Source organism: Sorex fumeus, unplaced genomic scaffold (assembly GCF_029834395.1).
Source record: "Sorex fumeus unplaced genomic scaffold, SorFum_2.1 ptg000014l, whole genome shotgun sequence".
In the NCBI taxonomy this organism is placed as follows: Eukaryota; Metazoa; Chordata; class Mammalia; order Eulipotyphla; family Soricidae; genus Sorex; species Sorex fumeus.
In genome coordinates, this window is record NW_026606071.1 from 37,225,988 (window position 1) to 37,295,499 (window position 69,512).

Genomic DNA, 69,512 nt, shown 5'->3' on the forward strand with positions numbered 1-69,512 from the left:
AGGGCAGGTAGACACACACAAGCTGCTTTCCGGACAATATATCCCCAAAGACTCCAGGACCTATTGCTGGGAATTGGATAGACTGACTCGTCTGTCCATCTGTCTGTCCATCCATCCATCAATCCATCCATGCATCCATACATCCATCCTTCCATGCATGCATGCACACATACATCTTTCTGTCCTTCTACCCATCCATCCATCCATCTATCCATTCAACAATCCAAGCATCCAGCCATCCATGCACCCATGCACCCTTCCTTTCATTCATGCATGCATGCATCCATCCATCTTTCTTCCATCCATCCATCTGTCCATCATCTATCCATCCATCTATCCACCCACCTATTCTTCCATCCAACTCTTCATCCACCCACCCATTCTTCCACCCATCCTTCCATCCATCCACCCAACCATCCATCTACCCATCCATCCATCCATCCATCCATCCATCCATCCATCCTTCCATCCATCCATCCATCCATCCATCCATCCATTCATCCATCCTTCCATCCATCCTTCCGTCTGGATGTGAGGTCTTGCACAGTGAGCTTTTGCTGGGTAACAAAGCCAGATGAGCAGAATGAGAAGATGGCATGAGGAGAGCAGGCTTAGGGGCCGGACCAAAAGCAGAGCTGCCTCTTTCTGGATCCCTTTTCAGGCAATGACCAGAGTCACCATCTTCCAACTCGCGAGACTGGCCCTGGACACTCAACCAGACTCAGATTTCAGAGCTTCCTTGTTGCTTCCTGCAAACCCCTCTGGTGGTGAAGGCGAGGAATGCGGAAACAGGCCCAGAACAAGTAAGTGCACAGCTGGGCACCCCTGAGCCCAGGCACGAGGAGATGAAGCCTGGACCCCCACTGGCCCTCACCCCCACCACTTGAGCTGCCTCCTCCCTCTTCAACACTCCTGACTTCGATGGGAACCAGCCACTAATTCTCCTTGTCATCCAAGCATGTCCCCCCGGACACCAGCGCTCTGCAGGGCTTGGCCCGGCCAGCTTTTAAATCCATCTGTGCACCTTTGCGTCCAGAGCTCCTGTTCTATCCAGCTCTTCTTCTTTCTTACTTGCAAAATAGAAAGGCAAGAGTTCCTTCATTGCCTTATTGTCTTTATTGTCTTGTATTGTCCCCCCCCTTTTTTTTTTTTTGCTTTTTGGGTCACACCTGACAATGCACAGGGGTTACTCATGGCTCTGCACTCAGGAGTTACCCCTAGCAGTGCTCAGGGACCATATGGGATGTTGGGAATCAAACCCGGGTTGACTGTGTGCAAGGCAAATTCCCTACCTGCTGTGCTATTGCTCTACCCCTATTTTTTTTTTTTTTGGCAGGAGGGACACCCACCAGTGCTCAGGGGCTTCTCTTGGCTCACATCCAGGCCTTCCTCCAGAAGCTTTGTATTCCTTCTTATCTTGTCCAGTGGCCCTCTCGCCCCCTTTAGCCCACAGCCCCTCCCGGGTCCCTCCGTGCCCAGGTGCCATTGCTGGAGACACGGAGATCAGCGGGAGACCCACATTCTCCACTCTCTAGCTGGGTCCCAGCTTCTGGAAGGCAGCCAGCTGCCCTGGGCAGGGCATGGTACGCACCCCCAATTGGGAGACTGAGGTGGGGGGGGCGCTGCCCCCTAGCACAGCAGGTAGGGCTCTTGCCATGCGTGTGGCCAACCCCAGTTCATCCGGGCATCTCATATGGTCCAGACACCACCACCCCCCACCCGCTCCCAGGCTGCCAGGAGTAAACCCTGAGCACAGCCAGGTGTGACCCCAAAACAAAGCCCAAGGAAACAACCATCAGAGATGGGCTGACGAGCAGGGCTAGGTGAGCAGTGGGAAGAGGAGAGATGTCCTCCCGGAACTCCTGAGGCCAGGTCAGGGCCCCCCCAGGAGGAGCCAGGCTGGCTCCGTAAAACAGGGGTCCAGCCACACCCCTCCAGGGTCCATGGGCTTGAACTAAGTGGAAACAAATGTTCCCCAGCTTTCGCCTTACTCTCAGTCTTGACCCCCTCCCCCACGTTTGAGACCCCCTTCTTTCTCCCGGTGGCTGATGGGGTGACTGGGAGGTGGGGACATATGGGAGAGAGGGAGGTGGGCTCCATGGGGAATGGGTGTAGGTGAGAGCCCATGGGGGGGGGGGGTCCCTGGACAAAGGCTCAGAGGGAATGTGGCCAGTCAGGCAGGGTCAGAGGGCTGGTCCAGAGAGCCAGGCATGGGGGTCAGGCTGGAAAGGAAGGCTGCTCTGAGCCCTGGAACAGGGGCCCCGGCCACTTGGCCACTTGGTCTGCTGGGTCACGGCGAGCCGTCCTGGCCCGGCCCGGGACTCTGTCCGGCTCACTGTTCTTCCTGCCTCTTGCTCTGTCTCCCTAGAGAGCTGCCTTCCCCTGGGTTCTCTTGGGAGCCAGGCCCCCCCAGGAATTCTCCAGTTCTCAGTCCCACCCTCCAGGAAGGGGAGTGAGGTCTGGGGACTGGGAGGGAGGGAGGGAGGGAGGGAGGGAAGCAGGGAGGGAGGGAGGGGAAGGGTCACAGGCCCAGATTCCTGGGCTCCTAGGGCTCCAGTGTTCCAGAAACAAAGCCGGGGAAAGTGATTTACAGGAGCAGGGAAGAGGGAGATGGAAGAGACAACCCCAACCCCGAGCAGGACGAGGACCTGCCTTGCCTGAGGCCCTTCTGATGTTATCTACCTCCAGCTGCCTTCCCCACTGCCCCTCCTTCCTGCCCAGCCTCCAGCGGACAACCCCCCACCCCCGCCCGCCCCCCAGCTGAGAAGTGGCCTTCACAGGTTCCCAGGCAGAGGTTGGGGCCAGGCGGGACCCAGAGGACAGAGACTGGGGAGTCCATTCCTTGGCACAGGGTGGCCCAGGCCCTTCCTGCACGCGACCCTGCCAAGGTGGTGGGGAGCAGGCAGATGATCCCCGGGGGGGCCAGTGCTGGTGTCTGCATGACCATCCAGGCCTGTGGGTGAGGGTGGCTGGGGGACCCCCCACCATCACTTCTGTGGGCCTATCTGGAAGACAGGTCACATTGGGCATGTGTATGACAGTGTGTGTGTGTGCCCTGAGTATGACAGTGTGCAAGGAACCATGTGCGTGTGACCCTGTGTGTGACCCTGGGCGTGTGTGACCATGTGCGTGAGATCAGGTGCATGGCCCTGTGCATGTGACCCTGTGTGTGACAGTATGTGTATGACCATGTATGTGACAGTGTCCGTGTGACCAGGTATGATCATGTGACAGTGTAATAGCGTGCATGTGATCGTGCATATGACTGTGTGACCATCTGCATGTGATTCTACATGGGACCATGTGTGTGTGTGACCGTCTGCATGTGATCCTATGTGTGACCTTGTGTGTGTGACTCTCTGCATGTGATTCTGTGTGTGACTCCATGACTGTGCATGTGACCATGTGGGACAGTGGGGTTGTGTGCGTGTGACAAAGTGCATCGTGACACTGTGATGTGACCGTGAGCAAGTGTGACCGCATGCTCGTGACCATGTGTGTGACATGAGTATGGCCGTGTGAGTATGACCAAATGCATGTGACCCTGCGCATGTGATGCCGCTTGAAGGCACATGTGTGTGACCATATGCATATGACTCAGTGTAACTATGTGTGCGTGACTCTGTGCTTGTGACCATATGGCCACGTTGTGACTGTGGACATGTGATACTGTGATGCTGTGTGACAGTGTGTGCATGTGACCATGTGGCCATGTGCATGTGATCCTGTGTGTGACCGTGTGCATGTGACTGCATGTGCTCCCGTGTGTGTGAGACCATATGACTGTGTGTGACCATGTATGTGTGATCCTTTGCATGACCATGTGTGTGACTGTGTGTGTGTGACTGTGTGTGTGTGCCCACGCCTGGTTCTCCCTCTGTGTCCTGGCCCTGTGTCTCTGTCTGGAAAGTCTCGAGGGGGACGTGGTGGATGCAGTCCTGAAGCGTGGGAGGTCTGGACGGTGTGGGGCAAAGTCCCTGCTGTGGCCCCTGCCCAGATGACAGCCGTAGGAGGGAGCACAGACCTCGAGGTCAACAGGGAGTGGGCAGAGGCCTTGGGCAGTGGGAATTTTCGGAGGCGTAGGGTCACCCCTTCCGGTCGCCCATCCCCGTCCTGCAGTCCGGGTGGGTACCGCGAGCTCCCCCCCATCTGGAATGAGCGGCTGCGGGAGCCCGGGTGGACATTCTGCAGGATCTGGCCAGAGAGAAGCCTGCGGGAGGGCGGGGCCATCTGTGTGTGTTTGTCGGAAAGGTGGGGGGTGGGGGCAGAAGGCCGCCTGCGGGGGAGCAGGCTTCTTGGCAAGCGCCCCAGTTTCCCGAGCTGCTCCCTGCTCCCTGCCACTGCTCCCAATTCTGTTGTTTCAATAACATCATTTTTATCCACCCCACGGAGACTGTGTCTTAGGAGGGAGGGGGCGAGGGCAGGGCTGGGCACGGGGGTGGTGGGGAGGGGGGGCTGGTAACAGCAGAGAGCCTGGGGTCCGGAGGCTGCAGGGCCTAGATTCGGGGCGCTCCCTCCTCAGGCGGAGGCAGGGCGGTCCCAGAACCCTGGTCCCCTGATGACAAAGACAAATACATTAAAATTCTTGCCTCGGAGAAGAATGCGGGATAGGGAAGAACATTTCATAATCTGCAATAACAGTAGCGGGGCGGGGGCAGGGGGCCCCCCAACCCAGGCAGTGGTTCCCAGGGGGTGGGTGACTGCCCACCTGCACCCCCTGAGGGAGCCTTAGGGCCGTCCAGCTACCCGGTGGGCACCATCTGGCCTGAGCCCAGGCCCAGCCCAGGGCCTGTGTGCAGGGGTGGGGGGGGGCAGAGTCAGCAGTGCCCAGCACAGCCAGCAAATGCACGCAGCATGGGGAAGTGCGGGAGTGGGGGGGGGGGAGGCTTGCGTGGCATCTGGAAGCTATTAAAGGGACAAGCTGGAAGAGGGAGGTCCTTGGGCCGTAGCCCCCCCCCACTATCTCTCTCGCTAGGGCCCTCCCGGGCTCCCCCACAGTCTCTTCCCTTTGTCGAGATCGCCCCAGCTGCAACACCCCCCCCACCAAGTCTGGCCTAAATAAGGGCTCGGGCTGATCTAGTCTGGACCCCGGGCCCTGGAACAGGCTCCCAGTAGACCTGTGTGCCAAGGCTGCTTCTTTTCGCTTTGTTTTTCTTCTTTTTTTGGGGGGGGGAGGGAGGGTCACACCTGGTGATGTTCAGGGCTTACTCCTGGCTTTGTACTCAGGAGTTACTCCTTGGTGGCACATGGGGAAACCATATGGGATGCCCGGAGGAACCCAGGACAGTAGTATGCCAGGCAAGCACACCACCCCCCCCTTGCTGTTCTATTGCTCCAGTCCGGCCAGGTTGTTTATTTCCCCCACTGGCTGGTCCTTCCTACCTCAGCCCTACTTTTTGCTGGGGGCTGGGCAGCTTCAGTTGCAGCCTTGGGTCACCTGCTGGAGTCACTCGTGCCCACAATGCGGGGTTCTCAGCCCTTCTCTTAAACCATGCTGCATCAGACTCGTCACCCAAGTTCAGCCTGTCCCCACTCCAACCCACCTGGAGATTTCTGTTTTGCTTTGGGGCGGGGGGATACCTGGTGGTGCTCAGGGCTTCCTCCTGGCTCTGTGCTCAGGGATCAATCCTGGCAGGGCTGGGTGCTGGGACCCCCATGCATTGCCAGGCATAGAGGGTGGGGCCACAGCCTGCAAGGCAGGCAAGTGCCTTGTCCATTTGATTCTCTCTCCCACCCACTACCTTAGTATACCCATTTTCACCTGAACTCCCTGCTGACCGGCCTTAGAGGTCCCCCATCAGTTCTCACCCAGGCCACCCTTAAAAGGTGGAGGCCCTTCTAGAAGGTGGCCTGGAGAAGGCTGGCGCTTGCTGTGGAATGTCTGTACCACCTGTCCCTCGGCACCCCTGGGGCACGCTGGCCAGAGTTGGGGGGGGGGGTGTGGGGCTGCAGCCTGGCCGCTGCCAGCGCTTGGCTTGATGAATGGAGCTGTCCCTCCTCCGCGGGGGCCTTTGATCTCCCCCCACACACACACTGCCGTGGGGAGGGGGTCAGGGGCATCAAAGACATTTTTGTGGCATTAGAAAATCAGATAAACGCCACCTCACCTGCAGCTGGCTCTCCCACCCCTTCTGCCTCGGGCCAAGCTCGGGGACCCGCGGGAGGCCGGGACCCGCGGACAGGCGCGGACCCTTGAAAAGGCGCACGGGGCAGAGGCAGCGGCGGCGGCGGCGGCGGCGGCTGGGGCGCTGCGCTCCGCACCGGGGCTGGCGTCGGGGCGAGCCGTCCAGGGGTTCCTGCGGCCCGCTAGCCTCCCCTCCGCACGCCCCTCCCGCCCACTCGGGCTGGAAGAGGCGGGGAGGCCGGGGAGCGAGAGTGGGGGGCCCGAGGCAGGCTTCCTCCCTTCAGGAGGCAAACGGAGAGACGAGGCGCCGAGGCGGAGTCGGGGCGAGACTGGGGGGACTCGCAGCGACCCCTCGGCATCCCCACGCCCGAGCACCCAGCGCCCCAGGCAGGCTTCCTCTGGGGAGGGGGGTCCCTCTCCAGCATCGCTCTCCGCACCACCCCAAACTCCCTCATTCCTTGGAAGTTTTCTCTCTTTACAGTCAACAAACCTGTCAACCGGCTCCCTTCCAGCCCGGCCCCCATTCCACAGCTCCTCTTCCTTCTCCCCCCTACCCCCTTCTCCAACCCTCCGTCCCCTCCCGGAGGTGGCCGGGTGGGGGGGGACTCCCAGGGCCGCGGGAGGCGGGCGGGTCCCGCAACCCCGAGCGCGCCCCGGCCCCGCCCCGGGCCCCGGCTCCCGCCCTCCGCGCCGCTCCGCGCCCGCCGCCCCGGGGCGCACGGCTCCCTCCCGCGAGTCCCGCCGCCTGACTGTCGCAACGGTCGCCCCCCCCCCCCCGCCTCTCCGCCCCCCAGCCTCCTCCCCGGTCCTCCCCCCACCCCTACCTCGCCCCCGCCCGCTCCCCTCCCACCCCCGCCCCCGGCTCTGATTTCTTCTCCCGAGCGGGCTCTGCAGGAGACACAGGCTCTGGCTACCCCGTCGGCTCTCCGCCTCCGCCGCGCCCTTCGCGCGCCCGGGATGGGCCCCCCCGCCGCCGGCCGAGCGCCGCGCTCGCGCTGACGCCCCGACTCCCGCGCGCCCCGCCGGCCCCCGCGCTCACGATGCTGCCGCCCGCGCCCTCCCGCCTCGGGCTGCTGCTGCTGCTGCTCTTGTGTCCGGCGCACGTCGGCGGGCTGTGGTGGTGAGTGCTGCGCCCACTAGGTTCTCCGGGTGGGGGGGAGGGTGTGAAAAAAAAATTAAAAACCATCCCAAACCCTCGCGACCCGCCGCCGCTGGGCTCCCAGCCGCGCCCCCGCTGCTGGAGCGCCGCCGGGCTGCGCGAGGTATAGGGGAAACGCGTGCCGCCCCCCTGGGCCCGCCTCCGCCTGGGCACTCCCGCCAGCCCCGCGCCCCGCCGCACCGCCTGTGGTACGCGCGCTCCCCGGGGGTACCCGAGCGGAACGCACCTAGGAATTGCCGGATGAGTTGGGACCCGGGGCGATGGATGGACAGAGAGAGCTGGGGGTGAGGTGGGGAGGATAAAAAAGGAGAGAGAAGAAGAAGGTGCTAGGTGGGTCCTGGATTCAGGGCTGGGGGACCGGGCTTGCGGAGAGGGAAAGGAACAAGGCAGAAGGCTCAGGTGGGGGGTCAGGCAGCTGCTGCTTCGCCGTTCCACTTTGCCCACCCGGTCTCCAGCCGCTTTCCTCGAGTCTCTCTCAGAGCGGGCGGTGGTAGAGGGCAGGGAGAGGTAAAGGGGAAACTGAGGCAGACCTCCGGCTTTCTCTCGGCTTTCTCCTCCCCCAAGGAAAGAAAGAAAAGAGAAGGTCCAGAAAAGGGACCCAAGCCCTCCCAGGTGTAGGGGCGTGGGGTCATGGAGGGGAAAAGGTGCGACTCAGGAGGTCACCGGGGACCTGGGAGGGTTCCTTTGGGAAGAGATGCAGGCCTGACCCTCCGGGGATGGGGATGTGTTTCCAGATCTGGCTTCCCGATCTGGCCCTAGCCGGAACAGAAACCTAGGGCAGCTAAGGAGGCAGGAACTCTGCGTCTTGGGAAGTGGGACTAAGGGTTGGGAGGGTGGGTGCCCAGCTGGGAGATGGGGATACAGGACACTTTTTCCTTCTTCTTCGCAACCTCCTGGGCTGCAAAGACCCGCCTGGAATAGTTGGGTGTTCCGAGAGGAGGGACTTGGACAAAATACCGCTGATACACCAGCCAATCCTAAGAAGGCAGGGTTGGGTTTATTTGCATATCGCCGTGTCATTGGCTAGACTGTCTATCCTCTGCTCCTCCCGGGATTTGGAAGGAGGGGTGCTGGGGGCAGAGCCCTCTCTTCCCAGGACACCGGGATCCCGGGTGCTGCTGGCGGGATCTCTCTTCTGTGAAGCCGGAGAGAGCCAAGGAGGGGGCAAGTTGAGGACAACGCGGGTTATGAGTAGGGAACCTGCTTCCTTAGATTCTGGTTTATCCCGCTGTAACAGCTGTGAAGTAGACGCACCTGAGATCCAATGCCAGCCTGGAGTTAATTTGGGTGACCTTGGACAAATCATTTCTCCTCCCAATTTCTCAACTCTAAAAGAGGCAGACTGGCAGATCTGAGAGTAGATGATCTGACGTTGGAAGTGTTCATTATGTGTAGGTTCTGTTCGTTCAAATTACAAATTCTTTTTTTTTCTTTTTGGGTCACACCGGGCGGTACTCAGGGGTTCCTCCTGGCTCTGCACTCAGGAATTACTCCTGGCGGTGCTCAGGGGGCCATATGGGATGCTGGGATTCGAACCCAGGTCGGCCCAACGCAAAACGCCTTACCTGCTGTGCTATCCGCTCCAGCCCCCAAATTTCAAATTCTTGGGTCAAGAAGTGCCCTGGGCAAAACGGGGTTTGCTTTAGAATTTTTAAGCTAGGGTCCCAAGTAAGTAAGCCATTTAAAGGGATGTTTCTCTTTTCCCCCGAACTTTGCCTGCTTCCTTTCTTTCTTTAGTTTTAGTTTTGGGGCCTCATCGACTCATGCTGGGGGCTACTCCTGGTTCTGTGCTCAGGGATTGCTCAAGGGGTATTTGGGGACTCACATAGTGCCAGGGATCAAACCTCCTCCTGCCTGGAGCACTCAATTGGGTATTCTCTGCAGCTCACTTTGCCCATTTACAAGGAATAAAGATGAGTTTCTTCATTTGCTCATTGTCTTCCCTCCCTCTCTTTTCTTCAGTCCAATTTCAGTTAAAAAGGCCGCTTCTGGGGGTTGGAGAGATAGTTCAGAGGGTGAGCTTGCCAGGGTTTGGTCCCCACCCTCCCCTCCAGAAGCAATCCCAGGTATGCCCCTCCCCCCATATAAAGGCATAAAATGCCACTTGCTCTGTTCTCCCGTGAACTCTCACTCATGGCACCCATGGGTTGGGCAACAATGCCAGTAACCGCATTTTCTTCCCTCCAAGCACAGTTATCTGCTCTCGGATCTCCCTTCCCTGATCCCCAGGCTGAGTCTTTGTCTCTGGGGGCCCCTGAGGCTAACAAGATTGGGGGCAGTTTGGTGGCTGAATTGGTCGATTCACCCTGCTGAGGTCCAGACCTGTGTGGGTTCTTTTGTTGGGGCCCCACTGCACTGGGTGGGAGCACCGCCAGGGGGGAGAGAGAGGTCTGGTCCCTGGGAGACGGGGAAGCGGGGAGGAGGGGCCGGGAGAGGAGGGCAGGTGTGGGGGAACACAGAGGCCTTCATGGCCGCAGCTGCGGGGCGGGCTGGGTGAAGAGTGAGGCGTGGGTGATAAGGCGCCCACTCCCCTCTCTCCTCCCTCGGACACGTCCGCCCTTTGATGTGAGCCCCGAGTCCTTCCTTGGGGATGTTCCCCTTTGGCCCTCCAAGATCACGTTTTGGGCTGAGTCCGGTCCAGCCGCCCAGGTGTCCTGGAGGTCCTGCCAGCCCCCTAGGGTCCTTCCCCCTCCCACCCTCCCCTCTCGTCGCTCCCCTGGAGTCTTGAGCAACTGGAGGCTGCAGCCGCTTCCTGGATCTCTAAGAACTGCTGCTGGCGCTCCCTCCCTGCCTCTCCGAGAATGCGGCCCAACCCGGGGCTCCCTGGGGGGCAGAAAACCTGCGGCACCCCCCGGGCAGCCAGGCTGGGAGTGGAGGGGGCCCCAGACAAGGAGGGGCCCAGGCTCCAGAGCCCTGGCTCCAGGTTCTGGAGAAGGCTCCCTCCTACCTGCCCAGCCTCCTTGCCTCCTGCCTCCCCACCTCCCGTCCATCTGCAGCCCTATCTTGGTGAATCGCAGAATCCCGGATTCCAGGACAAGGGCCAGGCTCTCCTGAGGTCATCTTGTCCAGCTTCTGGCCTCCAGGCCATTGTAGGCTCTGCCCCCGACCCCCAGACCAGTCCTCCAGACAGAAGCAAAGAGAGACAGAGCCAGAGAGACAGACAGAGAGAGATGGAAAGAGACAGACAGAGACAGAGAGAGACAGAGAAAGAGAGAGACAGACAGAAACAGACAGAGACAGAGAGGCAGACAGACAGAGACAGAGAGAGAGACATACAGAGAGAGAGAGAGAAACACACACACACACACACACACACACACACACACACACACAGAGGCTCTAGCTTCCTGGTCACTAGCGGGCTTCCCCTTCCCTCTGCTCATCCTCCCTGCAGGGCCCCCCCCCCAACCCCCCAGCCAATTCTTTTCACTGTCTGACCCATCTTTATTTATACCTTCAATCAGTGGGTGTAGAAAATAGCTCACCCTCACAGAATGGCCAGATCAGTCTCCCCCCCTCGCTCTTCCTCTTTCTGTTTCATATTTTCTATGAAAGAGACTGGCCCTCCCTGTCGCCTCCCCGCCCCCATCTACTCTTGTCTTTTGACCCCCCCCCCCACACGCCTCCCTTAGGAAAGAGGAACCAGAGACCAGGCCAGCGTCATGGCAAGTGACCCCCCTCCCTGTTCCAGGGGAACAGGGAAGGGACCCCAGCTCCTGAGGGGTCCCAGAGTTTCCGGCTGGGACCTGCACCCCCCACCAACCCCCAGGCTAGTCTCCCTTCTCCCTCTTGTCTGTCTCTGGGCCCCCTCCCCCTGCCCCTTCCTGGGCAGTGCCGGCTGCTTCGGGCACCCTCCCAGCTCAGGGTGGGATGCGGCCGGGTGGGGTGGGCTGTCCATGCCATGCCCCCCACCCCAGGCCTCCGGTCTTGGCAGCCTCCCCTGAGAGAGACAATGGGGCTGTGAGCAGAAAAGGGCAGGGGCGAGAGGAGGCTGAGTCCAGGCCAGAGCATGCCCTGAGCCCCCAGAATCTGGCACGCTGACATTTCCTGGGGGGGGGGGGGGCGCTCCTCAGAAGCCAGAATAGCAGCGGGAGCATCGGAAGGGGGGTGGTGTCAGTGGGAGGCTTGATCACCAGGGCCCAGCCGAGGGGGACTCTAGAACGTGGACTTTGATGGAGAGGATGAGCGCGCGCGGGCGGGCGGGTGGGCGGGGCGCGCTGGCAGCGGGCACAGAGGGGGCCTGGCCCCGGGCCGGGATGGGCAGGGCGGAGAGCGCCCCCTAAGGGCAGCGAGGGGAGGGTCGCGGGTCCCTCTCCTCCTTTCCACCTGGCTCTGCGCTAGCCCTACAGGCCCCCTCTCACCCGAGCCCGCCTTGACCCCGCGCCACCCAGAATGAGGAAGCCGGGCGCCCCCTGTCCTGCGTGCGGTGGGGGGGCTGCCCTTCCACAGACCCCCTTTGCACGCCCACCCCACCCCCACCCCAGGCCAGCTCGGGGCAAGATCGCTGGCACCTGGCTGCCTCCTAGGGGGTGGGGGGGCTCTCCCCCGAGTAGGGGAAACGCGTATCCATCTCTGGTCCCCCGGCCCTGTCCTGCAGACAGACAGACAGACAGCCTTCGGGTAGAGCGAGGGCGGATGGGAGGGGGCAACCCCCCCGCCCCCCCCCGCCTCTCGCTACCGAGCGGGGGAGGGGCGGGCGGCGGGGAGGCAGGGGTTAATGGTGCTGGGGCATCCCGGGGCTTTGATGTGGCGGTGGGGGTGGGGGCGGCGACTGGGGGGGGAGGGGAGCGGTAATTACCGAGTTAGACAGAGCAGGACCGGACGGGCGGGCGGGCGGGCACAGGCCCGGGCCCGGCCGCCACAGCCGTCAAGCAGCATTTTTCTGCCCCTTCTCCACCACCCACCTCCCCCACCTCCACCCCCCCCCCCCCATGCAGCCCCCACCCCCGGCCCCAGGACTCAGGGCTCCCTCTGCTGGCGGCTGGCAGTGGCGGTGGGGGGCTCCTGGGGGGAGGGAGAAGAGTCGGGAAATAGAGGGGAGGGGCTGCTTAGGGCACCCCCGGGCAGAGGGGAAGGCAGCGGGAGGGTCTGTAACCCCCTTGAGCCGAGGGACCGCGGAGGGGCGTGGTCCCAGAGGACACCGCCGGTCCAGGGGCACGGCCCGGCCCTGCCTGGGACGCAGCGCACTGAGGGGGTGCAGAGATCCGGGCTGAGAGGTCAAGGGTGGGGGCACGGGCTGCTGGCCGGCTGCCCCAGGCGGCCGTGCAGAGTCCAGAGAAGAATCGGGATGGGAAGAAAAGCCCACTGGAAAGAGTGAAGTGAAGAAGGGGTGCGGCCCAGCGCGGGAGGGGGCGGGGAGGGTTTCAAGCAAACACAGGGCACAGGCTCTCCAGACCATCCCAGAGCGAGCCCAGGGCACAGCCAGGATCCGCAGCCCCCTGCCGCCACCCTCTCCCCCCCCCCCCCCCCCCCCCCCCGTCTGGCGGGTCCCCAAAGCTGTGGGACTGCCTTGGGAGATCTTTGTATTTATTTGTTTGTTTATTTATTTTTTGCTCTTTGGGTCACACCCCGCGATGCACAGGGGTTACTCCTGGCTCTGCACTCAGGAATTACTCCTGGCAGTGCTCAGGGAACCATATGGGATGCTGGGAATCGAACCCAGGTCAGCCGCGTGCACGGCAGACACTCTACTTGCTGGGCTATCACTCCAGCCCCTATTTTTTTTTTAAATTTTTAAATTTTTTTCCTTTTTAATTTTTTTTTTTTTTTGGCTGCAATGGGGCTGGAGCGATAGCACAGTGGATAGGGCGTTTTTGCCTTGCACACGGCTGACCCAGGTTCAATTCCTCCGTCCCTCTTGGAGAGCCGGGCAAGCTACCGAAAGTATCCCGTCCACACAGCAGAGCCTGGAAAGCTCCCTGTGGCGGATTCGATAAGCCAAAAACAGTAACAACAAGTCTCACAATGGAGATGTTACTAGTGCCCGCTCAAGCAGATCAATGAACAATGGAAGGACAGTGCTACAGTGCTACATACAGTGCTACATGGCAATGCACAAGGGTGACTCCTGGCGGTGGTTGGGGGACCATATGGGATGCTGGGAATCAAACCTGGGTGAGTCACGTGCAAGGCAAATGCCCTACCTGCTGTGTTATCGCTCCAGCCCCAGATCTTTAGTTTTCTGGGGCCAGAGTAATAGGACAGCGGTTACTGCATTTGCCTTGCAATGCAGCTGATCCTCAACCCCATATGGCCCCAGAACCCAGGTGGAAGCGGTCTCTGATACTGGGGATGGGGTTGAGGTCAGGAAAACTGTACACATGGAATTAGATCATGGCTGATTATAAAGTTGGGTACTATGAATAACTTTGTAAATTACAGTACTTCAATAAAAAATATTTTAGGGCTGAAGAGATAGCACAGCGGGTAGGGCGTTTGCCTTGCACACGGCTGACCTGGGTTTGATTCCCAGCATTCCATATGGTCCCCTGAGCACCGCCAGGAGTAACTCCTGAGTACAGAGCCAGGAGTAACCCCTGTGCATTGCCAGGTGTGACCCAAAAAGAAAAAAAATATTTTAAACAAATAAAGAGTTTTCTACTGAGACCGGGGGGCCACACAGAGGTTAAGACACCATTGGTTCCATCCCCCCGAGCATCATCAGGAGTGACTCCTGGAATGCAGAGTTAGGAGTCAGCTCTGAGCATTGCCAGGCGTGGCCCAGACCCTTCAACCTCGGCGATAGTAAAGTTTCTGCTGGAAGGGTCCACACGCGGCTCAGCAATCGAGTGTTTGGCTTGCGTGTTGAATGCCCTGAGTTGGATTCCTGGCACAGCTATAAAGAATTTTCTGTCTAGTGGCAGATTTTAGACAAGAAAACATGGGGCCAAGGAGATGGCCCAAAAGGCTGGAGCTCATTATTTGTGTGTTGGAGCCCTGGGTTTGATCCCTTGCACCCTACGATCCCCTGAGCACTGCTGGGAGTGACCCTGAGCACCACAAGGTGAGGTTCAAAAGCAACACCCCATCAAAAAGAAAGAGAGAGAGAGAGAAAGAGAGAGAGAGAGGAGAGAAGAAGTTCTGGGCTTAAGGCACATGCTTTGCATGTAGCCAGCCCTTGGGTTTGATCCCTGGCACTTCTTAGGGTCCCTGCCAAGAGGGACCCCCGAACACAGAGCACAGAGCCAGGACCAGCCCCTGAGTCAGGGCTTGTCCCTTGCATGTGGCCGACCCCAGCGTATGGTTCTGACATAGGGCTCTGACAGTGCATATGGTTCTCAGACATAGGGTTCCCCAGAGTACCCCCAGCTATGACCCCCCATGGCCCACCGCCTCCCCAATTTTATTTTATTTTTAAAAATTGTGGGTTTTTTTTTTTTTGGTTGAGGGGGGTGGTTGCACACTGCAATGCTCATGGGTTATTTCTGGCTCTGCCCTCAGGGATCATTCCTGGTGGTTTGGGGGACCATATGGGATGCAGGGAATCAACTCAGGTTGGCCGCATGCAAGGTGAATGCCCTATCTTCTGTCTGATCACTCTCAGACCTCCACTCTTCAATTATTAAAAAAAAAATAGGAAAAAGCATCACAGAATCATTTTGTGGGGTAAGGAGACTGCCCTCACCTTCATCCCCCAGTGAGTAGTGGGTGGTCCCTGCAGAGGGTGAGGGGTGGGGAGGGCTGGCCCAGGGCTGTAGGTTTCTGGGAAGATAGACTCTGAGAACTGGAGAGGAGTTAAGAAAGATCTGGATGGCTGCAGGGGCAGATGTGGGGTGATCGGGGCCCAGAAGCTCGGGGTGCTGCCTGGACAGGCTCAGGGCTCACAGCCCAGGAGGACAGTGAGCAAGGCAGCAAGATCCCCATATCCTTCTGACTCCTGGGACCACTTTCCCCCAGGAGTTTGGAAGGTGCATCCAGCTTTCCTGCCAGGGGGACCCCTCTACTTGAATGGCCAGGGTCAGTCTCCCCACTTCTCCTTCTACCCCCCATGTCAGATGTGAGGGATGGTAGATAGTGAGTCTCTGGCCTTCCTTTGGCCACTGAATCCTGGACAGGTAGATTGGATATGTTCCCCAGCTTAGAGTCATAGGAAGTGTCAGGGTAAATGACTGAGGTCACCCCAGTCAGCTCACAGTGCTCCCCATGAAGGAAGGAGATGGTGGCACCAGTCAGGGCTGTCTCGTTCCCTTCCTGTATACATACAGACTGTGAGGTGCCCTGCCATGCTGCCATGGAACAGTCCATGGACCACGACTTCATCCCTACATCCTACCACTCCTGGGGGTCCGGCACCCCAGGTTCAGGTGCTCTCAAAAGGGGGTTACTTCTCTGAGCTGGCCCTCTGCCAATCTTGACCCAGAGCCTGAGAGAGCATTTTACTGTGGATTCTATGGGGTCTCCCTGTAGGGACCTTGGACGGACCCCGGGTCACTCCGGGAAATGCTCTGGATGGCTTGGTGTTCACCCCGAGCTTCTGGGCCCCGATCACCCCACGTCTGCCCCTGCAGTGCTCAGGGGAGAGGGGATGCTCCCCAGGACTTTGGGGGGAATATTCAGAACCAGGGCTGGGACTTAGAGTCTCACACATTCTAGAATGTGCTCCCCCCTCGCTCCCCCCTTCTCCAGTTGACTCCCAGGCCCCTTTCAGAGTTCCTGCTCTTTTTGTTGTTGTTGTTGCTTTTTGGGTCACACCCAGTGATGCACAGGGTTTACTCCTGGCTCATGCACTCAGAAATTACTCCCAGTGGTGCTTGGGGGACCATATGGGATGCCAGGAATCGAACCCTGGTCGGTTGCATGCAAGGCAAACTCCCTACCTGCTGTGCTATCGCTCCAGCCCCAGTTCCTGCTCTTTTGATTAGTTTAAATGTGTGGGGTTTTGGTTCCAGTTGTTGTTCTTTGTCCCTTAATGGGGGGGGGGCGGGGGTGGTGGTAGTGTTTGGGCCACACCCAGCAGTTCTCAAGGGCTGTTTCTGGTTCTGTGGTCCAGAATGGTTCCTAGCAGTGGCCTGGAGACCGTGTGTGGCGCCAGGAATCTGAACTAGGGCTGGCTGGTGGGATGCAAGACAAGCCCCTGAACCCCTGTACTTTCTTGGCGGCCCTGTTTTTCTTTTGCTTTTGAATTCTATTTTTATTTTGATTTGGGGCGAGCAGAGCCATACCAGTACCCCGGGGTGTTGCTCAGAGGTGCTTCGGGAACCCTGCAGTGCTGGGGATCGGACCCCTGCTGGGGAATTTGGATCTCCTGAGTCTCCCTCCTCCAAGGATAGAGGTCTGGAGAGGAGGGAGAGGACATTGAACTGCCCAGAGAGCTCAGCCCCCCTGGCCTGGGCCCCTCGGGGAGGGGAGCGAGCCCTCAGTGTCTGACCCCTTTCCCCACCACACCCCTCTGGACTTGGCTGCGATTGAGGAAGGCCGCCAGGAGGGGAGGGGAGAGAGCAAGCTGGTCCCTGGGGGTTCCTCCTGCCCATCCCTTCTCCTGGCCAGCGGGTAAACAAGCCTCGTTCCCAGGCAGCCGGCCAGCTGGGGAGCCAGACCCTCGCCCCCACCAAGGGTCAGCTCCACCCCTCCTCTGCCTCCCCCGTCTCCCCCCCCACCCCCCACCGATTCCTCTCCTATCTCTATCCCCTGAGAAGCAGACAAGGCCAAGAGGTTCGTGCTGGTCCCCCCATGTGCCCCATCCTCTCCTGCCTTCCTGGGGGGAGTAACCTTGGGGAGATAAGCCTGGCAGCCTTGGGGGAGAAGGGAGTCAGCGAGCTGGAGCAGCCGGAGCGGAGCAGCAGAGTGCGGGAGGGCCGGCTCGAAGAACCCCCCCACTCCCAGGTGAAGTCCGCCCTGCAGGTGGCAGGAGAGAGTGGACACCAGCCAAGCCCAGGATTCCCCAGGCCCGTGAAACCGGCGAAACCCGGACGGTCTTCTGTTTCCATAGCACCATCACGAAGCCAAGGACCACGGACCCAAAGGCAGTTGTCCTGATGTGCTTTCTCCCGTCAGGAAACAGATCACATTTACAGCAGTCTCCTGTGAATCATTTGTGATGTGCAAATGTTCGTCATACAAATGGGAAGGCAGGGGGTCAGAGTGATAGCACAGCGGGGAGGACGTTTGCCTTGCATGTGGCCATCCCAGGTTCAATTCCCAGTATCCCCGAGGGTCCTCCGAATACCACCAGGAGTAATTCCTGAGTGCAGAGCCAGGAGTAATCCCTGAGCATCGCCGGGTGTGCCCCCTCCCCCCCAAAAAAACTTGCAGGAAGAGCTGGGGTATAGTTTTGCATGCTGGAGGCCCAGATTCAATCAATGCCTGGTACCACACGGCTCCCCAAGCAAATACCAGAAGTTATCCCCGCAAAAACAAAACTTAAAAAAACATTGGGGTGGGGGCTGGAGAGATAGCACAGCAGGTAGGGCGTTTGCCTTGCACGCGGCTGACCCGGGTTCGATTCCCAGCATCTAATATGGTCCCCTGAGCACCGCCAGGAGTAACTCCTGAGTACAGAGCCAGGAGTAAACCCCTGTGCATCGCTGGGTGTGGCCCAAAAAGCAAAAAAAAAAAATTGGGGTAAAGTCAGGTGCCTGGATACCTCCAAATGAGACAAGAAAAACAGCTCCTCTGGGGTACCTGGTGTCGGGCTTTTATCTCTGCTGAACCCGTACCATGAGGAGTGGATGAGGGGTGGGGGACACTCACCAGCTCGGGGGGCTCACTGGGAGCCAGGTGGGATACCCCACCCCGATCCCCACCTCCACCCGCTCCCCACTGCTCTGACCATATTTAGGGGCACAGGGGGCTTGGGCTGTGCCCACCCGGCCACAGTCAAGTGTAGAGCTGACCAGGCCTGGATCCTAAGTCTCATCATTGCCCGGAGAACCTCAGCTCGGGACCAGGACGGGCCTGGCAGGGGCTGGGTGTGTGTGTGTGATGTATGTGTACTTGTGTGTGGTGTGTATGTGTGACATGTGTGTGTTATGTATCATGTGTAGCTGTGTGCAGTGTGTCTGGTGGGTGTGTAATGTGTATATGTGTGTGGGTGTGTATGGGTGTGTATGGTGTGTATGTGTGTGTATGTGTATGTGTGTGGTGTACGTGTGGTGTGTCTTTATGGCATGCCTATGTCTAGCTATGTGATGTATATGCGGTGTGTTGTGTGCATGTGTGGGGTGTGTCACGTGTGATATGGTATGTATGTGCGTGGCATGTATGTGTGTGTGTGGTGTTTGCATAGTGCATATATATGATGGTTGTATGTGTGTGTGTGTGTGGTCTCTGGGTGAGTGGCATGTATGGGTGTGGGGGGGACTAGGTGAGTGGCATGTATGGGCGTGTGTGTTTATGGGTGAGTGTCATGTGTGTTTGTGTGCGGGAGTGTAGTCTATGGGTATGTGTGTGTTTGTGTGTGGGTGGGGGGAGGCCCACACACCTTCCTGTAAGCTTCCCTTGCCCAGTGCCTGCTGGCCCTGGCTCCCTGAAGCCCTGACTCCCTTCTTGCAGGCAGACCCGTCTTCTCTGGGTCAAGGGCAAGAGTGTGCTGGGCACCTGGTGCCCGAGTGGTGATGCCCTATGGACAAGGAGGAACTGTCGACCATGCCCTCCCATGTTCTCTCCCCTGCCTGCCCCGTATGCCCTCCTGTTAACCCTCCCCAGCTCCACATGATCCCCTTGGCACCCCTGAACTCTCCAATAAGAGCCGCCTGGTTGAGGTGGTCCCACCCAGAGGTGAACCCTGATGCCAGCCCTGCCTGGGTCTGCTTGGTGGAAAACCAGGGGAGGGGGGAGGGGGGAGGAGGCTTGTGATACTCTGGCCCTCTCCATGGAGTCTTTTATCACCAAGCCCAAGAGGGTCTCTGTCCCCATCACGGGGGTTGGGGGTAGCTCTCCGCAGGAGGGGCGTTCCTCCACCCACCCCCATGTTGCAGAAGGGGGAACTTGGGTGAGTGGGGGGCTGTGACGTCCCCACCATCCTCATCACCTGACCCTGTCTCATCTCATCCCTGCCTCCGGCGTCTGCACGGTGCAACCAACCCAGCCAGCGTGTGGTCCCCCAAGGCCAGGCACGCCCTTCCTGGGGCCATCCACTAGGCCTCAGGTCTCTAGATTGTCCTCTCCGTGGCTGCCCTTCTCGTGGTCTTGCTTCTGTTCGTTTCCTCCTCGGCCGGCTTTGGGGCGTTAGGCTTGTTGAATTTGCACGTGTTGACAGAGGTCTTCACCCCGAGTCAACACCCTAGGATTTATTGCTGAAGGAAAAGAGAGAGAGAGAGAGAGAGAGGCACGTGGACGCCAAGAAGATGGTGCTCGGTGCTGTGCTTTGGAGGCAGCTTGTGGGTTCAGACTCCAGCGCTGAGGGTCTCTGAGAACTCTGCAGGGGGTGACGTGTCTGTAGCACCAATCAAAAGACCCCAAGGGATGCCAGGGATCAAACTGGGGGGAGGGGTCGGCTGCATGCCCTGCAAGGGCCCTATCCACTGTACTTTCTCTTTGACCCTCCATGGGGTCTTTTATTACCAAGCTCCCTGAGAAGGTCCCTGTGGCCCTGGGGGTACTCCTAGGAGAGGCAGGAGGAGGAACTTGGGTGAGTGGGACTGTAGAACTGCATCATCCCCCATAAAAAGAACAGCTGACGTGAAGGAGAGGCCTCTCTCCTTGGTCCATGGCAGGTTTCAGTCTGGAATCTGGTTCAGAGGCGACACAGATGGGGACAGTCGGAGAACACAGCCGGACCAGCTGCAGGGCCTGTGGGGGGCAGGTGTGGAGAGAGGCCAGAGTCTCCCGCTCCAGCTGAGGGCGTCGCTCCCTCCTCCCCTCTTCAAGGTGACCCCTGACCCGCTCATCTTTGCTTCCCAGGGCCGTGGGCAGCCCTCTGGTCATGGACCCCACCAGCATCTGCAGGAAGGCCCGGCGGCTGGCGGGGCGGCAGGCGGAGTTGTGCCAAACAGAACCGGAAGTGGTGGCAGAGCTGGCCCGGGGCGCGCGGCTCGGGGTTCGAGAGTGTCAGTTCCAGTTCCGCTTCCGCCGCTGGAACTGCTCCAGCCACAGCAAGGCCTTCGGGCGCATCCTGCAGCAGGGTCAGTGTGTAGGGGGGTGGGGCTGGGGGGACCGCCCAGGCCCAGGGGGTGGGAGTGGGGCTGACCCCTGCCCTGCGCCCGCAGATATCCGCGAGACGGCCTTCGTGTTTGCCATCACGGCGGCGGGGGCCAGCCACGCGGTCACGCAGGCCTGCTCCATGGGCGAGCTGCTGCAGTGCGGCTGCCAGGCCCCCCGCGGGCGCGTCCCGAGGCCCCCCGGCCTGCCCGACCTCGCCGGGGGCCCCGCAGGCGCCACCGAGGGCAGCGCGGCATGGGAGTGGGGCGGCTGCGGCGACGACGTGGACTTCGGGGACGAGAAGTCGAGGCTCTTCATGGACGCGCAGCACAAGAGGGGACACGGGGACATCCGGGCGCTGGTGCAGTTGCACAACAACGAGGCCGGCAGGCTGGTGAGTAGGGGCGGGAGTGCGTGTGCGAGTGCGTGTATGAATGTGTGTGTCAGTCTGTGTGTCTGTGTCAGTGTATGTGTGTGTGTCAGTGTGTATGTGGGTGTGTCAGTGTGTATATGTGAGTGTCGCTGTGTATGTGTCCGTGTGTGGGGGAGTGTGTGTGTATATGTGTGAGAATGTGTGTTTCAGTGTGTGTCAGGGGGGAGTATGTGTGTGTGTTTCAGTGTGTGGGGGGGAGTATGTGTGTCAGTGTATGTGTGTGTGTCCGTATGTGTGCCAGAGCATATGTGTGTGAGTATATATGGGAGTGTGTCAGTGTGTGTGTGTGTGTGTGTGTGTGCTGTTGGTGAGTATGGAAGTTTGTGGGGGGTGTATGTCTGTGTGAATGAGTGTGTATAGTGTATAAGTGTGAGCTGTGAATGTGTTTGTGGGGGAGGGTGAGTGTGACTATGTGTGTCAGTATGTATATATGAGTGTGTGGGAGGGTTTATGAGTGTGTGAATGAATGTGTGCATGTGTTTATGATGGTGTGAACATGTGAGAATGTGTGAATGTGCATGAGAGTGTGAGGGTAAGTATGCGTGTGAGTATGTGAGTATATGGGAGGGTGGGTGTAATTATGTGAGTAATTATGTATAAGTATGTAATTATGTGTGAGAATGTGTGTGTCAGTGTGTGTACGTGACTGTCAGTGTGTGTCAGCCGGGAGTGTGTGCGTGAGGGGGGAGTATGTGTGTGTGTTTCAGTTGGGGGGGGGAGTATGTATGTCAGTGTATGTGTGTGTGTTCATGTGTGTGCCAGAGCATATGTGTGTGAGTATATTAACATATTAATATGTTAATGTTATTAACATATTAATAATGAACACATAGGCATATATTAATGTGTGTGAGTGTATGTGGGTCTGTGAGTATATGTGAAAGTGGGTGGAGTGTATATTTGGGCATGTGAGTGTGTGAGTATAAATATATGAGTGTGAGTGTGTGAGTGTATGTGAATGTGAGTGTAAGTATGTGAGTGTTATTGGTGTAAGTATGTGTGTAAGTATATGTGTCAGTGTGGAGTGTGTGTGAATGTGTATGAGTGTATGTGTGTATAAGTACCTGAGTGTGAGTGTAAGCATATGAATGTGAGTGTAAGTATGTGAGTGTGTGAGTATGTGTGTGTAAGTATATGTGTGAGTGGAGTGTATGTGAATGTGTGTGAGTGCATGTATGAATAGGTATGTGAGTGTGTGAGGTTTTGGAGCATGCTGTCAAGTGTGTGTTAGGAAATGAGGGTGGGAATGATGCTCTGTGGACATACATGGATTGATATGTGTTAGCTTATTAATACATGCAAAAGTATCTGGATACATTAATAGACAAGGCACATGTTAATATGTGTAGGCAAGTTCACATGTGGGCTCATGTTAAAACATGTGGGTACATGTTTGTTAGTTAGTTAGGGTCCTCCCGTTGTTCATCGATTTGCTCTAGTGGGCCCAGTAATGTCTCCATGCAGAACATGTGTTGATATGTGGGCATGTTACTAAATGAATGTTAGTATATGTAGCTGTATGTGGACATATGTTAATACACGTGGACACATAGGAACGTGTTAAATGCTGGCATGTTTATATTTGTGCACACATGCTGGTGTATATGGACGCATGTTAATGTGTGTATAGGTTCATGCACATGGTGTTTTCTATGCAGGCATATGTTAATACATGTAGGCATATATTAATATGTATGTGTTAATATTTGAGGACACATGTTAATGTATGTGGGCATATGTTGATGCATGTTATATGTGGTGTGGTATAGGTTTATGTTAATATGTGGGTGTGATAATACATGCAGTGTGGATTACTATATGTGGATCTGTGTTGATGTGTGTGGGCATGTGCTCATGGGAGTGTGTTAACATATGTGTGTGCAATAACAAGTGTGGTGGGAGCCAGCGTGGCAGATGGAGACCACTTGGGAAGCTTGTGGGGGTGAGGCTGGGCTGGAGGACAGTGAGGTGGCCAGCCTGGGGGTCTGGAGGGGCAGGAAGACTTGAGGCCTTGAGGGACCCCAGCAGGGAGAGCTGCCAGGGGTGGGTGAAGAAGGGAGACAAAGGCAGGGGTCAGAGCTGCAGAGACAGGACACATGGTAGAGCACGTGCCTAGCATGCACGAGGCCCTGAGTTCGATCCCCGGTCCTCCCTGTGCTCGAGTCTAGTCCTCATAGCCTCTGAATATCACTGAGAGGTCCCTATTTTGTTTTAAAGCAGTAGGAGTTGGAGCAGAGCAATAGCACGGTGGGTCGGATGCTTGCCTTGCACGTGTCCAATCCAGGTTCGATCCTCCAGCACCACATAGGTCCCCTGAACCCTGCCGGAGTGATCCCTGGGTGCAGAGCCAGGAGGAAGCCTTGGGCACCACTGGGTGTGGCCTCCACACAAACATAAAGCAGTGGGGACCGAAAGAAAGGGCCGGATCTGGGCTAGAGGAGGGAGTGAGGGCAGGGGAGGCTGGTGGGGTGGGGAGCCTGGAAAGGGTGGGGTGGGTGCTGGGGTGGGGGGCAGGGAAGCTGTGAGTGCATGGCCCCTTGCCCGCCCAGCATGGACCCAGAACCCCAGCAGCCACCCCCTTCTCTCTGCAATGAGGAAGTCCCCAAGCTCCCACTCCCAGAGAGGGAGGAAGGGAAGAAAGGAGGTCGTCTGTGAAGTGGGCACCCACATCTGAGCTCCTGAGCCTACTCACCCCCAAAGTGTGTCCCTGCCCCCAGCTACGGGGACGCCTGAGTCCCCCTGGGAAAGGCCTAGACAATGGGCCTTTCTGCGCCCCGTGTCTCAGCCTCGGAGTCTTCTAGGAACACACATTGAGGGTTAAGAATGAGGGGGGTCCCGGGGCTGGAGAGATAGCACAGCAGGTAGGGCGTCTGTCTTGCATGCGGCCGACCCGGGTTCGATTCCCAGCATCCCATATGGTCCCCTGACCATCGCCAGGAGTAACTCCTGAGTGCAGAGCCAGGAGTAACCCCTGTGCATCGCCGGGTGTAACCCAACCCCCCCCAAAAAAGCAAAAAAAAAAAAGAATGAGGGGGGTCCCTGTTGGCAGGACAGGATACACCCCACCCCCACCCCACCCTGGGAAAAGAGCCTCACACCTGCCCCTTCCTCCTGCTGTTCAACACCTGTGCCCTACCTGGCTTTGGGTCCTGGGATCTATGCTACCTTCTGTGTGCCCACAGGGATGCCCCAATCATCTTCCTCCTCCATCCTGTCTTTCTTCCCCCCACCTCCCTCCCGTGCCTCCTGGGCTCCCCTGATCCCCCCCCCCCACAACCCTCCTCCTGTCCACCCTCATCGCGCCCCCCTCTCTCACCCCTGGCCCTCCACCCCGCAGGCGGTTCGGAGTCACACGCGCACCGAGTGCAAGTGCCACGGGCTGTCGGGCTCCTGCGCGCTGCGCACCTGCTGGCAGAAGCTGCCCCCGTTCCGCGAGGTGGGCGCGCGCCTCCTCGAGCGCTTCCACGGCGCCTCGCGCGTCATGGGCACCAACGACGGCCGCGCGCTGCTGCCCGCCGTGCGCTCCCTCAAGCCGCCGGGCCGCGCCGACCTGCTCTACGCCGCCGACTCGCCCGATTTCTGTGCCCCCAACCGGCGCACCGGCTCGCCCGGCACGCGCGGCCGCGCCTGCAACAGCAGCGCCCCGGACCTCAGCGGTTGTGACCTGCTGTGCTGCGGCCGCGGGCACCGCCAGGAGAGCGTGCAGCTCGAGGAGAACTGCCTGTGCCGCTTCCACTGGTGCTGCGTGGTGCAGTGCCACCGCTGCCGCGTGCGCAAGGAGCTCAGCCTCTGCCTCTGACCAAGCCCGCCAGCAGGGACCCTCCCGGGCTCTGGAAACTGATGCGGAGGGGAGTCGGAGGGCCGCTGGAGGTTTCCTCCGAGCCGGGAGCATCACACATTCGCTCTCCCCGTGCCGCCCAGCCTGACTCTAGGGCCTTCTGGAGTCTACACAGGCCCTCTCTGGCCTCTCCACCCGGATGGAAAAGCAAAGCAGCGGCATCTCGGTCCCTGATTGGGGGGCTCCTGCCAACTACTGGCCTCTTCACCAATGGGTTTCCTATCAATAAAGAGATATTTAAACCAGCAGGGCTGGGATGGAGTTGGGGGCCGGGAGAGCTGAGCTCTGGAAGAACTGTGTGAGCAGGGGATAACATCCATGCAAGTAGCACCTGGTCTGTGGCAGGCTGAGGGTGCATTTGGTCACCCTCAGTCCCTAATCCCCCCCTCCACACACACACATACACACAGGGTGTTGAGGGGGTTTCCAAACATAGGGTGATGAGAGGGTTCCCATATCTCTCCCTTGATGTCTTCTTTTGTTTATCTTGGGTTTTTGGGACCATACCTGGTGATACTCAGGAGTTACTCCTGGCAGTGCCCAGAACGCCATATGGGATGCCTAGGACAAAAGCTGGGTCTGCCAGCACAAGGCAAGTGTCCTGCGTGCTGTGCTATTGCTCCAGCCCCAGCCCTCGATGTCTTCTTATATCTCCAGGGCTTAACTAGCAATCCCTCCTTAGTGGCCGCCCCAGAGGGTTCCTCCCAAAAAGAGGGGCCCAGAAGCTCTGGGGTGCACTCAGCTTTCAGCTCAGCCTTCCTGGCAGTTTTGCAGGTGGGGTGACCTCACTTCCACATTCCCTCCTAGCTCTCATGATCCTGGGGAGCCCAAGGGTCAGCTCTGAGGACCACCCAGGCCCTTCTGATTAAAGCGCTTTATCAACAGTTGGAACGGGATGAAAATCAAAATCAGTTCTTTGTAACAACAGGCTCCACGAGAAAGAAAATGAAGCCGCATCCCCTCACTGAAATAAAGCAATGGGGAGAGGGGGGAAGGTTGGGGCCACACCCAGTGGTGCTTCAGGATCACTCCTGGCTCTGCACTCCGGCATCACTCCTGGCAGGGCTCAGGGGATCATATAAGGATGCTGGGGGTTGAACCAGGGGCAGCCGAGTGCAAGCAAGGCAAGCGCCCTCCCCACTCAACTATCTCTCCAGCCCCGAGAGAAAACATTTCTGAGCACACCAGAGGGTGAGGGGGAAACCTAGCTAAGTGGTCCTGTGGCTTCCCTCCCCAGCAACACCCCCCCACCACCAGAAACTTCCTTCTGGTTCCTCTGGGGATGCTGAGAAAGATAATGGAGTTCTGCCTCCCCCAGAGTCAAATCTCTTACCGTCTTCCTCCAGGGCAAGAGGGGGGTGACAGCAGCGCCAAATGACTGCAAGTCAGAGAAACACCCGCCCCCCCCCCCCCCACACACACACACACACACATCTCTCCTCCTCCTGTTTGGCCAGCATCTTCTAGATGCGGCGCCCAGGGCCGGGGGCTGGATGCTTATTGGAAAATTCCAATACAGGCTCTAGTCCAGTTTCTTATTGTTTGGGTTGGGGGCTATTCCAGGTTGTGCTCAGGCATTGATCCTGGGTGGGGCTCAGGGAACCATACGGAGTGCTGGGGGCTGAAACCAGGCTGACTGCGTGCAAGGTCCATGTTTTATTTTTTCTTTTTGGGTCACACCCGGTTATACACAGGGGTTACTCCTAGCCTTGCTCTCAGGAATTACCCCTGGCGGTGCTCAGGGGACCATATGGGATGCTGGGAATTGAATCCAGGTTGGTCTCGTGCAAGGCAAACGCCCTACCCTCTGTGCTATTGCTCCAGCCCCTGTTTGTTTGTTTTTGAGGCCACATCTGGTGATGCTCAGGGCTTATTCCTGACTCTGTGCTGAGGGCTCTCTCCTGCTAGGGCTTGGGGGCTCCTTGGTTCGGCCCTCTGTGGGGTGCTGGGCTGGCTGCGGGCAAGGCAGGTCCCTTAACTCCTATAAGTCTCTCTCCCACCCAGAGGCAGGCCTCTGCTCGGGCTCTGCTAAGTGTTGCCTCTCCAGATGGTGGAACTACCACCCGTGGTCACTCACTGGGCGGCCTGAGAGGCCCCCCCTTGTAGAGCGAGCACCCCAAAGCTTCTCCTGGGGCCTCTGCTCCAGCTAGAGGCCGCACGTGGCCGCACTTCTCAGAGGAGGCTGCTCTCATGGGCAGGCAGAACTAATCGTACCCAGAGGTTAGACCTTATCGCCATCACTCACTCTGGCCAACACAACCAGACCAAGGCAGAGGCGGAGAGAGAGCCCCTGGCAAAGGGGAGGCAGAGAATTGGCAGCAGTCTGGGGGTTGGCCTCGTGAGAGAGTGCCATCAGGTGTCCCCCACCACTCACCGAGCTGGGAATGGTGAGTCTGCACGTCACTGGGTGCCACTTCCCCTCCAAGAGCGTTCGCAGCCACTGTCATCTCGGATGGCCTTAGAGAATGGTGGGTCAGGTTTTTGTTTGTTTGTTTGAGAGCACTGAGCACAGCCTTTGACACATGAGCGTTTGCCTCACATTGAAGCTGAACCAGTGGTGGTGACCGTGAGAAGGGGAACTGAACTGACACTTTGCAGGTACCGGACAGGCCCCTCTGCATTAGGGCAGGCTGGAGCCAGAGCTCAGTGGTTAGCGCATACTTCGTAGGCAGGAGGCCCTGAGGCAATCCCTGACACTCAGCGCTCCCACAAGCACCGATGGGCGTGACCCCCAAGCTGACCCCCAAGCACTATGCTGGGATAGTCCCTAAACACTGCTGGATGTATTTATTATTATTATTATTTTATTTATTTATTTATTTTTGCTTTTTTGGTCACACCCGGTGATGCACAGGGGTTACTCCTGGCTTATACACTCAGGAATTACTCCTGGGGGTGCTTGGGGGACCATATGAGATGCTGGGAATCGAACCTGGGTCGGCTGCATGCAAGGAAAACGCCCTAAATGCTGTGCTATCGCTCCAGCCCCTATTTCTATTTTTTTTTGGGGGGGAAAAGTCACACCCAATGGTGCTCTGTGCTTACTACTGACTCTGTGCTCAGGGATCACTTGTGGGGGGGCTCAGGATAGGGGGTGCCAGGTATCAAAAGCAGTTGTTTGTGTATAAAAGAGAGCTTTACCCCCATCCTATCACCCTGCCTCCCCCCAAATAAACAAGTGCTAGAGAAACAGTGCAGGGGGTTAGGTGGTGCTTGCCTTGCAGGCAGCTGACCTAGATTTGATCCCCGGTACCGTCTAAGTACTCCTAGTCACCATCAGGAGTGACCCCTAAGCACAGTTGGATGTGGCCGCCCCCTGCCCCAAATCCCTCAAATGAACGAAAACATCGGCTGAGTGGAGCCCATTAACAACATGTACACGGGGGATTCTAGGGGATTCTAGGGGACTTGTGAATTGGGGTTGAGGTCTCTGCCCCCATCTTTCTTCCACCTCTTTCCCTCATCCCCCCCCCAGACCCCGGCAGCTTCTGTTTGTTTCTGAACCCCTGTCTCCCCCCTCTGCAGCCTGATGTCCGCATTCTCAGAGGGAGCCGGAACCCACGTGGTGCCCTGAGGGACGCTGGGTCACATACCTCTCCCTGAACCAGTAACGATGCCCAGACAGATGGCATGCCATGGTGGGGATAGGCACCCCCAGAGCTTCAGGGACTGGGGGTGCCGGTAGGAGGGTCCTTTAAGCAAAGCAGGAGGAAGGGGAGCACGTCGTGGATGGGACAGCCCCCCACCCATGGCTGCAGCACGTCTGTCTCCCCTTGAGACAGGGAGAAATGGTTGTTTTTATTGTTTTTGCAACCTGACAACTACAAGGAAATACATTCCGAGATTCCTCCTTTTTTTTTTTTTTGGTAACAGGAATTCATAAAACAGCCCCATTTCTAGCTATTTAATAAACAAGAACTGTGCTGAAGAAAACATCAAACACTCAGGGCCTCCCCCCACCCCACCCCCGCCAAACCCACCATGCTCAGCTACTGAATGACTTTCCTTGCATGTATGAATTAAAAAAAACTCACAAAAACAGCATGATTGATAACATTCTTTTCGGTTGAGTTTGAGACATACTATGTGGCAGCACTGATCCACCCACCAGTGTCAGTCCACTCTCCCTCCCGCATTCCCCAGCGGGCCCCCCACCTCACTCGCCCTCTTGACAGCATCTTTCTATGTTCGGTTGTTAAAGTCTGGGTCTCTTGATTTCAGGGTTGCTGACTCTGGCTCTGTCGTTTCTTAACACAACCCTTGTACCTGGCTCCCCTGACCTGCCCCCTTCTCAACTGTCTCTTCTCCCCCTTCCCTTCATCCTTTCTTTCTTCTCCTCCCTATGCTCTGGGCCCAAGTTTGATCTAGCCATTGATGATCTCAAAGGATTATGCTTAACTTTCACTTGAATATTTTTCTACTCCCTGCATGCTCTATTAGGCTTCAAAAAGCCCCTTCACTGGGGTTGGAGCCATAGTACAGCAGGCAGGGTGAGTAGTGAATTTGCCTACCAAGGTTCTGCCTGGGCCTCCCATATGGTCCCCCCAAGTCCTCCAGGAATGATCCCTGAGCATTGCCAGGCCGTGGCTCAAAAGCAAGACACACACACACACAAAACACCCTTCATATCAGATAAGGTCAATACATATTTACATGCTTAAGGAATCTTAGCCTGGGCCAGCCTTTGACGTTCCCTAGGGGGCCTCCTGAGGGTGGTTTGTGCAGTGGGGGAGCAGGGAAGGGGCATCTTGGTCTTCTGTCCTGCCTTATTCTAGCTCCCTGGGGACCAATGCCTGGGCCTCAGTGAAATGCAACACAGAATCCCAACACAGAAGTTCTTAATGCAAAGTGGGTTAATTAATTCTTAGTTCTTAATTCTGCCGCCGAGAGAGAGCTCAGTAGACTGAGTGCCTAGTTCACATGGGGAGGCCTGGGTTCCATCCCCAGGATTGCATCGCACGCCGGAGTCAAGCACAGAGCCGGGGGAAACCCCACCGGATGTGGTCCAAAGGGTTTCCCCCCTCCCTGAACGCCCACCCAAAGCATCATGTGGACCCCATGGAGGGAAAAGGAAACGGATCGAATTTATATTTTCAACAAGGCGGTCCCCAGAGCTCTGGGCGGGGGTAGGATACCGTTTCGCTGCACTTCTCCAAAATACCACCAGAGGGCGCACGCAGCCCAGCTTCCTATTAACCAGGCGCTGCTGGCACCTGGGCAGCTGGGAGCCCTTGGGCAAGAGGGGGTGGGATAAAAGAGAATAAAGGGACACCCGGTCTGCTTGGGTTCCCTGGGCTGGCCCATCACTTGGACCATGCCCTGGGAGATGGCGCAGGAGAGGTGCCAGGGAGAGAAACTGAGGCTGTAGCATGCTTCGCCAACACCCTTCCCTCTCCCCCCCCAGATTAACTGGAATTTGGAGGAACTGCATGCAAAATTGGATGACTAGGTTGCTAGTCACTGACTGCTCTGAACCTCGATCTCCCCACTGGGAACCAGGAAGGGAGACTTTTGAATGTGCTGGGGGCGATCTGGAAGACCCTCACCACACCTTCTGTGTGGGTGTCCCAGCAGGAAGGCGTGAGGGTGGCCCCCAAGGCACCCTGGGAGCTCGCACATGGCTCTGCCTTCTTGGACTTGAGAAGGAGGCTGGACACAGGGCCCCCAAAGGCCGCCTCCCCCACCCCACCCCCCTTGCTCACCCAGCTGCCCAGCCCCAGGCACCGGCTGAGCCATCACCACTGCCCACCCCCCCCCCCCCCCACATGCACACACCCCAGTGCTGGCTGAGTGGCAGGGCACCATGTGGAACTGGGGTGGGGGCAGGACACAGCAGTGCCCCAGATGTGTGCGTGACCACATCAGGAACAGCGGAACGCGGGCAGATGGGGGGGGGGGAAGGGCAGCGGCCAGGCCTGGCATCAGCCTGCAGCGTCAGGCTTGGAAAAGTACCCCCTTCCCTTCACCCGCCCAATGTGTCGGGAATCGGGGTCACCAGAGCAGCAAGCCCCCGAGTCCCTGTACCTGGCTGAGGGCCCCGTACTGTCCCTGAACCCAGGGCAGTGCCCCGGTCCCCTGACCCCTCTGGGCTTCCTTATCGCTCTTCTTGGCCACCAGCTTTTCGGGGAGAACATCAGAGGTGAGAGCTTGGGCTGCGCTGAGGCGAGCTGGGGCAGTGGGGTCCTACCTGTTCACCCCTGACAACCTCGCCCACCCCTCTCCCCTGCACCCACTTTCGGGCCTTTACAGCTGGAACCATTCTCCAAACTGTCTTTCATCCCCGGCTCCCCGCGTTCCCCAGTGGCCTCTGTAATTGTGGTCTTGGTGCCGGGCCGAGGGCCAGAGGCCAGGGCAGGGAAGGGTGGGGCCTGTCTCCCCCATAGAGCTTGGCCCCGGGCTGCCATGAGTCCCTCCCTGGGACCCAGCACCCCTGACATTTGGCCTGCAAGTCCCAGGGTCAGCGTGGCCTGGGAACTTCTCCCTCCTGGGGTGTTCAGAGATGTGTCCTCTCCTCCCTTTAGCACCCTGGTTCCTTGAAGTAGGGGATGCGCAGGGGGGCGCGATAATGAGCCCTTCAAGCTGCTCTTTGGCACTTCCCACAGAGGGTCCCCCGCAGCTGGGACGTGGGGCTGGAGATGAGGACCCCAGACAAGCTGCACTCGGTGTGGGAAATGCCCGAATTGCGGGACGGAGCTGCAGCCTGGATGATAAACCTGCTTCCTGGATTAAGAACCTGGGTCTGTTTCTCAGCCTCAGTTTCCCCCTGGCAGCCCATGCACAGCTGTCTCCTCGGGGCTGGCTTGTCCCAGCCTGACACCGGCCACTGCTTTTCGAGGCCGGCGTTTCCCCACCCGGGGGGGCCCTGCAGTCACCAAGAGAGCAGGTCACGGTGGGGCAGGGGGGCTGCTGGGGTCACACCAGGCTCTGGCTGACGCGCAGCAGACGGCTTCCCGCCTCCGGCTGTTTTCCTGCGGTTGGCCAGACTGCTCCCCCCCCCCACACACACTCCATTCGGGGCCCCACCCCCACCCCACCCCCAGCAGCCTCAAGCCCTTAATTCCTGACAGCTGCAGTGGTGGCTGCCGGCAGAGGTGGGGGGGGGCAGGATGGGGATTCTGCTGTCAGCCTGCTGTTGCTCAGGGGGCCCCACCACCTGACAGTCTGGGGACCGGGGAGCCCCCCTTCCCCCCCAGGGATGGGTAATTCCAGGAACAGCCCCCTTTGGGCCCCCTTTTGTCTCAGAGAACTCACTAGTGTCCTGCAACCAACCAACCAACACCCCCCCCCACGCCCAGCCATCTCCTTTCCTCCCCATCAGGGGCTCTCTGCAGGGTGAAGCTGGCGGGGAGGGGGGCAGGTGCCCATTTCAGGGGGGGCAGGGGGAGGGATGCTAAGACAGTGGGAGGAGTCCCTAAGGAGGAGCTGCTTCCAAACAGAAACAGAAGGGGCTGGAGCGATTGGACAGCGGGGAGGGCTTTTTTGCCTTGCACCCGCAGCTGACCCAGGTTCGATTCCGGGTACCCCATATGCTTCCTTCACACCCCCCACTCCTGCACCGCTAGTTGTGATTCCTGAGTGCAGAGCCAGGAGTAACCCCTGAACATCACCTGGTGTGGCAAGAAAAGAAAAAAGAAAAGAAAAGAAAAATAGAATAATCTGAATCCTCTGCCCCCAACCTCCAGCTGGGAGGGGGCTGGAGCAATAGCACAGCGGGTAGGGCGTTTGCCTTGCACGCAGCCAACCTGGGTTCGATTCCCAGCATCCCATATGGTCCCCTGAGCACCGCCAGGGGTGATTCCTGAGTGCAGAGCCAGGAGTAACCTCTGTGCATGGCCGGGTGTGACCCAATAAGCAAAAAGAAAAAACAAACAAACCCTCTAGCTGGGAGGGGGGTTTAGGGGAGCTGGGAAGTCCCCAGACACCCCATTGAGAGCAGTTCTGTGCAGGGAGGAGTGAGTGAACAAACAGGGACACCTCAGGAAGGCTGGTGTCAGGAGGTTTGAAGCGGAATACAGGTGGCAGGGCCACAGCAAGACGGGGCTGCTGAGAACTGAACTCCGGGACTTGCTGTGTGACCCTGAGTAGGTGACGGCCCTCTCTGAACTGTGGTCCTTGTTTTATAAAATGAAAAGGGGAGAAAAGACGAGCCCAAAGCACACTTGTAAGACTCAAAGGCTTCTGATGCCTTTTCCGGAAGTGTGTCACCCCGTGGGGGTGGGGAGACAGTGCCCAGGCACCTATATGCCCACCCAACCACTTGCCCACCATAGGTGACAAAGGGGCAGAGGGTGGCTGAGCAGGGAAGGAGGGACCCCGGGAACTCCTGTCTAAGGTGGCATAATCCAGAGAGCGCCGAGCGCCCCCCCCCTCTCTCGGGAGGGACCCCACCTGGACCTCTTGGGGCCCGGGAAGTCCCTCCAGAGTGGGGGGTGGGTAGGAGAGAAGCCGGGGGCCGCCCCGCCTCCCGCTCCTGCAGGTGTGTAGGGGGGACGCCCCCCAGCAGCTGCGTCTCGCCCAGCGCACCCCCTTCCCACCCCCAGCAGCGCGCGCGCCGCCCCTCCCCGCCACCCGGGCGGGCGCGCGGACCCCCACGCCTGCCCCGCCCCTGCACGCTCGCAGCAGCTCAGTCCTGCACGGACCGACAGACGGACAGATGCGGTGGCCCGGGAACGCCTGCAAAGCTCCACTCCTGCACTCCTTCCGTGACGTCACGTGGGGTAGAGCCCGGAGACTCTCCACATGTGGGGGGTGCGCGCGGCGGGGGGGGGGGGCGGGGGAGGTGGAGGTTGGGGAGAGGGGAGGCGGCGTTGCTCCCCGGGACAGTAGGATCACTCTCGCGGCACAGACAGCGCCGCCCCCCTGCACCCCCCCACCCCCGCCCACCTCGCACGCCGCCCTCGGAAGCACAGGCTCGCGGCTCTGCGTTGGGGGTGTGGGGGGGTCTCCCCGCACCCCAGCCTCGCGCTCCCCGCCCGCCGCACCTCCGGGCCCCCCTTACCCTCCAGAAGCACTGGGAGTTGGGGCAGGGGGGCCTCGGGAAATTCCCCGGACCCCTGTGCCAGGAGGTGGCCGGTGCGCCCGCCCGCACCCCCCCCCCGAGGGCGGTGCCCGGGGGCGCTGCCCCATGGAGCGGGGAGGCGGGCGCCGTCTGCTCCCGGAGCTGTGACCCAAGTCAAGTCGGAGCTGTGTGTCGCAGCCAGCCGACCCCCGCGGATCATGCGCCGCCGGCCCCGGCTCGTCGGGCCGTGAGCCCCCCCACTTCCCGTCCGGCCCCGGCCCTCGCGCCATGGGCAGCTCGCACCCTGGCCCCTGGCGGCGGCTCGGACCCTGGCCCCGGCCGCGGCCCGCGCTCTGCGCGCTCCTGCTCTTCCTCCTGCTGCTGGCAGCCGCCGTGCCCAGGTGAGCCCGCGCTACGCCCCGCCTCCCGCCGCTCTGAGACCCCCGGACCCCGGGGCCGCGCGCGCCACCGCGGGGCCTGGAGACCCGAAAGGAGGAAGGGCGAGCGTCCTGGGGCAGCTCTGGGGCCCATTGAGAGACTGCTTGTCCTGGCAGGGGGCTGACCCGTGACAGCTCAGGGACTCTGGGCAGTGCCCGGGAGTTTGAGGGCTACTTGAGGGGGAGGGTGGGGGAGGGGAGCAAGTGCCAACCCGGGGACCCAGGCCCCGCTGAGGGAATGGAACCTCCTCCCAGAACTTGCCTCCCGGGGGGTCTTTGCTCCACCTCGAAGGCTGTCCCCCAGGTAGGGACCGGCACTGGGTAGGGGAAGGAGCGGCCAGGCCAGGCCCGGGGTGGGGGTGGGGGGGGCGGTGGAGACCACAGCTGGAAGGGCACTGGGAGGGTGGGGTGTGCGCAGGCGCCGGAGGGAGCGGCAAACTGCGCTGTAAACAGCAGCGTGTGGGTGCACGTGGGTGCCCCGGAGAGCTAGTGGGGGTCCCCGAGGTTCCCACGGCCTCCATGTGCGGGTCCATGCCACCAGTCAAGGGTGAGAGCCCAGCAGTGGGTCTGCTAGCAGGGCTGTGCCCTCTGCTGAGCTGTGCCACTGGCCCCTGGGACACCTGCCTTGGGGGGCTCCCCTGCTGAGGGGGTGCTTGGGGCACACTGTGTGGAGTGGACCGAGGTGGGGTGCAAGGGGAGGGTTGTGTTGTTGGGATGCGGGCGGGCTGACCTTGAGAAGGTGGGGTCCAGAATCCCGAGATGTGGAATGTCATGCCGGATGGGACCTTCTCAGCCCCCACCTCACCCCACCTGCCCTCAGGTCGGCACCCAATGACATCCTGGGCCTCCGCCTGCCCCCGGAGCCCGTGCTCAATGCCAACACCGTGTGTCTGACGCTGCCTGGCCTGAGCAGACGGCAGATGGAGGTGTGCGTGCGCCACCCCGACGTGGCCGCCTCGGCCATCCAGGGCATCCAGATCGCCATCCACGAGTGCCAGCACCAGTTCCGGGACCAGCGCTGGAACTGTTCCAGTCTTGAGACTCGCAACAAGATCCCCTACGAGAACCCCATCTTCAGCAGAGGTACCCGTCCCCACTGGCTCGCCCAGTGCTCATCCCGTCTGGCACCCAATCCCAGCCTCACCTCCCCCCACAAGCCCAACCCCCCAGCTGACCTGCTCCCTTGGGGCCTAGCTGCCAGCTCTGCTGATACCTCCGGTCACCACCTCCTGCCCCCTGAAAACCTCTGGGGTGGGTGGGGTGGGCCCGGGGTGGACACATGAGGTAGAATGCAGCTCCAGGCTGGGTATCAGGGGGGAAGAGGGGGGCTTTGTCCACGCCAGATGTCCTATCATGGACACTGCATGTCTCAGCCTCCAGGGAGATAAGGCTGGCCACCCCTTGCCTCAGTTTCCCCCCTCTCCAGCAGACAGCGATGAGGATACAGAGTGCCTGGGAAGAGGGTCTGGGTCTAGAGGGAAGCAGGTCGTGCCAGCGGGATTTTCACCGCGGCTGTTCCCGGAGGGGCGGCCCCAGCTCTGTGTCACCCTCTCTGCCCCCAAGTCCTCTGAATCAGAGGCACTGGGTGTGCCCAGCCTCCTGCCGACCCTCTTCCTCCAGGCCATCCTCGACCTGCCAGTAGCTGGGGGACATGGGAGACGCTTCCTCTCAGTGGCTCAGGCTGGACTGTGGCAGGTCTGCAGCTCATTCTGCTCACCAGGGCCTCCAGTGCTCACTGCGTCCTCTTGACTGGGACTTTGGGGAAAGATGGGCTGTTCCCTCAGGGGCCTTGCTGAATCTTTTAGCTGCTTGGTGGCTGGTGTGTGTGTGGGGGGGGGGAGGGTTCCCTGGAGGGGGGCACAGTGCGGGAACCTGGCTCCCCCGGTCTTGCCCAATATCGGGAGGGGCAGAGGGATACCCCTCTAACTTGTATCTTTGGGACCCAGAGATTTCTGGCACGGGCAGGGCTCCCAGGTGCCCCAACTTCACACAGAGGTCAGAGCGCTGGCTAGGGTAGGGGGGTGGGGGGTGGGTCATGGCCATCCCAGCAGGTCCCCTGGGCATCCCGCGGCCTTGGCGTCACGGGCACCCCCCCCCCGCCCCCAAGCCCGGCGCGGCCCCGCCCCGCCCCCGCGCGCGCCCCTCCCGCCTCCCCCGCGCGCCCGGGGCGCTGTTTCTCCCCGGCCGAGCCCAGCCCGCCGCGTGTGGCGGCATGCAGCCGCGAACTAATCCCCGCGGGCCCCGCAGACGGCTCCCAGCCCGAGCCGCGCCGCCCCGCGCGCCCGCCCCCGCGCCGCCCGCACCCCTCCCCGCGGTGGGCGCGCGCGCGCCGGGGACCCCCCGCTCCCCCCCTCCGCCCTGCCCCTGAGCGGCCGAGGGACCCCTGCGCCGCCCGCGCTCGCCGGCACGAAGTGACAGGCCTCGGCCCCTTTCCTGCCAACCCCGGCCCGGCCCGGCCCGGCCCGCCGCGCGCTCCCCCTACGGGTGCTTAAGTCACCGGCGCTCCCGAACCCCGAGGGCCCTGCCGGGTGCCCGGGATCCCAGCGCTGCTGCGCACGCAAGGCCGGGTCCAACCAGTGCTGCGCCCCTCTCCCCGGCTTCCGGGGGTGGGGGTCTCTTCCCCGTGGTCTGTCCGCCCCCACCCCCCACCCCCCACGGCTGGACTGAGTTTTCCCCGGCGTTCCGATGGTTTGGCCCGGCGCGGCCCGGGAGGGCGTCCCGGGAGAGGACGTGCGGGGGTCTGGGAAGTTTGGGGCTGAGCGCGGAGCGGTGCGGCGGCGCGGGGTTGGCGAAGCGCCAGGCGCTCCCGGGTTCACCTGCAGTTTAATAAGCGGGAGGTGAGCCGGGGGGCCGCTGGGGGGGGGGGGGAGGTTAGGGCTGGAGGGGGGAGACTTGCCAGGGCTAGCCGGACGGGGGGGGGGGCGGGACGGCGCGGCGGTAAGGGCGGGCCCGTGGGCGGGGGCCTGGACTCAGGTCTCGGTGACTTTGGTCCTGCCCGGGCGACACCCCATTGGAGGGCTCTCTGGACCACCCGGGCGCCCCCTCCCGGGCACACGTCCGGTTCACCACGCTCCAGGGTCCTTTCGGGCCAATTTTGGCTTTTGGTCATCCGGAGGATTAAACTGGAATCCCTGAGGCTTTAGGAACTTGAGGGACCCTGGGATGGTCCCTCCTCAAGGCCCCCTGTTTTCACGCTATTGTGGGGCGTGGTGTCCAGGATGCTGGTGGCATTCTCTCGAAGAGGCATTCTGCCCAGGGGAAAAACCAGGGCTTGGGAGTAGAGAGACCAGCCAGTAGGGCGCTTGTCCTACACCTGGAGGCCCCGGTTTGATCCTGGACATGCATAGTGTCCCCCTCCCCTGCTCGGGCACATCCAGGAGTGACCCCTGGCATAAGCCCAGAGCCAGAGGTAAGCCCTGAGCACTGACACCCCAAACCAGGATGATAATAAAGTATACTTCAGGGTCAGCTGGGCGGAGGCGGAGCCCAGGCTTAGTGCTGTCACTGTCACCTGTGCTTGTCATCAAGCTGTTGACCCTTGTCTGAGATGTGCCAGGCTAAGGCGATGGGGTTCGGGAAGACACCCGGGAAACTGAGATGCAGCATCCTGAATAGGCCTTCATCCGGCCCAGGAGCTGCAGGGGCAGGAGTCGGGCGTGTGTGTGTGTGTGTGTGTGGGGGGGGGTCATAGGGAGAGGGACCTTCCGGAGAGGGAGGATCAGAGGAAGGACAAACTGTTTGACCCACCCCAGCTGCTTTGTCCAGTCCAGGGGCAGCTGTGACCCAAGTGCCCAGGGTGCTGGGTGCTTGTTGGTTCTGAATCCCGGGATGTGAAAACAGTAGGTGAGTGGGTGGGTGCTGGGCCAAACATCTGTCCAAGGGGGGGCTCTTCGTTATGAGGACTGGGGCACCTCTCTCCCTCTCACTTGGGCTGTGGGAGATTGGGGGACAGGGCTCGGCATTTGAGAGGGGCTGAGGGGTCAGGGCGTGGTGGTTGGTGGGGTTTACAGCAGGCCCCAGAACCTGCGTTTCCTAGGGCCCAGACTCCTGGGAATTCAGGAAACAGGGGTGCTCATGCCTCAGGCTCTGCCAGAGAGGGGAGCACATCTGCAGGGCCAGCCTGGCTTCTGCCCTCCCCTCTTCTCTTCTTTTCCTCTCTCCTCCCTTCCTCTCCCCTCCCGTCCTCTCCTCTCCTCCCCTCCCCTCTCCTCCCCTCCCCTCTCCTCTCCTCTCCCCTCCTCTCCTTTCTCCTATCCTCCCTCTCCTCCTTCCCTTTCCTCTTCCTTTCTTTTTCTTTTCTTTCCTTCTTTCCTTTCCTTTCTTCTCTCTTTCTTCTTATTTTTTCTATCTTCCTTTTTTTTTTCCTTTGGGCCACACACCAGGCTATGTTCAAGGCTTACTCCTGGCTCTGCACTCAGGGGTCACTCCTGGCTCTGTGCTGAGGGGACCCTATTTGGTGTTGAGGCTCGAACCCAGGTTGGCTGCATGCAAAGCAAGTGCCATAACCACTGCACTATCTCTTTGCACTCCCCCTTCCTTTTTCTTCTCCCACCTTCCTTCGTTCTTCAGGTGTTGGGACTGTGGACATACTCAGAGAGGGTGACAGAGGTTCAGAAAGTTCAGTGTCAGCCCCCCACCCCAAGTTCCTGTGAATCTAAAGGTTTCTAATCGGTCAGCCAACCTGTTCCGTTGGAATGGTGTTGGAACCACTCCAAAGCACTTTATTTGTACTTGAGGGTCCTTCAGCCGCCCCCAGCTCTGAGTCCTATTATTATCCTCATTTCACAAGTGAAGCCGAGTGGCCGGGTAACTTGCCATTAGTCTCCTGGCTGGGAAGTGAGCGGCAGAGCCAGGCCTCAGACGCAGGCCAGCTGGTCCTAGTGAGTGTCCCTACCCCCCCCCCCCCTCAAATCCTCCCAAAGGCACAAGCCCAGCCCGTTCTCCTGACAGGTGCCCAGAGGCACGCTGGCACTAGGGGAGCTCTTACAAAAAAAAAAAAAAAAAGAAAAAAGAAAACAAAGTAACGAAGTCTATGCCGGTACCTCCCACCTACCCGTGTGTGCCAACAAGAAGCCACTATTCAGTGTCATGCTGATCCACACAACTCCCAGGTCTAGGGGCCCAGACCTCTCCAGCCGGCACAGAGCCTGGCTCGGAGCAAAGGGAGATGATGGGGCTGCCCCATTTCCCCCCCCCCCCCGTTTCCACTCCTGGAACCTCTCTCTCCTCCACACCCCCCTCCTCCCCCCAGCCCCTTCCTGGCCGTTGGCTGCGGCCTGTAGCAGCAGCTGACAGCACTTAGATGCTGGCGGGGGCCTTGGCCCAGATCAAAGGCGGGGCAGCTAATTGTGCGTCTTAACGAGCACACCCCCCCAGGCGTGGGGCAGCCCAGCTGGCCACGGCCCCGCCCCTCTCTCCCTCCAGCTGGCCAGATGGCATGGTGCCTGCGTCTGCCCCAGACAGTCGGGGCCAGCACCGAAACTGGGGCCCGGCCTGGGAGCTGGGGGCAGACCCAGTGGGCCGGGCTTCTCTGAGGTCTGGGGATGCTGGGAGCAGAAGGAGAGACGCTACCCTGTCGGGCCTGGCCCCCGTGGTAGTACTGCATGGCTGTGACAGCGGCTGGAGTGTGGAATCGTGTGCATAGCCGCATCTGGAACGGGGGTCTCTGCAGGCAGTGGGGGAGACAGGGGGCCGCACCGCTCCCGATTGCTCTGACCTCACCCTTGAGTATGATGATGGGACCTTGGAAGAAGGGCGTTGGTCTGGCATGGGGACCAGCCTTAGCTGTTTCCCGCAGCTGTGTGCAGACCAGGCCTACGGGGACAGGGCATCCACCCGGCCTCCCTTCTCAGCCACTGGACTCCCTCACACCAAGCGTCCATCCCCAGAGCGCTGCCAAGCTGGGCATCTGGGAGATCCCGGGCAGCCTGTAAGCCCCGGACACTGGGCTGCCCGCGTGAGCAGTGTGGGTTGCGCGGGTAGATTTTTGAGGGCGCAGATGCCTCTGGAGTTTGAGTGTGTCCCAGGAAAGAACCGGCCCACCAAGAGCGGTGCTGGGCCGTGCAGATTAAAGCCAGGGTCTGCTCCGCCAGCCCCGGGGCTGCGTCCCTCTCCAGTGGGCACCACCCTCTGTGGCTCCCTCAGCTCCCACCAGCCCCTTGGCTGGCCCCAGCCCTGGCCCCTCCTGCCTGCACGCCCGCCACTGGGCTTCTTGTGACCCAAGTCCCATGATGCCTTGCACTCAGGCAAGAAAAGCTCAAGGGAGGCAGGCAGCTCTTGGGACCACCTGGAGGTCCTGTGATGCTGGGGTCTGCCCCAAGGGGGGCACCAACAGAGCAGGGGCCTGAAACTGTAGCAGCAGTGAGTGGGGGCTGGACAGCAAGAAGAACTTCTCCATGATAATAGCTCCTGTTTATGGGGAAAAAAAAAAACAGTACACAGATGAATAGAGTACAAGTCTCAGCACCTTCTGTAGGCTAATTTATGACATTCTTGGAACAATCACGAGGCAGAGCATGACAACCCCGTTTTGTAGATGAGAATATCGAGGCACAGAGAGGCCAAGTCAACTTGGCCGAGGTGGCACAGCCGGAGCCAAGATTTAAACCAGGCACCATGATCCCAAAGTTCATGCTCTTATCTAGTAAATATATTGGTGGGGGGGGTCGGGGATGGGCAGTGCTGGACAGGGAGAGGCCCTCCCACAACTAGCCCCTGTGATGCAAAGGGAGACCGACGGACGGCGTGTGGATCTCTGTCATGCCCTGTTTGATATCAGGGTCTATGACCCAATACCTCCACGTGGGCTGGGAGGGTTTTCGGTGTCTCTGTTTTGTTTTCTTGCATTTTGTTTGTGGGCATGGGGGCATTTGGGGCCACAGCTGGCGATGCTCAGAGGTTCCACCTAGCTCTGAGTTCAGGAATTATTCACGGCCATGCTCAGGGGACCAGGGATGGAACCTGGGTTGACCTTGTGCAAGGCAAACGCCTTCCTTCTGTGCGATGGCCCCAGTCTACTTTTGGCCACCTCTGAATCTAGATTTCTTGAGTCTCATGTCTCCTCACCATCACCCAGAGGCCCGGGCAGTGCTACACTCTCCTCTTGGTTTCCCCTCCACTGTTCTCTTCCTGAGTACAAAGTTTATTTAGACTTGTTCCAGAACCGCTTCTAGTGGGTCCTTTCTTGAATACATAATAAGGACCGGTCACGGTCCTCCCGTTGTTCATTGATTTGCTCTAGCAGGCCCAGTAACGTCTCCATTGGAGACTTTGTTGTTACTGTGTTTGGCATATCGAATACATCACGGGTAGCTTGCCAGGCTCTGCCATGTGGGCAAGATACTCTTGGTAACTTGCCGGGGCTCTCCGAGAGGGGCAGAGGAATTGAACTTGGGTCGGCCATGTTGGCTGTGTGCAAGGCAAACGCCCTACCGCTGTGCCCGCTGGGGCCATCGCTCCAGCCCAAGGGGATGGTATAGGCAGGAAATTTGGGGACAGGGAGCTATGGGGGGAGTGTCCATCTCTTATCTGTCTGTGCATTCATATTTCCTGTGATTTGGAACTTCATCATGGGTCATTTATTTATTGGGAGGGGGCACACACAGCAATGCTCAGAGGTTCCTTCTGGCTCTGCACTCAGGAATTACTCATAGTGGTACTCAAGGGGCCATATGGGATGTTGGGGATTAACTGGATTTGGCCATGTGTAAGACAAGCACCCTACCTGGTATACTATCTCCCTAGCCCTAGGTCATTTATTCCTCAGGATAAATTGTGCCTTGGGGGCCAGGGAGATGCTCAAAGGGCCATAGCACGTGATTGGCATGGTGGAACCCTTGGGTCAAGCCCCAGCACTACTTGAACTCCTGAGCACTGAGCCAGGAGTAACTTAATCCCAACTTAATCCCAGGCTAAACCAAAACTGGTTTTGCCTTCTTTCTGCAGGTGTATTTCAAATTTGCCACTAGGGCAGAGGTAATGCGCCAAGTTCCTGGTCTTAGAAAGAATGTGCTTATCAGATAATTTTCTGCCCCACTGGAACTGTGCGGAAGCATTTCTAGGCTTACTAAGAATGATGTCGATGAAATAAAGAAAAGGGTGCAAAGAAGTGGGGAGACCCCACCCCATTTTGTGTGCAGTACCTATAGTGCGATTTCTGCCCCCTGGGACTCTGCGCCTGGGTGCGGGGTCCCCAACTCTGGGCCTCAGTTTCTTGCCTTTCCCCGGTTTGGCCTGAAGGTTGGGTGTGGGTAGGCGAAGGGCAACTGGAAACCACTCTGCCCTGGTCCTCCGCTGCAGGATTCCGGGAGAGCGCCTTCGCCTACGCCATCGCGGCGGCCGGCGTGGTCCATGCGGTGTCCAACGCATGCGCCCTGGGCAAGCTGCGGGCCTGCGGCTGCGACGCATCCCGGCGAGGGGACGAGGAAGCCTTCCGCCAGAAGCTGCACCGCCTGCAGCTGGATGCGCTGCAGCGCGGGAAAGGCCTGAGCCACGGCGTCCCGGAGCACCCAGCCCTGCCCCCTGCCAGCCCCGGCCTGCAGGACTCCTGGGAGTGGGGCGGCTGCAGCCCCGACGTGGGCTTTGGGGAGCGCTTCTCCAAGGACTTTCTGGACTCGCGGGAGCCGCACCGAGACATCCATGCGCGCATGCGGCTTCATAACAACCGAGTTGGGAGGCAGGTGAGACCCCCCCCTCCTCCCCTCCCCATGCATTCTGCTCCAGGGCCCTCTCCCCTGGTGCTCCCCTCCTCCTGGGACCATATTGAACCCCTCGAACTCAGCCCCTTTTCCTTGGGCGCTCCTAATGAAGCCTAGAAACGGGCGTTGATCCCCAACAGCTCTAGGGCTAGGCTCTGGGAGGCCGCACAGAGGAGGCCCTGCCTCAGGCGAGCCTGCGTCTCTTTGATTCCTGAACTTTGGGGAACTCGCCGAGACAGGGTACCGGCCTGGTCCTGCCACTCTCCTCTCATGAATGGATGGATGAAGTGTGTGCACCAACCACAGCTTTTCGCCCCCACCCCTACCCTGCTGCCACTGCGACCCCCACCCCCACCCCGCCACGCTTCTGGGCTGGATGAAGAACCCCTACAAAGCAGGGTTTCTGGCGGGGGTGGGGGGGGGAATAATGCCTGCCTTTTTCCTCCCCTACTCTCAAGCCTCTATCTAAAAAGGAAAAAAAAATTTTTTTTGGTGGTGCTGGGGATCAAACCTAGGCCTTCAACATGCTTTATCACTGAGCTAACCCCTTTTCTTCCTGTTGTCAGATGTTCATACTATCTTAAAGGGAGAGAGAGAGAAAGAGAGAGAGAGAGAGAGAGGAGAGAGGGAGAGAGAAAAGAAGAGGGAAAGAGAAAGAGGAAGAGAGAGGGAGAGAGAGCGCACACAAGTCTGCCTTTTCTGAACTGCCTCCTCTGTGTTGGGGCTTTGAGCTTCACATCAGCCTTGTTCTCCCGCCCGGCCAGTCTGTACTGTGTGGGCACACACATGCACTCACACACACACTCACGTGCATACACACAGTCACACACATGCACACTCAAACATATGCACACACGCACGCATACACACGCTCACATGCATGCACACACGTACACACTCATGCACACACATGCATACATACATGTGTACACACACTCACACATGCACACATGTACACACATGCATACACACAGTCACACACATGCACGCTCATGCATAACATGCACACACGCACTCACACACACACACGGGCACACACACACCACCCGGCACCTCCTGCACCCCGTGGTAGCGCCACCCTCCTTGCCTGGCTGTCTGGCCCAGCCCTTCCCTAGGCCGGGCCAGCCTGCTCAGCCCTGGTTCCTGGCCGCCCTCCCTCTGACTGGCACCTTCTCCATCTCACTCCCCTCTCTCGGCCTCTCCATTCATCCCGGATGCCCTTCTCCAGCCATACAGCCCTCCCAGCAGCTCTCGCTCTTTCCCTCCTAGCTAAGGGGTTGGGGTAAACTGAGGCAGACTCCGCCTCGGAGGTCCTGCCCAGCCTCCCACCCAGCCCTGCCCTGGGCTCAGCAGGCACACAGCTCTTTTTCCCAAGCCCAGAGGAGAGCAGGACCCGGCCCTCCCCGATACTTTCCCAGCCAGGACCTACAGAACCACCTCCTCCTCCTCATTAAACGGGTTAATTCGTAGCTGCTGCCTGTGGGAAGCAGATGTCCCCAAGCTGTGGGCTGGGAAGGCCTCCGGCTGGTTCCCACTTGGTGCTGACGTGCAAACTGCAGAGCCTTGAAGGCGTGGAGGGGACGGTCGGTCCCTCGGGGAGGGCCCGGTCCTGCTCTCCTCTGGCTGAGCTGGTGGTGTGGAGTGGAGGGGGGAGGGGAGGAGCATGTGGCGATGTGGGCCCCTTCCTCTGGGGTCTCTGGAGGTTAATGGAGCCGAGGGGAACTTGGGGAGCAGGTTGAGAGCCGGGCAGTTGGTGGGAAGCTGGTGCTGCCGTAGGGTTGTCCCCCATGGGCCTGGAAGCTTCTCCACTTTCACAGGGCTGCGTGGCTGAGTGACAGGGCTGCTCTCTGCTTCTTTTTTCAGACTGTGCCCTTGGCCCTGGGTGCTGTCATCCTTTTATCCCTGTGGAGGAAACTTAGCACTCAGCATTGTGCAGAATCAACCCTAGCTAGTATGAAATGTGTGTGTGTGTGTGTGTGTGTGTGTGTGTGTGTGTGTGTGTGTGGTGGGGGGGGTCTTCCCAGCCCCTACCCCAGCTTTCCTTCCATGTTTCTTGCAATGGGCTTTCAGAGCCCAGAAGAGAAGCGGTAGGGGTGGCATTTCAGCCCCCCACACCCCACCCCCACCCCCGACTACCAGCTCACAGCCTGGAGCAAGGCCAGTGGCCTTGTGGCTGGCTGGGAGCTAGCCAGGCTGCCCCCCACTCCAGGGATTGGAAGGAGCCGGAATTTCCCTGGGGATCGGGGATCTCCCCTCAGGAAGCAAAAGCCTCCAGCCCCAAGGGCCCCCCTGCAGCTGCTGGGAGAGGAGAGGAGGGGTGCAGGAAGGAGGGAATTCCCCAGTGGTGGTGTTGGTGGTGGTGGTGGGAGGGGGGGTGTCTGTCCTGGTGGGAGGTGGATGGAGAGGCCCCCAGAAAGCTGGCTCCGGAGCGAGGCGGGGATCTCCGTGCCATCCGCTCCCGCGGGAACTGGTTCCCAAAGCCTCCGAGGACTTGGTTCTGCATGGTGGTGGTGGGGGTGGTGGTGGAGGAGGGGGCGCGGGGTGCTGCACGGGGCCCCCGGCCTCACCTCCCCCCTCCCCTCCTCTCCCCTCTCCCTGCCTCCCTCCGCAGGCCGTGATGGAGAACATGCGGCGGAAGTGCAAATGCCACGGCACGTCGGGCAGCTGCCAGCTCAAAACCTGCTGGCAGGTGACGCCCGAGTTCCGCGCGGTGGGGGCGCTGCTGCGCGGCCGCTTCCAGCGGGCGACGCTCATCCGGCCGCACAACCGCAACAGCGGGCAGCTGGAGGCCGGGCCGGCGTCGGGGGCGCCCTCGGCCGCGCCGGGCACGCCCGCGCCGCGCCGCCGCGCCAGCCCCGCCGACCTGGTCTACTTCGAGAAGTCCCCGGACTTCTGCGAGCGCGAGCCGCGCCTGGACTCGGCGGGCACCGCGGGCCGCCTGTGCAACAAGAGCAGCGCGGGCCCCGACGGCTGCGGCAGCCTCTGCTGCGGCCGCGGCCACAACATCCTGCGCCAGACGCGCAGCGAGCGCTGCCACTGCCGCTTCCACTGGTGCTGCTTCGTGGTCTGCGAGGAGTGTCGCATCACCGAGTGGGTGAGCGTGTGCAAGTGAGCAACGCCGCCGCCCGCCGCCGCCGCCGTGTCGTCTGGACACTGGCTCCGGAGAGAGAAAGGATCCCGGGACCACCACGCCATCTCCCTCTAGGCACCCCCGCCCCCACCCCTCCATCCCCTCCCCACGCCCCCACCCCTGCGTCTTGAGGGTCTGCTCGGCCTGCCTGGACCCCCTACCCCTCGCCCCCCACGCCTCACTCCTGGGGACTCCAGGACCCAGATCCTGGAGCCCATGCTCCGAGGGCACAGCCGGGCTGAGACTGCAGCTCAGGACAGCTCCTGGGCTTGTTGCTCTCGGCCTTCACCTCTTGTCCTGGCCGTGACCTGCCAGAGACGGGTTCAGAAGAGGAAACGGACAGGATTCCAGCCAGCCGAGAGCTTCCACGGAGACCCCAGGACGCCCCCCTGCCCGCCTCTCCCCTTACCATTCATTTAACCTATTTATTTTGCACCCTCTGTGGCCTGGCACTCTGGTCCCCCTCCCCCCCCCCCCCCCCCGGGAGTGCTCAGGATACAGATGTGAGATGAGAGACAGCAGCTGCCCTCTGGGGGGTCCATTCTGGCTTGGGGAGACGGGCAATAAACTTGTGCTACACACACACACACACACACACACACAAGTCTGTTTCAGACCCTGCTCTGTGCCACCGGTCAGTAGGGGTGCCGGTGGGCATCTCCCAGGGGCCCAGTCATTCATTTCCATGCACTCATGGCCTAAGGGGCAGCTGTGGAAACGGGGAGGGGCTGGCAGCTGTGGGGGGCGGGGGTGGGGTGAGTGAGGGAGATGAGAGATGGCCAGCCAACCCGGGTGGCGGGCCAGGCTAGATGCAGACAGTGGACATGTCGGCCAGGCCTGATGCCCGGGCTTTGGCTGGCCGCCTGGTCCCCGAGCCCTCTGCCACAAGCTGGGGCGAGCGGCGGTGCCCGGCAGCCGCGCGCGCAGAGACAGGAGGTGTTCTGAGAGAGAAAATAATCCTGGGCAAGACCCAGCTCAGCTCAGGCAGCCCAGCGCCCCGGGGAGCAGGTGGGGCTGAGGTGGAGCCAGGGAGAGGGTGGCGGGGGAGGGCCCGGAGTCTTGCAGTCTGGGCTGTGCTTTCTCGCATCCCGGCCAGGAGAGCCGGGTGAGGGGAGGCTGGGGGTGGACGACATCGTCCTGGGGGTCTCATGTGCCCCAGATCCCCACTCAGGGTGCTCCTGGGAGGCCGGGCGTGCTCCCCCACCACCTCCCTACCACCTTAAAAAAAAGGTGCTGGGGTGGTAGCTCGGGTCCAGCCTGGCACGCCTCTCCTTGGTTGGCACCTGGGCTGTTTTGCTGGAACAGACCCTCGAGGAGGGCGGTGGAGGAGGAGGTGGGGTCAGGATCCGGGGAAGTGAACCCTGAAGGCCGCCTTCATTCAGGCCCTGCCACTGCTCCAGGCTCTGGCCTGCCAGCCTGCCTCAGTTTACCCCCAGTGACACCCTTTTCCACGAGCCAGAGCAGGATGAAGTCTTCCTTGTCTCCCTCCCCCAGCCCCCCGCCCAACCTTCTGTCAACCTCCACACATCCACTGTGGTGGGTTCCTTGCCTCCCACCATCCAGGTGGGGGTTCTGGGGGAGATGGGAAAAGATGTTCTCCACTTAGGTATCCCCCACCCCCCCACCCCTCACCCCACCCCCACTGGGTCTGCCGGTCAAATGAAATGGAGTTCTCCCACTTCTCAGGGCAGGCCCCTTGGCTTTCACCAGCTCTCCAGGAGGATTTCCGCACCATCACCAAGTCAGCTCTGCGGCCTGGGAGGAGGGCAGGGGGCTTTCTTCTCTCCCACCACTCCTCCCCCCCACACACACCCCCTTAAGGCAGCCACACTGGCAGGGGCAGGAGGCAGAGTCCCGAGGGAGGAGGGAGGCAGGAGCAGACGGGCGCACCTTTCTCATTCCTTTCCTCTTGTTCATGAGGAGTGTGTGGGGGCTGGGATCCCTCCCTGGCCAGGGAGGAGGGGGAGGGGAGAGAGGGGAGTGTAGGGGGAGGCCTCCCATCCCACCCCAGGGTCCACTCTGACCTAACCCTTGGGCTCCCCCTCCTCTGTCTTCCAAGGCTGGAGAAGAGGAGACCCTGGGAGCAGGGCTCTCCCCTGGGGCTGGGGTAACCAGGTAGGTGCAGTCGCTCTAGAGCCCTCTGGAGGCGGGGCCGCAGATGGTCCAAACAGGATGGATGTCAAAATCTCATCATGGCATGGGAGTCGGGGTCAGCTGATGGGACGGGGCGGGTGGGGGGGGCTAGGAAGAGAACTGGTCGGAAGGGGGGGCCACAGAGGGGCAAGGTGTCCTGCGGTGTGTTCTCCAGGGAGGGAGGAGATTGGGGTACTGGAGGCTGGACCCCAAGTTGTGAGGGACAGAGGGGAAAGAGACATGTTTGGCCAAGTTACATCCTGGTGATCGGATGCCTGCTCACCTGAACTGTGCAGATGGAGGAAAAGTTGGGGGGGGCACCCCATCTTCCACTGGGCCAAAAGCGGGGATTCCCCCAGCCAGAGCCCCGTGGTAAACAAGGGCGCGTGGACATCATCAGGACCCTAAAGGGAGACATGGGGGTGATGAAGGTCTGGAATAAAGGCCCAGGAGGCACCAGGTTGCAGGTTGAAGCAGACTGGAATGGGCGGGAATCTGTGTGGGGACCCGAAGTAGGGAGGCCAAGGTGCCAACATAAGGGCCAGGAGGAAGAGGCAAGGACTGGTCCCCCGACTTTCTGGAACAAGCCCTCCAGGAGTGGGGAGGAGAGGGAGGACCAGACTCAACGGACCACTGTGGTCTTCCCTGAGCTCCCTGACTGATGCTCGAAACTGGGGACAGTGCTGCCTGACTCAGTTTACCCCCAGTGGCCTCTGGGGCAGGGCTGAGGACAGGAGGCTGGGCAGCCGGAAGCTTTGCTCCGCGGGCACGCCCTCAGCAGAAAGCCAGGGTTGCAAAGGGAGGAGCAGAAAGGGGTGCAGGTGGGCCCTGCCCAAACCCCTTCACCATGACGGCCCTGGGGCAGCTGCCTGACAGGAGGGAGAGCTCTGGGGAAAGGAAGAGGGGCGGGCAGGTCAGCAGGCCGTGGTGAGGTTAAGGGTCAGGGACGGGCACGCTGACGGTGGGGGCGTGTGGGGTGGGGAGCCAAACCGCGGCATCCTGCTTTGCAGTGGCCCAAGGTCCCAGGATGGGAGCGGCGGGCGCAGGGCCTGGGAACAGCCCGAGGGGCCGTAGGTGAGATGCCGGGTCCGGGCAGGCGGCCCGCCCTGCTCCGACGAATGCGGTCGGCGCTCGCCCCCCAGCAGCGGGGCCTTCCACCCTGGAGCTCGGCCAGGCCTCGGGCGCAGCCCCTCGCCTCCCCTCCCTCCCAGCGCACACACCGCACATCCCTTTCTTATGTGGTTGCCGGCAGCTGCCTGCGGTCGCCCCAGCCCCTGCGCTCACGGCACGGGGACTTTCCAACAGGGGAAAAAATGACTTAATGAGAGTGGGAGCTGGGCCGGGAGGGACAGGTCCCTGTAATCACGGCTCGGCTGCAGGGCCTGCGCGCCTCCGGGGCCCTTCCCCAACTTCCTGCCTCCAGCGCTCCCCCTCGGCTCTGCTGGGGGGAGGGGGACAGGCTGGCGACAGGGGGTGGGAATCGGGGTTGCGGGAGGGGTGGGGGTATCATTTTGCAAGTTGTTCCCAGGAGCTCTCAGACTGTCTCTGCGCCCTAGATCTGCCCGTGGGTGCAAGTGAGGCCGCCCCGTGGACCTTGTCCTTGAATGAGTGTGTGTGTGTGTGTGGGGGGGGGCGAATCCCTGCTTGGAGTCAGGGTCCTTTCGAGGTGAGAGAGAGCGAGAGCGAGCGAGAGCAAGAGAGAGCAAGAGAGAGCGAGAGAGAAAGCGAGAGCGAGCGTGAGCGCGCGCGCCAGCCCTGGCCACTTCGCGGCTGCGCACTTCGAAACGCCCCCGGTTGCTATGGTAACCGGGGCTGCAGAGGTGTGTCCGTGAGGCTGGGAGGCGCCCCCCCGCCGCCCCCCCCCCATGCCCGCCCCGTCGCCGCTTTCCAGCAGCCTGCGGGGCCAGGCCGGGCGGCTGCGGTGCGCGGGGGTGGGGGTGTGCCGTTGCCATGGCAAAGGTGCGCTAGGAGGGCACATTCTTCCCTAGGGTGGGAGCGCCCTGGGGATACGAGAAGGGGGGTGACGGGGGCGGCAGAAAGGGGAGAGAGGGAGGGTCAGAAGGAGGGAGGAGTCTCGGACCAGACGAACCGAGGTTTCTGGGCCCGGGGTGGGGAATTTGGAATCTGCCCCCTGCTTCGCTCCCGCCGCTCCTCCCGCGCGCTTTGCTCAAGTTCAACACCACCCCCCACCCCCAAGGCCCGTGTCCTGGGGGGGGGGAATCCCCGACAGCCCATCCGCAAGGCTTTCCGTGTCCTCCGAGGCCACGCTCGGCCAAGCTTAGGGTCCGTGTCCCCTCCCACCCCGCGCCCCCACAAGAGGAGCCGCGGCCAGACTGCGACCCGCAGCCCTGCAATTAAGCCCCCCGACCGCCCCCGCGCCGCCTGCGGGTGCTCTGCCAGGCAGGGTCGGCCCCGCCAATTACAGCAGCGCGCAGCAGCTCATTATCCGGGTCGGGGGGCGGTCGGGGGTGGGCAGGGCCGGAGCACCGGCTCCCTGGGGGTGTCTCTAGCTCGGGGTCCTTTATCCGGGCGTTGGATTGCCACCCTCTTGCCCAATTTCTCCGCTTCAGACCGCATGGAAGGGAGCTGCTGCTCAGGGACTTGGTCTTCTGGGCCTCGGTTTCCCTCTCCGTCAATGCACCACTGCAACCCAGAGCTCAAAAAGTCCGATGCCGTCCAGCTGAGCCAACCCGAGGGCCGCTGTCGGCCTGTCCTGCACTTGGCTGCGTCCCCCACTCGGGGAGGGAGGCTCCCCCTTCTGCTTCCCGCCCCCCGCCCCGGGAAAGCAAGCCGGGGCCTCGCGAGGCAGCGATGGTGGGCCGTCCGGTCATGCCTTCTGGGCTCAACCCTGGCCTGCGGGTTTGCAGGGGTTGGGGTAGAGAACTCTCGCCTCCCGAGGTCCAGCTGTCCACATCTGGCTGGCAGCTGGGACCCGCCCACCGCTAACGACCTTGGACGCAGCGCCCTCTGTTGGTGCGGAGCGGCAGTGCGCATCGGCTTTCGGGCCTGGACCGCGCGGGCGGTTGACTTGGGGTCTAGTTCTTTTCAGGTCCACGCCGTTGGCGCCCCTGTTCCCGGGTAGAATCTGCCCACTGCCTCGCGTCCCTCCCAAATCTGGCTGCAGAGATTCTTGACCGTCCGCCGATTTTAGCCTCACTTGACCTTCTTTCCCCTGTCGCTGGCCTTAAAAACCTCGTGCGCAACCTAGCCTAGCTGTCCCACCCACCTCTCATCTTTCTCCAGATGTCCCGGTTCCCCCTGCAAACTCTGCTAGGTCGTCTTTCGGCGTCTAACATAAAAGGCTGAAAATAGCAACGCGGCCATATAAGTCACCGCCCATGTGCTCGATGGAATTTCTTGCCGTGTCCTTAAAATCGAGATGGTTGAAGTATGTTTAGTGACTGAGATGGTGTTTGCTTTCGGTGGGGGTGTAATAATGTGTGTGTGTGTGTGTGTGTGTGTGTGTGTGTATCAGTGTGTGTGTGTGGGGGGGGGTGTTTGTGGATAAGATGCAAAATAGCACAGGACAGGATCCCTCCTGGGTTGCAACAAAAATATACATATATGATTTGCATTTTGTGAGTCTAAAACAGGCATCAAAATGGTAGCGAACTATTTTTGAATGAAGGGATTCTAGGTGATTTCAAGCTTATCCCTTTTATCTACATACTTCACTTGTCTGTAATGAACAGGTCTTACTCAGGTATATAAGGATAATTCCACATCAGGAATATTTTGGCTCAGTATGTAAGCACTGATCTATCAGCAGAGTTTACTAAACTTAAGAAATAACACATTTTCAGGGCCAGAAATATTATTAGTGGGTAAGGCACTTGCTTGGCCGACTTGGGTTTGATTCCTCCAGCATCCCATATGATGCCCTGAGCCCACAAAGAGTGATTCCTGAGCACAGAGCAAGGAGTGATTCCTGAGCACAGAGCAAGGAGTCAGTTCTGAGCACTGCCAAGTGTGGCCAAACAAAACAAAACAACAGCAACAAAAAGAAATAACGTTTTTGTTTGTTTGAGTCACACCTGGTTCTACTCAGTGAACCACGTAGTGTGGAGATTAAATCCAAAGCCTCCCACACGCAGAACAGGTGCTCCAGACCTTTAGCAGGGGCCCTAAGAAAGAGCATTTTGATGGGAGCAGCTAGTTAGTACAGTGAGTAGGGTGCTTGTCTTGCTCACAGCCAACCTGAGATTGATCTTGGACACCCCATATGGTCCCCTGAGCACCACCAGGAGTGATCCCTGAATGCACTGCCAGGAGTAACTCCTGAGCACTACAGGGTTTGGCACAAAGATGGAGAGACTGAGAGAGAGAGAGAGAAAGAAGGGAGAAAGAGGGAGGGAGGCAGGCAGGGAGGGAGGAGGGAGAGAGAGATAGATTGAGAGAGAGGGAGAGAAAGAGAGGAATTAAGGGTGACTGCTTAAAGGCAGCTCATATGATTCTGTGCCATTGGGATTTTCTTCTGAATATCTCAGTGGTTTCCAGTGAAAGCCAGTTTCTGGCATCTGAGAGTCAGGACCCAGGGGAAAGCTGAGAAGCTCCCCAGAGAGGACTCATGTCCACACCAGTTTGATAGGGAAAGGGAGTGACAGATTTATTTTTCCTTGTCAGGCGTGTGTGAGATGATGCCGCTGTGATGAACAATATGGGGACAAATTCCGTCCTCCTTTTCTCAACCTTGATCCTCCTGGAGTCCCTCAAGCAGTGCTTAGTTAGCCTAGGGATTCCTCTAGGTCCACGGAGAAGCCAAGAGAGGTGGAATTAGGGTGGGTTGCATCCAAGGCTTAACCCCTGGACTTTCTCTGCAGCCCTCTCTTGGTCACTTTGCAGCATTTCATGTCATTAACATCCTCTACAAGAGCTTATTGTCCTTTTGGGATATGTGTTTGAGGAGATATGGCCTAGTGATTTCATTTACTCCCCTCCCTGCACCCCATTATTCTTAATACTTTAATATTTGTGTCTTTTTATTATTTATTTATTTATTTTGCTTTTTGGGTCACACCCGGCATTGCACAGGGGTTACTCCTGGCTCTGCACTCAGAAATGACTCCTGGTGGTGCTCAGGGGACCATACGGGATGCTGGGAATCGAACCCGGGTTGGCTGCGTGCAAGGCAAACACCCTACCCGCTGTGCTATCACTCCAGCCCCCTATTTGTGTCTTTTTAAAAATAGCCTTGGGAAGGCCAGAGAAATAGTACAGGGGGTAAGACGCTTCTCTTAGCATATGACCATCCCTGGTTTGGTTTCCAGTTCCCCTGAGCATCGCCTGGAGTGATCCTTGAACACAGAGCCAGGAGTAAGTTCTGTGCACTGCCAGATGCGGCTCCAATCTGCCACCCACTCCAGAACTGACTTTGGCTGGATAGTAACCAATAGTACTGGTGTTAAGTACTTGCCTTACCTGTGGTCAACCCTGGTTTGATGATCCCTGCCACCACATCTGGTCCTCTGACCAGTTCCAGGAACGACCCTTGAGCTCCGAACCAGAAAGAGTCCCTGAACATCCAAAAATGTAAACAAATAAATGTCAGAATCAACTTCTCATTGGTTTGCAATATTAAGGACTCACCTATTTCTTACAATCAGGACGACCTTCTATATAACATCACACAACCCTCTTGCAATTAAGAAATCGGCATCAATTCCTGACTACTATTTAACCCCCAGGTCTTATTGGACTTTCATCAATTGGCCTAATGATGAAAGAATCCAGTGGGGGAATGATTCATGGCCCTTAGTTCTGATGCCTTTCCAGTCTCCTCCAGCCGAGGATGGTTTCCAAGGGCTCCTCTCCTTTCATGAGCGTGCCAGTGGAGAAGGCTTCAGACCTTTTCTGTTGGAGAATAGCCCTCCGCTTGGGTTTATTAGTTGTTATCTCATGATTTGGTCTGGCGTATGCCTCTCTGGCAAGCATGCTACAGATGTGAGTGTTTTACTCATGGCCTCATTTTTTATAGTGATGCTCAACATTTTCCCAGATCTGGCCAGCTGCCCAGCTGGCATCTGTCACCATAATTCTTTGAGTATTTCTTTACTTTCTGGCACAGAGTGTTCCAGATTCATCTTGTACTTTCTTCGCTCCAAACTTTTGAATCAACTGTTTCTTTAAGGGACCTCCGTTTCTTTGATTGATTTGTAAATTTTTCTATTCTTCAGTTCATTCTTTGGAGCCTCCCAAGAGGTGCCTGGGAGGGGTGTGCCCCGTGATTCCTGCCCTACTGGGGACTCCAGGTGCAGTGCTGCCTGGGTCCTGTAAGATAGGATTAACCAGGCCACCCAGGTGGTGGTCGGCGGCCCCCCAGAGCCACAACTGCTGGTACTCGGGGGCCTCCGGGGCTGCAGTCAGCAGTGTTTGGGGGACCTGGGATCACTTCAGGCGATACTCAGGGGAACTGGAGGACAGTCACATGCAAACCAAGGAGAGTCACATGCAAGAGAAGAGTCCTACCTTCTGTACCATTTCTCCGGCACTCCCAAGTGTCTGGGATGGTACCAGGGTTGTCTGCCTACACAGTATGCATCTCACCTTGCAATATTTTTCTCACCCCGTTATTCCGACAAGGCCTCTGTTATCCCGCTGAGCCATACCCCTGCCCTTTGGTTCTTGGCTGTTGTTGTGTTTTGGTGGTGGTGGTGGCCGGGGGTGGGGGTGGGGGAGGAGGGGTTGCACCCGACTTGCTCCAGGCTCTGCACTCCTAGTGGGCTTGGGGGACCGTATGGGATACTGAGGATCAAGTCCAGGTTGGTCACCTGCCAAGCCAGCACCTTAACTCCGGTGCTATCTCTCTGGCTCTCACCTTGGTTTCTTTTGGTGGAGAATGTAATTTAGAGGCCAAAATAGGGGTGCTAAGCGTGCTCACTGGGGGACGGTGCCAGAAACTCTGCGTGTGACTATGCATATCTATCCGTCCATTCATCTATCTGCCTGTCTGATAATCATTTCCCTCTCTTTATAGAAAACCATGAGTTCACACGAGGGCTTCAATTCCAGTTCGCCTTTATAGAATTTATTCTAATGTCCTTCTTTTCTGTCTGGTAATGTCTCTTTCTCTTTTTCGGTGGGGACCTCTCGGTGGTGCTGGGGACACCAGGGTGACACCCAGGCTACTCTGTGCTGAGGTCCGAAACACTGGATGGCAAGACTGTGTCCAAAATTCTTGTCTGTTTATTTGTGGCCACACAGTGCTCAGGGCTTACTCTTAGGTTGGTGCTCAGAAATCATTCCTGGTGGGGCTTGGATACAAAGTGCCAGGAACTGAACCTGGGTCAGCTACATGCAAGGCAAGCCTCTGACCCACAGTGCTATCTCTCCTGCCCAGCGGTTCCTTTTGAGCTCTCCACTCTCACCCCTGATCCTGCTCCCTCTGTGTTGGATCGACTCTCCCCTGCAGACATCATCGTCTCCTAACTTGACCTTGAAAACCTGTTCCCACCTAGTGTCATCCCTGCTGTCCACTCACCATGACTTCTTCTTTCTTTCTTTCTTTCTTTCTTTCTTTCTTTCTTTCTTTCTTTCTTATCTTAGTTAACTTGTTCAGGACACATGGTATCAGTGTCAGAGCCACTATTTATTATTGGTTTGGGGTCACATTCAGCAATGTTCAGGGGTTACTCCTGGCTCTGCACTCGGATCTTGGAGGTGCTTGGGGCCCATATGGGATGCTGGGGATCGAACCCAGTTGTCTGTGCGTACGGCAAATGCCCTACCCACTGTGCTACCACTTCACCTGCTCCTACCCCCAACTCCTGAGCTGAATGAATCAGAAAGAGGTGCTGGAAGAAAGAAAGAAAGAAAGAAAGAAAGAAAGAAAGAAAGAAAGAAAGAAAGAGGAAGGAAGGAAGGAAGGAAGGAAGGAAGGAAGGAAGGAAGGAAGAAAGAGGGGTCAGAGCGATAGTACAGTGGGTAGGGTGTTTGCGTTGCATACTGCTGACCCAGGTTCGATTCTGGACATCCCATATGGTCCCCAAGCACTGCTAGGAGTAACCCCCTAAGCAATACTGGCCCTAAAACCAAAAATTAAATTAAATTTTAAAAAGATGGGCACATAGGGTATAAACGATGTCACTAACTTCTGAAGCCCTCATAATAACTCTCCATCCCCCCTCCTCTGTAAATGGCAAGTGTTGCCCTGCTTTTCCTGACATAACTTGGGACTCGATGCCTAAGTCCCTACTTCTGCTTGCCCTGCCTCCACGCCAGCCTTCTGCATGCACAGCAGTTAGAGCCATATTCTGTTCTATTTGGCCACACCCAGCAATGCTGAGAGGCTGTTCCCAGCTCTGTGGTCAGGATGTTTGTTCTCAGGGGGCCGTGGAGGACCATGTGGTGCCAGGACTCAAACCCAGTAGCTGACCTGGGAAGCAAGCACTTACTCCTTGAACCACTCTGCCAGCCCCAGAGAGAGTATATTATTATTATTATTATTATTATTATTATTGCTACTGGGCTGGAGCGATAGCACAGGGGTAGGGCATTTGCCTCGCATGCAGCCAACATGGCCGACCCCGAGTTCGATTCCTCCGCCCCTCTAGAGAGCCTGGCAAGCTACCAAGAGTATCTTGCCCGCACAGCAAAGCCTGGCAAGCTCCCCGTGATGTATTTGATATGCCAAACACAGTAACAACAAGTCTCACGATGGAGATGTTACTGGGCCCGCTCGAGCAAATCGATGAACAACGGGAGGACCGTGACCGTGACTACTTGGAAGTATACCCAGCTGTGCTCAGATGTCACTCCTTTTTTATGATTTATTTGATTTATATATATTTATTATTGGAGGAATCGAACTTGGGTCGGCCATGTTGGCCGCGTGTAAGGCGAACGCCCTACCCGCTGTGCTATCGCACTTGCTTATAGCACAGCGGTAGGGCGTTCGCCTTACAGGCGGCCAACATGGCCGACCCGAGTTCGATTCCTCCGCCCCTCTCGGAGAGCCCGGCAAGTTACCGAGAGTATTTGATATGCCAAACACAGTAACAACAAAGTCTCCAATGGAGATGTTACTGGGCCCGCTCGAGCAAATCGACGATCAACGGGAGGGCCTTTACCTTTTACCTATATTTATTATTATTATTTATTGAATATCCGTGAGATCCAGTTACAAAGCTTTCATGTTTGAGTTTCAGTCATACAATGATCAAACACCCATCCCTCCACCAGTGCACATCTTCCACCACCAATGTCCCTAGTATCCCCCCCTTTCCAACCCTCCCCCTGCCTCTATGGCAGACAATTTCCCCCCATACTCTTTCTCTCTATTTTGGGCATTATGGTTTGCAATATAGATACTGGAGAGGCTATCGCATATGGTCCTTTATCTACTTTCAGCACACATCTCCCATCCCGAATGATTCCTCCAACCATCTTTGACTTAGTGATCCCTTCTCTATTCCAGGTGCCTTCAGAGGTCACTCCTAGCAGTGCTTGGGGGGACCATGTACACTTCTGGGAATCAAGGCCTGATTAAATAGGAAAGATGGTACAATAGCCAGAAACTGGAAGAAACCTGAATGCCCAAGAACAGATGACTGGTTAAAGAAACTTTGGTACATCTACACAATGGAGTACTATGTAGCTCTTAGAAAAGATGAAGTCATGAAATTTACATACAAGTGGTACAATATGGAAAGTATCATGCTAAGCGAAATGAGTCAGAAAGAGAGGGATAGACATAGAAAGATTGCATTCATCTGGGGGATATAAAGTAACAAAGTATGAGATTAATACCCAAGAATAGCTGAGATCAGCACCAGGAGGATTACTCCATAACTTAGAGGCCAGCCGGGTATCCTAGAGGAAAGGGCTATTCAGATAGAGAAGGGAGCACCAAATAAAGGATGTTTGGAGGATCCTCCCAGGAGGGGAGATGCATGTCGAAAGTAGACTATGGACTGAACATGTTTGCCACTCAATGCCTCTTTTGCAGACCACAACACCCAAAAGGAGAGAGAGAACACAGGGGATTGCCCTGCCACAGAGACGGGGGGATGGGGGGATGGGGGTGGGAGGGATATTATCCATGGTGGTGGAAAATGGGCACTGGTGGAGGGATGGGTATCTGATCATTGTATAATTGAAACCAAAGCACAAAAAATTGTAAATCTACAACTTTAAAAAAAATAAAATAAAATAAAGGGGAAAAAAAAAATAAAAAAAAAAAAAAAAAAGAAAATAGTATAAACAAAATTACTATATGAACCAATAAAATTCTACTTGATTGTAATCCTTGATGCCAAAACTTTTGACTCTTTGGACAGTTTATCAACTAAGATCTGAGTAATCCGGGCTGGGACGATAAAAAAAAGAAAAAAAAAAAAAAAAAAAAATAAATAGGAAAGATGGTCCCATAGGAAAGGCTTTCCCTGACACACAACCAAACTGAGTTCAGTTCCCAGAGCTGCCTCTCCTCTGGTTTAAAGATGTCCCCCCCACCACACACCAATAAGTATTATCGGAGCATGAATCATTATACCTACAAATAAATGTTTTTTTTTCACATTATCTTTGATGCCTAGTGTTCATTACACATGCAGTTCTTACAGTGTTTTGCATCATATACATCAATATTGATGTAAGTGCTGACACAATTTATTTAATAAACATTGTAAATGCATAGTATTCATAAATATGGTACAATATTATAAATGTTTTTTTTTTGATGACCTTCTTAATCATGATCTCTTTTCTCTAGTTTACTTAATTGTAAGAATAGTGTTTATTTTTGGGGAAGAGGTCATGCCCAGTGGTGTTCAGGGCTTACTAATGACTGTGCTCAGGGATCACTCTTGGTGGGCTCAGGAGACCATGTGAGGTGCCAGAGATTGAAGCCGGGTTAGCCACGTGCAAAACAAGTGCCTAAGCAAGTGCCTGCTGTACTATCTCTCAGGCAATACATAACATAATACACAATATGTTTATCGCTGTGGCTGGAGCGATAGCACAGCGGGTAGGGCTTTTGCCTTGTAAGCGGACAACATGGCCGACCCGAGTTCGATTCCTCCGCCCCTCTCGGAGAGCTGGGCAAGCTACCGAGAGTATCTCGCCCGCACGGCAAAGCCTGGAAGCTACCTATGTCATATTCGATATACTAAACACAGTGACAATTGTCACGATGGAGACATTATTGGGTCCGCTCGAGCAAGTCGATGAACAATGGGAGGACAGTGACAGTGACAGTTCATCGCTGTGCTGGTGGATTTTACCTGCTGGTCTGCCAGTAAAATCCACTGGCTTATGTTTGCAGTGAGGTTTCCAGTCTGTAGCAGGCTGTTAGAGGTTAAGTTTTAGCGGAGTCAAAACTTTGTGTGTTGGGGGCTGGAGAGATAGCACAGCGGGTAGGGCATTTGCCTTGCACACGGCCGACCTGGGTTTGATTCCGAGCATCCCATATGGTCTCCTGACCACCGCCAGGAGTGACTCCTGAGTGCAGAGCCAGGAGTAACTCCTGTGCATCGCCAGGTGTGACCCAAAAAGCAAAAAAAAAAAAAAAAAACTTTGTGTGTTTGTTTTAGTGCCAGGATTAGCTATCATAGGCCCCACGTTATTTTAGTTAATTGCATACCATTTGTACTCAAATGCTGTTTTCACTCGGGGCGCCCCAGAAAGGGGCAAGTGAGAGCCCTCCCCGCCCCAAGGGACCCAGCCCCAGCAGACGGCCTCCACTACCCAACCACCACCAGACTCCAGGCCGATTTCCTCACGCATGAGTGAAGTCCCACGGAACCCAGGTAATGCGAAACTTAGTAACCTTGAACTCTTGGGCTGAGCCTTGAGCTCAGTGAGACCCGGGAGCAGAGATCCTCTGCCTGTCATAAGACACTCCCTACCCATTTTTCATGATTACCACACACCATATTTGATGGGGTTCAGACAGTAGGCAACAAATCATAGAGGAAAAAAATACATATATACCTCTTGGAGAGCCCAGGAGCTACCAAGCGTATCCCACCCACACGGCAGAAACTGACAAGCTACCCGTGGCATATTCCATATGCCAAAAATAGTGACAGTAACGGGTCTCATTCCCCTGACCCTGAAAGAGCCTCCAATAATGTTGGGAAAGACGAGTAAGGAGAGGCTGCTATAATCTCAGGGCTGGTATGAATGGAGACGTTACTGGCACCTGCTTGAGTAAATTGATGAACAACGGGATGACAGTGATACAGTGATGTACTCAAAATATGTAAATGAATGAATGAATAGATAGCCTAACCTTACCTTCTAGGATCTATCTGGCAGCTTTGGCTGTCAACAGTATTTATTTTACTGTGTGTTGGTGGCACCATATACGAAAACTTTGTTAAGATGGTTCCATTACCTCATGTATGTTTTTGTTGATATAGAACTGAGAGGTTTTTTTTCCTTTTGGGTCACACCCAGCAATTCACAGGGGTTACTCCTGGCTTTGCACTTAGGAATTACTCCTGGCAGTGCTCAGGAGACCATATGAAATGCTGGGAATTGAACCTGGGTCGGCCGCATGCAGAGCAAACGCCCTCCCCACTGTACTATCGCTCCAGACCCCTAGGACTGAGAGTTTTTCTGGTCATTGCCATCTTCTCTAAGCTTAGAGCAGTGGCTGGCATGGGATAGGCATTTATGATCTGTGGAATAAATGGATAAACCTGGTCTTCCCCTCAAAACAAGTTCTCCCAGACTTGCTTATCTGTTAGGTCATCATTTTTCTTTTCTTTTTTTACACCCTTCATACCCAGTGGGGCTCAGGGCTTGCTCCTGGCTCTGTGCTCAGGACTCACTCCTGGTGGGCTTCTACACTCAGGCTCAGAGGCAGGGTGGTGGGGGCAGATGGCAGGGTTGGGGACAGATCATATGGGATGCTGGGGATCGAACCCAGGACAGCCTCGTGCAAGGCAAGCACCTTACCTACTATGCCATCACTCCAGCCCCAAGGATGAATTTTCAATGGTGCTGTGCTACTTAGGGATTCTCTGAAGATTCAGAGGTCTGAGCAGGGCTGCCAGTTTCACAGAGTTGAATTCTGCGCCTTAACATGCCAGGGATGGAACCCAGGTTAGCTGTGTACAAGGCGAACACTCTGCCTGTTATACTATCGCTCTGGCTCCAGGTTATTATTTTTCTTAGGTACTGAGGCTCAAAACCTTACCATCTCACCCTCTCTTCTCTTTTCCATATTTAATCAATGATCCAAAGCTTCCCGTTTGCTTTCTGGGGGTGGGGACCATTGTCAATACCACTGTCATTCTATCACGCCACAGATATTCCAACAGCCGCCTCGCTGGCCTCACCCTCATTCCTGCTTCTCCCTCTCCAATCCATCTCCATCAGGGTTTTCTATTTTTTTCCTTCCATAATGTGCTCTGTTCCTGTCATTTCCTCTGACTGAAGCTTTCAGTGGGTCTTTGTACCAATTAGGTTCTTAATTGCGAACAACAGAAATGGATTCTGGTTTACTTAAGTAGAAGAGGAATTTACTGGAATCATAAGGCCGCTCAACGAATTGACAGGAAGCTTCAAGAACTGGGCTGGGTTAAAAGGGAGGAAGAAAGAAGTCAAAGGGTTCGGTTTCGTCCCTGGAGCAGATTGTACTCTGGGATCTGGAGCATTTCCTACCCTTTCCCCAGCGCCTCAAGGATAAATGGTTTTGTTATTGTTGTTTGTTCATTTTTTGGGGGGCGGCCACACCAGCGATGCTCAGGGGTTACCTCTGGTTCTACACTCAGGCTCAGAGGCAGGGTGGTGGGGGCAGATGGGAGGGTTGGGGACAGATCATATGGGATGCTGGGGATCAAACCCAGGACAGCCTCGTGCAAGGCAAGCACCTTACCTGCTATGCCATCACTCCAGCCCCAAGGATGAATTTTCAATGGTGCTGTGCTACTTAGGGATTCTCTGAAGATTCAGAGGTCTGAGCAGGGCTGCCGGTTTCACAGAGTTGAATTCTGTGCCTTAACTGCCAGGGGTCAGGAAGCAAGATCCTGCTCTCCACTCAGGAAAGTTCCCAACTCATGAAGGTGTCTGAGATGCTGGTCATCCCCACCTCCACCTCCAGATTCCCACGCCTTAAAGCTTCCCTACCCTACCCACCTTTTTTTTTTTTTTGGCAGACCTTGGCAAGCTACCTGTGGCAAATTCAATATGCTAAAAACAGTAACAGGGGGCCAGAATGATAGTACAGTGGGTAGGGTGTTTGCCTTGCACGCAGCCAACCCGGGATCGAACCCTGGTATCCCATAGGGTCTCCCAAGCACTGCCAGGAGTAATTCCTGAGTGCAAAGCCAGGAGTAATCCCTAAGCATTGCTGGATATGACCCAAAAAGCAAAAACAAACAAATAAAAACAGTAACAATAATGGGTCTCATTCCCCTGACCCTGAAAGAGCCTCCAATACGGCAGCATTGGGAAAGATGAGTAAGAGAGGCTGCTAAAATCTCAGGGCTGGGATGAATGGAGAAGTTGTGCCTGCTCCAGTAAATCGATAAACAACGGGATGATAGTGATACAGTGATTTTTTAAATTATTGAATCGCTGTGTAAACTCAAAAAGACAGCAGTGTCGGTCTATCTCTCCCACCGCCCACGTTCAGTAGTCTCATGCCACTGCCCTCACCCCGGGGAAGTCGATGGCGATAGGCAGGCGAAGGAAGGAAATGAGGGCCAGGCTGGTTGGTGTCAGTTGCAGTTTATTCCATTCCCATCTCCATTCTCCTCTGAGTCTCCTCCTGCTTCTTCCTCCCCCATGCTACTTCATTCTCCTCCTCGATCCCCCTTCATCCTCCTTCTGGCTCTGGAATCTGGATCTCCCTTCTCTTTCTCCTTCTGGAGTCTAGATCTTGATCCCCCAGCCCACTCTTACAGTCTAGTTAAATCCCAAAGCATGAGGGGTTAGGGCTTACACATAGGTGTGGTCACAATCAATAGGGGTAAAGTTCTTTCCCTTGGGAAAGCCGCTTCTAGGACAGATTCTCATTAGCAGGTCAACCCTCCCTAGAGCGGAATCCCATGGGCGTATTTCTCCTCTCCTTGTCCAACAAACATATAAGCATTCATAATATTAATCATTTTTGTATGGACAAGTACATTAAGCTTACAGAATTGCTCTCCTAGGGCCATCTCAATCTCAGACTACAGTGCTCAGGCCAGACAGTCTTTCCTATCCCTAGCAGGGTCCTAGTCTCGTTGTTACTTTTGGATCATGACAGCATTTGTCTATGATCAAGCTCTTAACTTATAGTTAAGAATCGTGGCACTTTGGCCTGGCCCATTTCGATGCCAGGGTAGCTCACAGCTTGCCCTGGGTCCATTCAGTCCCTTGTCGGGACCCTGCTTTTGGGGTGCTAGGAACTAAGGGCAACTGAGGCTTATGTCGAGAAAACAGATGCCCGGGAGTGAATAATATTCAAAGCCAGTTACAGAGCATAATATTAACTGTCTTCCTATATCTATACACAAAGGACATTACATTAAAGTAAACTATTCAAAAGACATAAGGAGAGGAGAAAGGCAATATTAACTTACAATACAATTTCAGTGTCCTAGAAGGATCTGACCTTACAAATTAACCGAGTCTGATTAGGGGGGAAAGCTGATTAACTGGTTGAGGCGGAGAGCATAGGAAAGAGTTTACAGATAAATACAATGGAATGGAAGTGCCTCAGGAGCACTGTAATAAATCTGAGTTCCTTGTGGCAAGGGAGAAAGGACAAAGCAATGTTATCCTACAAATTGCTATGAGATACAGTTACGAAACTTTCATGTTTGAGTTTCAGTCATAGAATGATCAAACACCCATCCCTCCACCAGTGCACATTCTTCACCACCAATGTCCCCAGTATTACCCCTCCCCCCTTTCAACCCTCCTCCTGCCTCTATGGCAGACAACTTCCCCCATACCCTCTCTCTATTTTGGGCATTATAGTCTGCAATATAGATACTGAGAGGCTATCACGTTTGGTCCTCTACCTACTTTCAGCACACATCTCCCATCCCAAGCGATTCCTCCTACCATCATTGACTTAGTGATCCCTTCTCTATTCCAGCTGCCTTCTCCCCCAGCTCGTGAAGAAGGTTTCCAACTATGGAGGAATATTCTTGGCCCTTGTGTCTACTGTCCTTGGGTGTCAGTCTCATATTATGTTATTTTGTTCCAGCGGGCCCAGTAATGTCTCGTCTCCATTGTGAGACTTGTTACTGTGTTTGGCATATCGGATATGTCACGGATAGCTTGCCAGACTTTGCCGTGCCAGTGAGATACTCTCGGTAGCTTGCCGCACTCTCCAAGAGGGGCAGAGGAATCAAATCCAGGTCGGCTGGTCGGCCACGTGCAAGGCAAATGCCCTGCCCGCTGTGGTACCGCTTCCTCCCTGTTATTTTATATTCCACAAATGAGTGCATTCTATGTCTGTCCCTCTCTTTCTGACTCATTTTACTTAACATGATGACAGCACAGCAGTAGGACGTTTGCCTTGCGTGCAGCCAGCCTGGCCGAGCCAGGTTCGATTCCTCTGCCTCTCTCAGAGAGACCGGCAAGCATCTCGCCTGCACGGCAAAGCCTGGCAAGCCATGACGTATTCAATACGCCAAACACAGTAACAACAAGTCTCAAAATGGAGACGTTACTGGGCTCGCTTGAGCAAAATCGATGAACAATGGGAGGACTTGATACTCTCCATGACCATCCACTTATAAGGAAATTTCATGACTTCATCTCTCATAACAGCTGCATAGTATTCCATTGCGTAGATGCATCAAAGTTTCTTTAACCAGTCATCTGTTCTCACACACTCGGGGGCTTTCCAGATTCTAGCTATTGTGAACAGTCTGCAATGAGCATACAGGTGCAACCTATTCACCTCTTAACTCTCACCCTTGCTCCCTCCTCTCCCCTGGAACAGGACTATACACAGCTCCCTGAGCTCATCCTGCCCTGGCCCTCATACCGGCTGATCTCTAAAGAGACTCCCCCAACTGGAGAGATAGTACAGCAGGTAAAGCACTTGCCTTATACATGTTCAAGCCCCAGCACCACCCATGGCCCCGTGAGCCACCCCAGGAGTGATCTCTGAGCGCAGAGCCTGGAGGAAGCCCTGAGCACAGCTGGATGTGGCCCCCAACCCAAAATAAAATAAAAATAGCGTCTCCCATTTGGAGTGATAGAACAGTGGAGAAGACATTTGTTTTGAACCTGGCAACCTCAATCCCAATCCCCAACACCACAGGAGTGATGGTGGGTGGTCCCCTGAACACCGCCAGGAATGATCTCTGAGCACAAAGCCACGAATAAACCCTACGTACAGATAGGTGTACCTTCCCCACCCCCCAAAAGGAGAGTTCCTGTGGAAGTATGCTTTCTGAAATTCACAATTTAGGAATGGTCCCTCCCCTGGAGCAGGCCCGTGATTCATTTCCTGCATGCTGCAGGGAGCTTGTCAGAGGTTTTGCAGCTTCCAGGACCAGAGTGATAGCATAGTGGCTAAGGCGTTTGCCTTGCATGCGGCCAACTCATGTTCTGTCCCCAGCATCCCATCTGATCCCCACAAGCACTACCAGGAGAAGTTCCTGAATGCAGAGCCAGGAGTAACCGCTGAGCTACACGGGATAAAAAGAAAAGAAAAAGGGGTGTTTCCGCTTCTGCTTGAGCTCCTTGGAGCGTTGGCTCTGCGGGGGGGGGGGGGGTGGGGGGGTGAGGGGGCCCACCAACTGGCTGCAGGTCGGTTTACCCTCGGGCCACCGGGCCAGGAGGAAACCGAAGCTGGTCACACACAGGAACCAGGGAGGGGAGAGAGATGCCTGGCTAGTCCTCAAGCCTGGCAGCCAATTCAGATGAGACACCAGACACGTGGTTTTAAAAAGCCACCTGGGCTGTTGGGTCCTGGATGACCCAGGTCCCCAGTCTTCCTTGGACTGTGAGAGAGCCCAGGGGTGGGCTGTCTAGCTGAGTGCAACCAATTCACATAAGCATGTGTGTGTAAGAGAGAGAGAGAGAGAGAGAGAGAGAGAGAGAGAGAGAGAGAGAGAATAGCTACTGAAACCTCTACATTTGGAGGTGATCAGTTACACGTTCCTCTGAGTTCCGGAACCCTCCCTGGGGACACGTGTTTGTTCTCCCTCTGGAATTTCCCTTCGCTTTTCTACCCACCTGCCCTTGCCCAAACCCCTCTGCTTAGCGGGGCAACAGAGCAGGGTCTTGGGGGTCCTGCTGTGGGCTGGGAGAGGTTGGACTCCAGGTACAACTATCTCACTAACTCTGGACCTCAGTCTCCACACCCACCACCTGGGAGCAGAACCAAGATCTCCCAGAGCCTCACCCTCCTCAGTTGGCACCGGGGCCTGACGCCACCTGTGTGCCCCCAGGGGGCTTGTCTAGGTGAGCGCGCAGGTGTCTGGGCCACTGTCTGGGCTGAGATGTTGGGCAACACTGCCCCCTTGAGGCCGAACCCTTAAGCTATCTTTCCTTAAGGCGTGCCCTCAAGACTCCTTAGCACCACACAAAACCTTGCCCACAGCCGAGTTTGGCCATGGATAGCCATGCCCAGTGGGATAGAAGTACAGCAGATGCCAGGCTTCTGGAAGGAAGAACAGAGCCTCCCCCCACAACGCCCCCATGAACCCATCACTCCAATGAGCGGGTTTTTGATGATGGGGACCAGGGCATAGTAAACTGAGCAGAAAGAAGCGTATTCTTGGAAGGTCTGAGGCTGGGCATGACATTTGAGGCTCTCTGCACCCTCCTCTCCTTTTGTGCCAGGGCCTCCAGAGTGGAAAAGGGAAGATCTGGGGTACATCGTCAAGGATGGCTCACCTCTACCTAGTATCAGGGGCACACACATCTCTACCAGAAGAACTTAGGAAAGCTGAGAGTAGTGAAAGATGCTTCTCTATGACGCTTGCCATAGCCATGCCTCCGGACCCTGCGCCAGGCTGTTTCACTCGGGGCGCCCCAGAGGGGGCAGGTGAGAGCCCCCCCCCCCCCCCAAGGGACCTAGCCCTGGCAACCAAAAACTTTCAGAACTCAACCGCTACCATGATCACGGCTGCTCTCTACACGCTCGGGCTGAACCTTACATGTGAGTGAACCTTTTCCTGGACGGCATGGCCCCATTCATAAGACACATCCTACCGATTCTCCAAGAGTACTGTATCACACTTGATGGGGTTCAAATAGTAGGCAACCAATCATCAGTCACGGTCCTCCTGTTGTTCATCGATTTGCTTGAGCGGGCCCAGTAACGTCTCCATCGTGAGACTTGCTGTTACTGTGTTTGGCATATTGAAGGCTTTGCCGCGCGGGCGAGATACTCTCGGTAGCTTGCCGGGCTCTGCGAGAGGGGCGGAGGAATCGAACCAGGCTCAGTCAGGCTAGCTGCGTGCAAGGCAAATGCTCTACCGCTGTGCTATCGCTCCAGCCCCAGGCAACCAATCATAGAGGGAAATATACATATATATATATATATATATATATATATGGGCTGGAGCGATAGCACAGCGGGTAAGGCATTTGCCTCGCACATGGCCAACCCGGGTTCGATTCCTTTGTCTCTCTCAGAGAGCCCGGCAAGCTACCGAGAGTATCCCACCCACACGGCAGAGCCAGGCAAGTTCCCCGTGGCGTATTCGATATGCCAAAAACAGTAACAACAAGTCTCACAATGGAGACGTTACTGGTGCTCGCTCGAGCAAATCGATGAACAACGGGAGGGCAGTGATACAATGCTACATATATATTTACATATATATATATGAAAGTTCACAGGGCTCAACCTTTAAAAACATGTAAGTGATAACTTATAGAAGGTCTTAATGGCCCCTGCCAAAATAGAACAATCTTCACACTCTTTCCTCTATGAATACTTTTTTGTAGCATTTTCAGCGGTTTTTTATAATAAAAAATACAAAATATATTATTTCAGTTCAAAATATATTATTTTGGGACAGGGTTTGGGGTGTGGGATAGAAACATCCCAAATATGGTGGTGAAAAAGTGTAATGGTGGTGGGATTGGTGTTTGAATATTAAATGTAATCAAATATTGTGAATTACCTTATAAAATAATTTTTTTTAAAAGTTGCTTGTCTATCCCAGAGAGTAGAGATTCCCAGGGGCCTGTGGGCTGTGGGTAGGCAGAGCCAGCCGTGAGCTGGTTGGCACGAGCCTGCAGCCCTGACCACGTGAGAGGAAGCTCCTGCTGGCTCTCTGCACCCACTGAAGGCACATGAGATGTGGGAAGTCATGGAAGTGACACGCTCTATGACTTCAGTTACATGCCAGGCTAAAAAAAGAAAAGGAAATAAAAGAGGGGAACAAAGGCTGAGAGAAGACAGAGGTTCTCCCTGCTGGAAAAGCAGTGATTCGAAGGAGCAGTGAGTGGATTCTGGGGGCTGGTGTAATATTTGCTTTCTTTCTGGAGAAGCTGATTACACTAGTGTATTCATATTATTCAGACTTTTTCTTTGGGGGGTGGGGACTTGGGGGGCCGGAGTCACAGCTAGCAGTAGTGCTCAGGGACTGGTCCTGACTCTGTTCTCAGGAATGACCCCTGGCAGTGCTGGAACTCTATGGTGCCAGGGATCTGAACCAGTGTTGGCTGCATGCAGGTCAAATGCCTCAATCACTGACTATTTCTCTCACTCTCATTTATTAAAACCTAAGGGCATCCGGGTTGGAGTGATAGTATAGTGGGTAGGGTGTTTGCCTTGCATGTGGCTGACCTGAGTTTGATCTTAGGCATCCCATATGGTCCTCCGAGCACTGGTAGAAGTGATTCCTGAGTACAGGCAGAGCCAGGAGTAAACCCTGAGCACCACTAACTGTGATTCTAAAAGCAAAGCAAAATAAAACAAAACAAAAACAACTAAGGGCATTTAATATTTATGTATGTGTGTGTTTAGTTTTTGAGTCACATCTAGCAGTGCTCAGGGATCACTCCTGGTGGGCCTGAGAGACCACATGGGGTGCCGGGGATTGAACCTGGGTCTGCCGCATGCAAGGCAAATGCCTAAATCTCTTGCTGCACTATCTCTCCAACCCCCATGTGTACTTTTCTCTGTTACTTCAGTATCAGCACACACACAATGTTTGGAAATGGAGACAATGCTGTCATTTTCCATTTCGGCCCTCAGCCTTAAGGCATCAGGAAGGGAGATAAGAGATAAGTAGGGTGGAGCAAGGGCCAGTACCTAGCACTCCAGAAGGGTACAGTAGGAGAAGCTGAAGGAGTTTTTTCCAAAAACAATATCATGCTTAAGTGACTAGAATTAGAGCTAAGTGCATTTAATACAGGTTTGGGATGCAGGGTATCTTCCCAAGGCCACTGTTTGGTGAGATCAGTTACATAAGTCTTTTTTATTTTCTTTTTTGCTTTTTGGATCACACCCCACAATGCACAGGGGTTTCTCCTGGCTCATGCACTTAGAAATTACTCCTGGTGGTGCTGGGGGACCATATGGGATGCTGGGAATCGAACTTGGGTCAGCCGCCTGCAAGGCAAACACCTT

At 57.1% G+C, this 69,512-nt stretch overlaps 2 protein-coding genes across 2 annotated transcripts; both read left to right on the plus strand.

Annotated features, from left to right (window-relative positions):
* The first annotated feature begins 7,056 nt into the window (after positions 1-7,056).
* WNT6 (Wnt family member 6) lies at positions 7,057-24,597 on the plus strand. Its single transcript, XM_056111779.1, has 4 exons — positions 7,057-7,244; positions 20,124-20,344; positions 20,429-20,754; positions 24,131-24,597. The coding sequence occupies exons 1-4, from the start codon at positions 7,165-7,167 to the stop codon at positions 24,590-24,592; spliced, it is 1,089 nt and encodes a 362-aa protein (XP_055967754.1). The 5' UTR covers positions 7,057-7,164; the 3' UTR covers positions 24,593-24,597.
* An 8,829-nt stretch (positions 24,598-33,426) lies between these two features.
* WNT10A (Wnt family member 10A) lies at positions 33,427-45,988 on the plus strand. The gene is made up of 4 exons (XM_056111777.1): positions 33,427-34,030; positions 34,887-35,149; positions 42,365-42,744; positions 45,374-45,988. The coding sequence occupies exons 1-4, from the start codon at positions 33,918-33,920 to the stop codon at positions 45,872-45,874; spliced, it is 1,257 nt and encodes a 418-aa protein (XP_055967752.1). The 5' UTR covers positions 33,427-33,917; the 3' UTR covers positions 45,875-45,988.
* Positions 45,989-69,512: the final 23,524 nt, after the last annotated feature.

Bases quoted from the DNA above. Each gene is read 5' to 3' on its own strand.
- WNT6 (XM_056111779.1), top strand. From the start codon at position 7,165: ATGCTGCCGCCCGCGCCCTCCCGCCTCGGGCTGCTGCTGCTGCTGCTC. The intron at 7,245-20,123 runs GTGAGTGCTGCG...TTTGCTTCCCAG, and splicing joins CACGTCGGCGGGCTGTGGTG to GGCCGTGGGCAGCCCTCTGG. The intron at 20,345-20,428 runs GTCAGTGTGTAG...CTGCGCCCGCAG, and splicing joins CGGGCGCATCCTGCAGCAGG to ATATCCGCGAGACGGCCTTC.
- WNT10A (XM_056111777.1), top strand. From the start codon at position 33,918: ATGGGCAGCTCGCACCCTGGCCCCTGGCGGCGGCTCGGACCCTGGCCC. The intron at 35,150-42,364 runs GTACCCGTCCCC...CCTCCGCTGCAG, and splicing joins GAACCCCATCTTCAGCAGAG to GATTCCGGGAGAGCGCCTTC. The intron at 42,745-45,373 runs GTGAGACCCCCC...CTCCCTCCGCAG, and splicing joins ACAACCGAGTTGGGAGGCAG to GCCGTGATGGAGAACATGCG.